This window comes from Pseudonaja textilis, chromosome 6, assembly GCF_049901715.1.
Source record: "Pseudonaja textilis isolate UNSWEBS1 chromosome 6, rPseTex1.2, whole genome shotgun sequence".
Classification (NCBI taxonomy): Eukaryota; Metazoa; Chordata; class Lepidosauria; order Squamata; family Elapidae; genus Pseudonaja; species Pseudonaja textilis.
In genome coordinates, this window is record NC_141995.1 from 35,061,476 (window position 1) to 35,133,564 (window position 72,089).

Sequence of the window (72,089 nt, forward strand, 5' to 3'; positions counted from 1 at the left end):
ACTTTCTTACAGATGCCCACTAGATAAGTTATTTGTTGTTATCTTAGTGAGCTATTTTGAGAAACACAATTACCGCTTGTATCCCAGATGGAACCTTATGGGAGTGTTTATGTGTTTTTGTGTGGGTGTTTATGTGTCCATGTTAGGGGAAAGTTTAATTTTCAGAAATTCTGCTTCATGTGTTTCCTCTTTGGCCACTGTACAGTTTTGAGCATCTGTTCTCTTCCAACCACTGGAACTGAAGAAGTGTGTCATCAAGTTATCTATGAACTAGCAAGCATTTTAATTGTTTCACTTCTTAATCATCTAGCAGTGCACTTTAAATTCAAATCTGTGCTTAGGTTTAAACACTTTTTTCAAAGAACTAATTTCTTCATACATTTAGCATTATCAAAATGATAATAGTATGTTTTAATTATTCTGAGAGGTACTGGCTTGCCTCTGAACAGATTGCCATTACTATCTTGACAATGTTTACTCTTTCTGCAGTGACCTACTGCAGATGTCTCTTGTCACCCACACAGTCAACAAACATTTGATGAGGGAATTGGATTTCACTATTGGATTGACTTGGATTGACACACCTGACTCAGGTGTGCCCACTAATGTATGCTTGAAAGGAGGGGGAATAAATTAATTCCATTCTAATTAACAGAAGATCCTGCAGATAGAGTCTGACAGAGACATCTGATTTTTTTAAATACAGCAGATTCACAAAGCATTATATGTCTTTAAGTAGGGAAGACTTTCATTTTTCTGTGATATAATTATTGAATGGAATTCCTCTGCTCTCCCAATTTCTTCCACTACCATGCGTATGAAAACAGATGAAGAAAGAAACAGATTGAAATGGCCTGATACTATTAAAGAATGAAGATTTTGATTATCCTATCAAGGGGGGCGGGGTGACTGAGAATGCATAGCCACAATTTCAAATATTTTTGCCAGCAGAAAACTAGTCAATAGTTTCAAAAAATGGTTGTGGCCCCTAGTGCCAAAGGGTAGACTGACTATAAAAACATAATTCTCTGAAATGATAGTCTCTGAAGATATATTACGCTTCATCCTTGATAAGACAAAAGACAAAACTTTTACCTTTGCAAATATGGACTATGAAGACAATGAATAAGCTCTCTCTTCTCAATTAGGTCAATAAGATTCAGAATTATAAAAATATTTTGCTTTCTTATCTGGGAGAGGCTGAACAGCGAGAGTCAGAATCAACACCTGCAAAAACACAAGCACTGAGATTTTGGAAATAATTCAGAAATACAAGCCACACAAGAGCAGAGATAATCAGACCATGAAGTGTATGCCAGTTTCAAACTCCTGTTGAGTTCCCTAACCCCTGAAAAATCAGGACATTAAATTTGGATAAATTTCAACTAAAATGAAAAGAAAAAAATTCATCAGTCTTCAGATAAACAGCATCAGAGAAGGTAAGGAAAGAAAAAGGTAGCAGAACCAAGCAAATCAAGAAGAAAATAGTGGCTCTCCATTTGTCTTTCTATTCCACAAAAACTTCTCCCATCTACCATAAAAGGATGGCAAATACACTTGTTTTAAACAAAATGTTCTGTTAGCCAGTGATGGAACAGTCTTGGAGAACAGAATATTTGAAGGATGAATCAGATTCCAAAATTTACAAAACTCTGGAAGGGGATTGTCATCAAAGTTGTTCCATATTTTATCATGCCAGTTGCTTCAGGGCAGTTCTACAGTTCATTATGTTTCAGGGCAGAGACTCATCATTAGGTTGATTATTTCTTTTCTTTCTCTCTTTTCTTTATTTGTTTGTCAAACATGTACAAGGTAACAAGAATAGGTATGTACATAAACATGGACAAAGGGAATAAATCAGGGGTGGGATTCAAATTTTTTAACAACTGGTTCTGTGGGCATGACTTAGTTGGTGGGTGTGGCTTGATGGTCATGTGACTGGGGTGGACATGGCTTGGTGGTCATGTGACTGGCTGGGCGGGGCCAACTCAACATCACTCACATCGAGTCATGCATCTCCTTGCATGGCCTCTCATGACTGTGGGGATGCTGCAACAGTCGTAAGTATGAAAAAGGGTCATAAGTCACTTTTTTCAGTGCCATTGTAACTTTGAATGGCCACTCCACACAAGCAAAGTATGAGCAAAGGAGGGGAAAAAAACTCCAGAGACGTTTCCGGGACAGGAAGTCAAGTCCTGACAAGAATATAATAAGGGTTAACGGAAAGGCAGTTTCTGTAACCAACATCAGAATATTTCCTTCCTGCCTTCCTTACAGGATTAGGCCAGTAATTTCTCCTAACAACCGGTTCTCCGAACTGCTTAGAAGGTTAACAACCGGTTCTAGCGAATCGGTGCAAACTGGTAGAATCCCACCCCTGAAGTAAATACAGATAAATGAAGATAGTAAGACAGGGATGGTAGGCATGCTGGTGCGCTTATGCACACCCCCTTCAAGGACCTCTTAAGAATGGGGTGAGGTCCAGGGTAGAGAGTTTGAGATTGAAGCTGTGATGGTTTGAGGCTGCAACAACAGAGTTGGGTAAAGCATTCCAGGCACTGACCACTCTGTTGCTGAAGTCATATTTTCTGCCATCGAGTTTGCAGTGGTTTACCTTGAGTTTGTATTGATTGTTTGCCCATATATTATTGAGGTTGAAGCTGAAGAAATCATTAACAGGCAAGATGTTGTAGCAGACAATTTTGTATAGTATGCTTAGATCGGACTTCAGGCAGCACAGTTCCAGATTGTCCAAGCCCAAAATTTCAAGCCTGGAGTCATAGGAAATTCTATTGTGAGTAGAGAAGTGGGGTATTAGAACCATTACTCAAGAATGAGGTGTTGATTGCCTTAATGGGCTAATAATGTAGTAATGAAGATTCAGTAATAGCATTCTTTTATCAAGTTAGCATTATTTTTTATGTTGAACATTATGATTTATAGAGCTCCAAAGCCAGGGGAAAAGAGCAGAGTGTGTCTTTGAACATATTTCATAGATGTTTCTGTGACTTTGCTGAAGCAATGGAGTTCCTTGGAGAATTATGTCTTGGATTTTGTATTGGTCTACATCCGCTTTCTCTTGTGATTAGTAGCTGGTGTGAAATATCTGGGTTAGGCATGCTTGGAATAAATAATTCAAACTACATGTTCTGCTTTTGTGGTCATTCAAGCCACTGCCATTATGGAGAATACTCAGTCAAATAGACTAGTGACTTAACTCTGGAAAAAGTAATTCTAGCTCCTCTTTTTTCTAATCTATTTGTCAACCCCTCAAGAGAAATTGAACAATTCATCACCCCTTCCACCAACACTGAAAAACATCTATATGCAGATGCTGCTGTTCAGATTGGTCTGCAGCAAGCACCTTATATAACACACACACATAAACTTTATCTCTTAACAAAAGAAAACTGCACTTAATATACTGTTCCAAAATGGGATTCTGTACTGTGTGTGATCTTTTTATACTATTTAATGTTATTCTCTAACAGTAGTCTTACAGTGTTACATTTCTCTCACCAATCTTCTAATCACAGTAAATCTTTGAGTCTCCTATAAATCCAATGATTTTGTCAACTGCTATAATTCTGGAGATCATCAGACTGAAATAAAACTACACAATGCTTTATGACTTAAATTTCATAGTCAACCAGATAACTCAGTGAAAGGAGAGAGCAGGCTTTCTTTCCAGACTTTTTAGAAGATAAGGATGTTAGGCATAGTAATCTAAGCTTCTTTTAGTTTTTAAATAAGTTTAAGGCTATCAGATAAAGGATGTATGAATTTCAATGACTGCCATGTGTCAGCAAAATGTAGGATTTTTGTGTATCGTTGCTGCAATCTAGTGGTCATGGGATCTGTACAATTTAAATCTACTTTTTAAAAAGCATTTCTCTCACTTGTTTGCACTTCATTTGCCTAGATGGGACAGGATTATATCAGCCAGTTTCTTGCTGTTTTGGGCTTCAGAATAAATGGCTCAAGGTTACTCAGTTCCCCAGAATAACTGGGGAAACTAAAATCTGGGTCTCTACTCCCTAATTCAGCACCTTAACTGTTACCTCTTGAGAGGCCTAAAATAAGTGAATTTTCTAGGACCATTATACATGCATGTATTGTCTTTAATATATTTAACTGACTCTTGGTTTAATGAAAAGTTACAATCCCATATACCATATTTCATCTGATAATCAATGCTACCAATACTGGTGGACACACACACACACACACACACACACACGAAAATAGTATCTTGTTTAAACATTCAAACAGTAATGCTTGAATGCATTATTATATATTACAATAAGATCCCAATTTTACTTAGGTTCACAGTTTTACATTTTAAAAACAATTTAAAATAAAAGCCAAATATATGGTTATAAGAAACTGTGGCAGCTAGGACATTATCTTTAGTAACAATATTTTAAGAATATTCCAGAATCCCATTGATAATGTGGAAATTTTTTTTAGTTAAGTGTGAGCTAAAGAATGTTTACCAAGAAAATGGAAATAGCAGTTGAAAAATCCTACAAAAACTTTTTTAAAGAAATATCTGATTGTTTCTAAAAAGTGTCTCTCTTCCATTTTTTGACATTAAATGAATTTTTGTGGGGCTATCAGATTTTATGATTTCAATTTGGAAAAATGGATAAATACGTGTCACATTTTTCATACCTATTTTGTTTTCACTTGTACTGCATTAACTTATGCAACTTTTATAAGTCATTCTTATAGATACATACTAGGTGTATTGAACTGTCATACATTACTTAAAGTAAGCAGATAAAATCAGTTAATCAGCTGATCCTGAGAGAGAAGTTATTGGCTGGAGGTGGATGGTGCATTAATAGAGAAGATCGCATTTTTTAGTTTGTTTTCATTTTTGCAATTTTAATCAGTTTTTATAATTGTCAAATGTTTTTGTGTTTTATTGTATTGTAAGTAGCTCACCTTGAAGTGCAAGATGGGTGGCAAAGAAATTTGATAAAATAAATAATAAATAAATTAAAATTGTGATTCCATGTTATCCAAATGAATTGAAATATTATTGTTATTGTTGTTGTTGTTGTTGTTATTATTATTATTATTATTATTATTATTATTATTATTATTATTATTATTCACATTCCATCGTACTGTCCTTAGCACCATGTTGGAACACAGGAGAATCAGATAATGACTTGTGCTTTATGACATTCTACAATCAAAGTAGAATACTTTTTTTTCTGACCTATCCACTTCACCCTAGATAAATATAAATTAGATCTTTTTTGCCTAGCTTGGCATAAAGACTTGACTGAATCCAAGACACATCCTTACTTGTTCTCAGATTCATATCTGTGTACAGGGAACTTTGTAAGAAGATTACTATTAAGCTTTTTCCCATCTAAAGGAAATCAATAATTCATCTGGAGAACTTTTTTTTAAAAATGAGCAGCATTGATTGATGCTTTTGTACTTACCTATTGGTCAGTAGGAAGGATTGTGGTGATGATTTGTAGTTTTTTGAGCTTGGCAGGAATTTTTTTTAAAAAATGTAGATCTATTGCAAGTTACTTTGGGGAACGGGGAAGTGAAAAATAGTAGTGATGCAAAATGGTGATTTAGGATACATGTAAAAATAAAGTGTGTTGCATTAGATCAAGATTAATTATTCACTGTGGGAAGTGAAAAAAATACTTTATGTAGGCTTCATACTTTCATTATGGCTATGTTGCTTAACACAGGTGGGATTCAAATTTCTTAACAACCAGTTCTGTGGGCTTGGCCTAATTTGTGGATGTGGCTTGGTGGTCATATGATTGGTTGGGCATGGCTTGTATGTAAATATTATAAATATTTATGTAAATATTGATTTTTTTATTAAAAAAGAGCAACTTTTATCCAAAATCAGGCAAAGCAGACAGGCAGATTGAGTTGCTCACAAAATCACAGATTCCCTTAGAGAGCTATGATTCTACAATCTGCTACCTGAATCTGCACTGAAAAATAGAAGCTTCAGTCCTAGAAGGTTCAGCTCTGCTTTTAGATGAGCTAGAAAGCAAGAAATCCAATGATTTCCTGCTTTCTAGCTAAGCTAAATCTCCTGCACAGCAGAACAGCTGATGGTCAAGAGAAAAAAAGGGAAAATAGAAACTTACCAAATGCAGGCAAGTTTGATAGCGTGCATGCTAGGTAAGGAGTGGGCGAAGTGGGACCAGCCAGTGGCGTGATTTGCCAGTTCTCTGAACTGGGCAGAATCATAACAACCAGTTCTATAGAACCATTCCGACCAGATAGAATCCTGTGCTTAACCATCACAAGGTCAGTTTAGTTCTAGCAGCTGCATTTGCATATTGTATTGTGAATATTGCCTGCATATCAGACTGCATATTTTATTTTATTTATGTATATGTGTGTGTGTTCTTTTGGTCACTGTTGACCCCTAGAAATTGCCTGGATCAGTCCCTGCAGTTTTCTTAGCAAGATTTCAGAAGTGGTTTGCCATTGCCTTCTTCCTAGGTAGGCCTGAGAGAAGGTAACTGGCCCAAAGTCACCTAACTAGCTTCATGCCTAAAGGAGGACTAGAACTCTCATCTCCTGGTTTCTGGGGCCTTAACTACTACACCAAACTGTTTTCACATTCCAAACACGGAATCCAGAGCCCACATATGAAACATGGTTCGTTGTCATGTACAGATACAGATAATTCCAGGGTTTTGTTTTGCTGGATATAGAAAAAGTGAAGCCATTTTTTTTAAAAAAAAATGTAGAAATCTGTAGAAAGAAGCTGAATAAAAAGAGGTTTCTATATCAAAACTCTTTCTGCCTTACCAACTGGAGTATAACTGAGGCAGAAAACATTTGCTTCAGGAAGTGTGCATTTCTATAGGAATATAAAAATATACTGGCATATTTTGAATTTCCATTTATAGTGCTGCACTAACTTTCATGTTCTGTCTCTGTATGTTTAATGCAATTGAGTTTGCATACATATATCAGACAATGTTTATGAAAGTAGAACTTTGATTTTAGAAATTTCTTGTGATCTGTAGAAATATTTGAAACATTACAAATATTGTTTGGAGATTCTAGCAGAGAGCACTTTTTCTGAAGAACATGATTGCCATTTTAGGGTCTGTTCAGAATATAGTATTTTTCATTTCGATTTTAAAAAACAATTTAGAGCTAATAATATAATTGTGATCTAGGTAGCTCTGGAATCAACTTATTTTGCATTGATAACAGATTACAGATAATCAGAGGTGGAAGAGACCTTATAGGTCATCTAGTCCAACCCCTTGCCCAGGTGGGAGACCCTACACCATTTCTGATAAATGGCAGTCCAATTGAATGCATGTACTTACTTATAGTTTGAATTTAATATCATTTTATAGGTTTATTATAGTTTCAAAAATAAACTTTGATTGTTTAATTTTTCCCGAGATTGATTTAACTCCCAAAAATGAGATAGAGGGTTGAATGTTCCATTCAATGCATTATATGGCTGGTTCAACTTTTGTATTTTAATCACTAAGATATGATCATTCTGCTTCTTTTATATTACAGAGTGAAATAAGCCAGATATCCGATGTAAAAATATGATGTCAAAAACCATCCAGCATTTCTATCTAAACTATCCAAGCAGAAGATGAAATCAGGGGTAAAGACACAGGAGGCTTCAGATATAAAAACTGTGAACCTCCAGGCTTTACCATACAGGCCAAATACTGTCCTATATGGTGACAATTATGGAATACATAGACACTGGAGATATCCTTCTTCCTGCCTGTCTGACTGGCTCAAGTTTTTGAAAGAATTTTCCTACTTTGTTCCTGGAACCTAAGCAGATTCCTGATCTGAGGCAGTGAACAAGCAACTTTTCTCTTATTTTTTTTACAAATTCTTTTAGCAGAAAGAATATACTTGCTGCATATACTTTTAAAAAACTAGCTTCTTCTTCAACAGGATTCCTGATTATTAGAATCAAAGTTCCATTAGAGATACATAAAAAAGAAAAGCAATGGAAAGATAAACCAACAAAGCATGACAGCATCTGAAATTCTCATGTTCAAGATCAGGGCAATCAGTTCCATGGGACCCAACAAACCAATCATCACAAATTACGATCCAACAACCAGAGCTAAAGAAATTGGAAACCCAGCTCCAATTAAATGTAATGGAACTGGAATTCCAGATGAAATAAAACCTTGAAAAATAGACTTGGAATCTAAAAGCCAAAGGCAAAATAGAGAAGAAAAAAAGACATCCACATCAATAAGAAATATAGAAGCTAATTTCTACAAAACATTCACAGAATTATTGAAAGGAACAGCATTTACCAAGATCCTGAAGAGAAGCACAGAATCACCAGCAGCAACACAGAGGAATTAACAGATAGACTAGAACGTTTCTAAGATCTAAGAAACCTCCACCTCTCAGATAATGTCAAACCTCCAAAAGTGCTACAAGTTAATTTTTGTGTAGCTTAGTATATTTTATGAGCGTAGCCCATTCAAGTCAAAATTAATCAGTAGTTTAATTTAGGAAGCTGGCTAAGTCTATTTTGGGACTGAGTGTGTGTATAAGTCTAACAATTGTAAAAGAATGGGGGGGATAGGTTATGTTAGGCCTATATAACAGTATTCTGTTATACATAGTAGCAAAGGTCTGACCAATAGCTTGGCAATTAGCCTGGCCTTAAAGCATTAATGACTAATGAAAATAAATAGCAGGATCGACTGACAGGAAAGGTCAATTAGGTGATGAAGAAAGCAGAGCAGCATAAGTGAAGGATTGAAAATGGAGCAGGGCTAAAATCACAAAGCAGAACTTGCGAAGATCTGCTTGGAGAAAAGATTCTGGAGCATCCAATCTGGCTGGCTTGTCAGCTGAAGACAATTAATCTCAAGAAGCAGATCTGTCTTCAGCAGGAGTGAATAGAAGAATTCCTTTGTGCTGCATCCTGGTTAGTAAATACAGTACTTGACAAGAACTAACATCACAGATGCAATTGAAGCCAGATAACCCAATAAAAACCTTAGGAGACCTCTATATCTTAGGAAACAAAGTTTACTAAGACAGAAACAAGTAAGGTTGTTATAATTTTGCCAACAAGTTTCTGATATGAACAAGTGTAAAGAATATAAAAATTGGAATTACATTGGAGCTGAGATGGGGTAGAGAAATAGAAGTTGGTAATCAGATTTTATTAGGAAAATAGATCATTCAAAGTTGTTTTCTTAAGGCAAGTAATACATGACACATTTTTAACATCTAAGTATATGAAAAGAAGTATTTGAATTAATACTGAAGTTAAATGTGTCTGTTTAATAAATGTTTAACATAACATTCATTAAAGTGAATCTTGTCTGTTCAATTACCAACTGTATATGAAGCTTATAATAAGAAAAATATTAATTATTATGATCTACATCAAGAATTGTAGATCTTTGGATCATGGGAATTGATTAAATGTAACAAGAATGAAAAATCAGCCCCTGATTTTGTATTGAGATGTGTTGTTTGTCACATTCAAATTAGATTTTTATTGCAGGGTCACAGAAGAAGATTTTTAAACAAAACAACCTCAAGAATATTTTTTGTTGTGTGCAGTACTGTTCTCATTGTTGTACAGTAACACAACCATAAGTATGTCATGTGTGTGTGTGTGCATGCGCACATGTGTGTGTATGTATATGGTGTGTGTGTGTGTGTATACACAATTACATTATTGCCAAGAATTAGCAAGCTGTATGCCTGCATGTTACAAAAATTTAAATTGGGTATACATCTTGGCTCCTGAACAAGCAAGGTTTAGATCAGCATATTCTACCATGGATAAATGTGCAATTTTGCAATATTTGAGTGAAAAATACTCCAGCCCTTGATGCTGCTTTTATTGATTTAGTGTGTCGTCAGTTCAGCACCTCAAGAGCAATATAAGCAATATTAGCAATATCATAATCATCACTTTCTGCAGTTGATAATTGTGTTGCACTGAAATGCTACATTGCAGACGAGGCAATTGTAATAGCAATTCAACCATCACTACCACCCCTAAGCTCAGGGGAGTCAAAGGGGGCTGTGTTCTTGGCCCCCTTATTATTCAACTTCTATGAAAGGTTAAATTAATATTTTATTTAGTTAAATATTAAATTTAACATTTTAGTATTTCACCTCTAATACTTGCCCAATATCCTGTTGTAATTTTTTTGGTATGCATATGATAAAGCCATTTTATTCACAAGCTAAGTGGCCTTTGAAAATACTAACTACTTTAATGTCCTGCTCTTCTAAGAAATTTCTTGAAATTAATTATTTAAAAAACAAGATTATAGTTTTCTCTAGAAAGTGTTTTAAGTCCCCCTAAAAGGAAAATTATCAAAAGATCAATTGATTAAACATTTGAATATCCACTTCTAACTCTTCACCTGTTAGAATAACTAAATTAACTGAGTTTTCTAGTAGAATCTTAAACTATATTGTACCAGTCATCAAAGCAGTGATTACATTCCTGCAGCATCTGTATAAAGCAAGAGTTCTGATGTAGCTGTTATACTAGTAAACAACTTTGGCTTTATAATGATGCTTCCTTATAATTTATAATCTAAGTTACCAAAAGCCGTAGTTTGTGTCCCTTGCTTGACTTCAAAAACTCTTTTTCATTAGAACTTGTCTACATTTCGTTCTTAGGGTTGCCTAAGACTTTGTCATATCAGCTTCTGGCTGAAACAAATCCTTTGAGGTGAGTATCTACTTCACCTCATCCTACTGGATAGGTTTTCCTCATCACTGTGAGGGCAAATTGATTCTGAACTGGCATTTCTGGTCTTTCCCACCTGGCAATATCATTTAATCTGGATAAAGCTTTAATCACTATTAAACTGAAGATTTGGGATTTCATATCCATATCCATATCCATATCCATGTATTCATAACTATGTTTTTACTTATACCTATTATCTTGTAAGCAATTGACAAACCAAATAAAATAAATTTAAACCTACAAAATGACAGGACCAAAGTCATTCACCCCTATTATGGTTCTATCACAGGTTCTCTACAGACTCTAAGTACCTCTAAATATCCTACATATTTCACATGAGAGAAATTTTTCCTTAGCTCACTTTGACAGACCATTTACTATAGAGACTCTAGGCAATTGTACTAATCCTCTGAAATTGTATGTATGTGTCCTGAGAAGTTGTATCACCCATGTTCTCTGGCATTCATAAACCCAATTATGAGAACTGTTAGATTAAAGAATTACATTTTTTTCTTTTGCAATACCCAAGTTGGGCAATCATAATAAATGTTCTTTATGCTGAAGTGGTATAGATCCTTTCTATATATTATTCAAGTCTCACTTAGCAAAACAGTTTATTAGTTCATTTAGGGCCATTCATATCAACTTTTTTCATAGTGTGTTACAATCATAAATGAGATCCTCACCCTCCATGTGTACCAATTTGAGTTTCCAGAGAAAGGGCAGTATGATAATAAATTAAATAAACTACTAGAATTGGTAATCATAAACTAGACACCGAGGTCAAGCATATAAGAACCAAGCAAGCTAATGCCCTTAGATTGTAACAGCAATATTCTGCTATTTGGAGCTGATGAGAGATGAAATACAAAACATCTTGAGGACATCAATATACCCATTCCTGCAATTGATCACCTCTATCAGATTCATCCATTCTGTGTTTCTTTTCCTTGTTTCCAGCAGATCTAAGATAAAATTTCACTTGCTGCTAAAAATGCATAGAATAAAAAGGTAGGTGTACTATAAATAATTTAAATGTTTAGCTCCCATAAGTCTTCAGTAGCAAAGGCAGAAGTCAGGAATTTCAAAAGTTCCCAAAATATCTGTGAGAGCATATCTGGATGAGTTGTGCATGAGGCTGTATGTTTTTTGAGGATATCCACAGAAAGAAATTGTATCTTTATATAAATTCTTCTGATGCTTTGAGTTTCTTTGAGAATATTTTACTTTTGGAAATCAGCATAAGAAACAGATGATCTCGTGCTGAGGAACTGAAATAATTGCTGCCATGCTATCATGAGTACAAGCCTTGTTCTTGATAATCTAAAAAAAAAACCTGGGTTACTAAACTAGTTGGAAATCTTTAAAGATCATATTCCAAAGATCAGGTTATATGTATCCACACAGAATTAAATGAATGAAAACAGATTTTTTGCCACCTCTGTCTCAGCTGGCTTTGGTACTGAGGTTTTCTCACATTCTTACTCTATACTTTGAAGAACCTTAAATTTTTTGCAAACCAACGTTATGCATCATTGAAATGCTGACAGTTTTTTCAGGTGATTTGGAATGAATGTAAAACTCCTTTTTCCATTCTACTATTTGTGTTTCTGAAAATGCAAATCCAACTTTTATTATCTTTTCTGAAACCATATGAAGTATTGATTGACAGCAAACCACTCTCCTTACTAGCATTGATGATGGTACTTAGTGGGGTAATGAAATGTCTGCAAGAAAACAAGCACTCAGAGAACATCCAGGATCCTTCATGTGATTTTAAGTGGCAGACATCTCTCAGTGAAATAATTGTTCTTTCAGTTTTCATAAAGCTAAATCTGAGCGCATACAAATGAATAATGTCAGCTCTGAGGATTCCGTAAACTGGATAATAATCCTTAGTGAGAATTCTGGGAGATGAATGTACATATGTAAAAGTTATCCTCACCAGAGAAAGGTAAACTTATAAAACCACATCAATAAAAAAAATTCTCAGTGGAAAAATTCCCTGGAAAATTCCACTGTCCAGGACTTTGTTATTTTTAATTATTTTTGTCTGATAAATGTTGTGGACCAACTTTCCACTTCTGTATTGTAGAGATACCCCCATTTTCTCAAACTGAAACTATTCAAATGTTGTTGTTTTTTAATACTTCTCAATCTTTGTTGGAAAGATTTGATTTTTAGGTCAATTCTTTTGGACACTCCAAATTGCAAAAGGCTCATCTTGGTTATCGTGTAGAGTTCTATGCATAGAAATTGAAACTACTAATTAATTTGATTTGTTTGAACTCCCTCTTTCAAGAAATTTAATATTTCTGCAAATTCATTGGAGATTTAGTACAAACAGTAACCTCAGCATCTATACTGAGTTTTGCTTCAGGCAGAATTGAAGAATATATGAACTCCCACTCTAGTATGCTCTAGAGCATACTAGACAACTTCCCTTTACAATTTTTAAGTGTCTTGCTTCACTTGCCACTGAACTTATTATAAGTAATTAACTGGCAATTTTAAGGTTTCTTCCCTCATTTCCTCCCTTTTTCTTTCTCTCCCACTCCCATTCTTTAAAACATACTTACTTGAAAAGCTGCTGACGTGCTTGTTCTGAGAATGTTCCTCTCCCTTAATAGCATTCTTGGGGAATCAAACAAATTCTGTTTCTTTTGTGTGCAGTTTGATAGTGTTCAGGCTGCAAGTACAGTGGTTCTTACTCACAAGATTGCTGATTTATAGTCTTCTAACAGAAGGGTCACATTAGAACAGAGAGAATGCTTCAAGCCAATGACCCATAAAGCAAATATGCCAAAGTAAAAGACAAGGTGTCAATGATCATGTATCAAAACTACCTTTTATATATTCTGAAGAAAAATGCCTGTAATCGTTGATGTCAACATGAAGACTAAATTCATTTGTAGGGATGTGTCAAAAGGGTTTGGAGATACAGTATATGGGGGGAAAATAAATGTTTTCTGGATGGAATGTAAGCCTTCATTCTGTGATAGAGCAAATTACTTCTAACAAAAAACTTACAGATCTCCAACTGTTTATATTTTGCAGTTCTTCAACAAAGATCTATATCACTCCCCTCACCCCCCACCCCGCTCCAGATTTGGAGAGGTGAAGAAAAATCCAGCAATAAATCTGAAGATCAGCCTGGGCACTTGTTAAGATGTTATTATGGTTATCTAGCCAATTGGGCATTGGTCTGTTAAACAAAATAAAACCTGTGTCAAGTCTGTTAGTATTGTTAAATGAAATAGAAGTGATTGATTTAAACAACTTATTGGCCTTGAAAAATGTCAGTTTGACAGGAATTGTATGTGGAACTTACAAATGCAGCATTGTCCTAATCAGGCACTCAGTGACCTGTTTTTTTTCTGAGCACTCAGTTCACCACAAAACTGGTATAATTAATACACACACACACACACACACACACACACACATATATATTCATCTCACACACTGGTACCATTAGGGTTATTACTTCATATGATTCCTCATAGGTCTGTTGACTAAATTTCCATGGGGATTTGGACTTTTGGAAGATTGGTTTTGCATATGATAACTGCAGGAAGACTATTATATGCTCACTGTTGGAGAAATCCTAAAATGCTGCAGGATCGGATTTGACTCAGTCAACGGGATCAAAGGTTTATTTTTCCAAGGTTTTGGGCTTGTGCTGGAGCCCATCATCAGGGAACTTCTCTATCTCCAGAATACGTGCACTGGGCTGCTCTATTATATTTATATAGTTATTGGTTGTGTGCAGCTTTTAATTATTAATTAGGGTGTTGATTGCAATTTATTAAGTCATTCATTTTTTATTTCCTTGTGCTTGCGTGCCCTCTGCTCCTAAATACCTGACAGGTTGGTGGTAAATCAGAACTTCTATTAACTGATGAGCGGTCCATTTCCCAAGCTTCAAACATTTCTCTGGCTATTTTTGTCTCTGCTCAGCCAACAATAGTAGTAGCTGTGAAATTGAATGCATGTTTTTGTTCATTGCAATGTGAGACTACCAATGAGTTAGGATCTCCTTATCTCACTGCTTACTCATGTTCTCACAGTATGATGGTTAGCTTTCTCCCACATAGTTGCAGGGACAACCCATGGAGGAAATCTGGTAAATTAAATTTGAAGTTTCTCCCACATCCAAATGATCATTATAGTGCATGTTTTGTCCTCATATGGTATGTGCATGGTCAGTGACATCCACTTGCAGATCTCAGAAGCTACATTATACTGCTTTTTAAATGTGGCAACATTAGTTAGCCTTGTACCTTATTTCTATTTTTCTCTGTTGAGCATATTATTCAGACATCTTGTGATAAATACTTGTGGGTATCCATGTTGCCTAAAATGTTGGTACCTGCTCTCAATGTTTATTTTCATTCACAAAATCCTAAAATACCCACAATGGAGAAATAAATTCTGCAGAATTGTTAGAAATTGCAACGTTACCATATTTGATTAGGGATGGAAGAAGTATTTTTATACATGATATCAAAACATTTATGGACTTTTTGCTGAAAATCAGAAAAATGAAATGGTGATCTCTATATTTGTTGATTAAAAAGGTAGAATAAGGGAAAGAGAACTTTTCTATAATCTTAGAGAAAGAAGATGGATGATAATTAGGTTTGGAATTACTGCAAAGATCAAAAGTTGCTTATTTATTTTTTGTTTTCTTTTTGTGTGAATAGTTTTATTAAAAGATTTTAAAAACTATAGAAACACAGAAAAATAATGAGAGTATATAAAACCATAAAAAAGTTAAAACTACAAAAAAACAATAAAAAAACATATCTAAAGAATCAACTTCCAATCTTCTTTACAGCTGATACAAATACAGCCGTTTCGATCTCCATCCTCCCATGTTCCATATCATAGTTCCCTTTTCATTAACAAACTTTTTAAATCAACCAATCCTGAAATTAGCAATTCATTTTTATCAATGTTCAACAAAAATTCTATTAAATATTTTCAACCTTTTTTCAAAAAAGGAATTTTAGTTCTCTTCTTAATCTAACAAGTCAATTTAGCCATTTTTACAAACTTTCAATCTATCATATATTTGTCTTCCTAAATTATGAAGTCTAGTTTTCCATTTATTTTCTATCCTTGTTTTTCTTTTTTTTAAATAAAGAGTTTTTATTTTTAAAACAAACAAACATACACATACAAAACATAAAAACATAAAACCATCTTCCATTTTATATACATACAGTGTGTCAGTTGGTTACAAATCTTTTGTGCTATCCTTTTATAGTCATTTACTCACAATTTATATAAATTTTCACATTGTCAAACTAACATATGCTTATATATTCATCAGTTATTAATCATCCATGACTAAACTATATATTCCATCATTTTATACGAGATATTCCAAATTTTATCTTAAAATTTATGTTCGACTTTCAACCAATGGTTATATATGTCTATATTATGTTTTATATCAATCTATTAAATTTCTAACACAGAATTATCTAGTCTATTACATTACCATATCTTTTTATCCAACTATTGATAAAACAAATCCCATATCATATAAAATTGTTTATCTTCTTGTTCTCTAATTTCAAATGTCAATTTACTCATTTCAGCACAATCCATAATTTTCTTAATAACTTCCTCCTGCATAGGTATTTTATCATTTTTCCAGTTCTTAGCAAATACAATCCTAGCCGCTGTTAGTACATTTACAATCAAATATTTCAACTCTTTGTTGTATATTTCCAGTATAATTCCCAATAAAAAGATCTCTGGTTTAAAGTCTATATGTTGTTTTATCATTTTTTCCAACCATGTGTGCATTTTAGTCCAATATTTCTTTGCAACCGAGCATGTCCACCACATATGGTAACATGAACCAGGTATCTGATGACATTTCCAACATTTATCTGATTTATTCTTAAACATTCTTGAAAGTCTCGTCGGGGGTAGATGCCACCTCTAAAACATCTTATACAAATTTTCTTTATATGCAGTTGACGTCATTTTATAATTTTGAGACCACAATTTTTGCCATTTTTCTAAATCATTCCCATATCCAAAATTTTTCCCCCAAGCAATCATCATTTTTTTAACTTGTTCCTCCTCCAATTTAAATTCTAATAAGTGTCCATAAAGTTTTTTAATTACCTTTTCATCAGTACACATCAAAATTTTATCTAAATCAGTCAACTTATGATAAATACCTTCTGTTTTAACATCTTTATCAAATCTAGATTGTATTTGCAAATATGAAAACCAATTCATTTTTACACCTTGTTCTTCCAACGCTTGCATAGTCTTCTGTGGTTTGGCATTTAGTCTTGCTATCTTTTCTCTCACATCCTCAGCAAGTTTATGATGTGTGGACTATTGAACTGCACTAACTATTTTATCCCTCATTTTAATCATACATTGTTTCCAATTTTCTAAAGTTATTTCTATTACTAATATAACAATACAATCTTATGTACCTTTACAGAATCCCTTTTTCAGTTAGATTTTCACCATTACATCTAAATAGGTCCTGTTTCTCTATATCTTTCTCCGGTCCTTTTTAACTTCTTTTCCTTTCCTTCTTCCCTCTCTTCTTCTCTCTCCCCTTTTTACCCCCTTTACCTCTATTTCTCTCTTCTGTATTCCCCTTTTCTGTTGCTTTCCAGTATTATATACTTATTTTACGAATTATTTTTCTTTTATTTGGTTGTTTTTTTAAATCTTAAATTCTCCATTCTCTTCCCCCCTTTCCTTTTTCTTCCCCACATAAAATTATTTGTTCATTAAAGATGGCTTCTTCTTTGTCCCGGTCTTCTTGTTTTGCAGACGTTTCTTGTTGTTTCTCATAGTTCCAAATCTCCATTTCTAAGAATTGAAAAACGAAGCCAAAAGAACCCTTCCCTTCTTGTGCATCTTCTTTGTACTTTTTAATTTTCAATTCATCCAGAAGTGGTGCCATTGTAGAAATTTTTAAACAACCACCAGATTAATTTTAGTCATTCAAATGTAATAACCAAGAATCCAAAGATCACCAAATAATCCAAATACACGCAAGCTGTTTCTTTTTGCTCTTTTTTCCACTTTCTCTTCTTGGGGTTACTGTTTAGTTACAAAGTTTCAGTTAAAATGTATCTTTTAAAAATCTTGTTGAAGTTTTACTGTAGATTCTTTTTAATTCCAGGCAGTCGCCTCCCTCTTCCAGATCCTGCCCTTATTCTTTTTCTCTCCCTTCCTGCTTATGAAAAAAAAAATTTTAGTGTCCAGAAATCTTTATTATCCCTTTGGCATTTTATTTTATTTTCAGCTTAATTGCCTATTGATGTCAAAGCGGATTTTTCTGATTTCTTATTTAAGTCTCTTAGTTGTCAGTATAGGGAAGGAGAGAGAAGAAGAAAAAAAAGGCAACCCTTTCCCTTTTCACTTTCCTTCGCTGCTTCCAACTCTTCTTTGGGAGCGATGTTATTTTTTTGTAAGTTTAAATTCCAGGGTACCTTAGTTGTTGCTTTTACAATTTAACCCGGTCAGCCAAAACTTTCACTTCTTATCTTCCTCCTGCACATTCTTTTCCGGTCGAGTTCTTCTTTGTGGCGGCCATTTCTGACCACCGCTGCAACCGCCTTTGGGAAAGGGAGTAATGGCCAGCTGAGGAGGAGAGATGCAGCTCTCCTCAACCCTGCTGGTGGTCTCCCCCCTCTTCACCACATCTACGGGGTGGCTTAGCCCCCAAACCAGCTGGCTCGGGGCACTCCAGCGACGAGCCCAGACTGAAACCATGCACGATCGCAGATTTCTGTCTGTCACCAAAGAGACTTCAAACCGGAAGCTTCCACAATTCAGTTGCAGTTTTTGAGGAGTTCAGAAGGTAGCACCCTAGAGTTTAAAAGAAAAAATCTTTACCAATCAGAATAGAGTTGGAAGGGAACTTGGAAATCTTCTAATCCAACTGCTGTTCAAACAGGAGATCCTATACCATTTCAGACAAGTGATTGTCTAGTCTCTTCTTAATAATTCCAGTGATGAAGCACCCACAACTTCTGAAGGCATGCTCTTCCACTAGTTAATTGTCCTCACTGTTAGGAAGTTTCTCCTTAATTCCAGTTGCTTTTTTCCTTTTCATCCATTGCTTCTTATCCTGCTCTCTGGTGCTTTGGAAAATAAATTGAACCCCTCTTCTTTGTGGCAACCTCTCAGATACTGGAACACCTTTATCATGTCCCCATTAGTCCTTCTTTTCTCCACATTAAATTTCATTGTGTTGGATGGGGACCATTGTTCAAGTCTGAAAAGATCTTTTTTGAGCCAGAGCTTGTCTTTTGGGGTGTTGCTATCCTGCCAGCTTGATGACTTCCCCTTCTATTCCCTCATCTAAATAATTTATGAAGATATGGAAGATTACCAGGCCTAAGACAGAATTTGTGCGCCCCACTGCTTACTTCCCTTCAGGTAGATGTAGTACCAATAAGGAATACTTGTTGAGTATGATTTGTCAGCTGGTTACAAATCCACCTTGTGGTAATGCTGTCTATTCCACATTTTTCTAGTTTATGAAAAAGTATTTGTGGTCTACTTTGTCAAATGCTACCAATCTTGGGCTAAAGTCATGCACTCCTATTTTAGAGAATGATCTGATTGGTAACACAACCATTTCTATATACAATAGGAAAGTAAAGCTGTTTATTTAAAATAATAAGTGGCAAAAATTGTCATTTTAGTTTTGCCATTGTCAAGTGCATCCTTATTGTAATGTATAATGTCCATTTTTGTTCAGTAGAGAGCCACATTGTGTTAATTTCCACTTAGAATTATAACTATGGAGGTAAGTTTTGGTGGAGGCTGCAAATTGAAATGAAAATGAATTTAAGCAGTTCCCCTTTTCAGTTCACAACCTGGTCCTTTTAATTATGAAAAAAGACATTTGGATATATTCTTTCCTTAATGATATATTTGAACAGAAGAATCTATTCCATTAGATTTATGTGGTTAAGAAAATAATTTCTAACACAGCACAACCTGATGCCTTTGGAATCTTCATGAGAAAGCTATAAAAACCTTGGTGTTTTCCAACTTTCTCCAATGGATATTATGCTCTAATCATAGAAGTTTAAGTTAGACATCATGAAATCTGTCATATGTAAATTTCTAAGATGCAGGTTAGAAATGTAGAATTTGCAATTATGCAAACTATGGGAAAAGAATCATTTTCCAAACTCTGTGCTATGATTTTAGTCAGTCCATTCATTTCATAGTTTCTAATGTAATCTTACAGAAGGCTCTAGATGTTCATTTCTAAAGTATCTCCTTTTATTAGATAGATATTAGATATAAATTTAATTTAATTCCCAATGAAGGAATATCACCAGTAGTCCTCAACTTGCAACCATTCATTTAGTGACCATTTGAAGTCATAATGCCATTGGGAAAAAAATGACATGACTGTTTTTCCCATTTACAACCATTGCAGCATCCCCATGGTTACGTGATCAAAATTTGGATGCTTGGCAACTGGCATGTGTCACAGGGTAATGTGATTGCCTGTTGCAACCTTTTGACAAGCAAAGTCAATGGTAAAGCCACACTCACTTAGCAACCATGTTACTAACTTAACAGCTGCAGGGTTTCATTTAGCAAGTGTAGCAAGAAAGTCACAAGAGCCACGGTGGTGCAGTGGTAAGAATGCAGTATTGTAGGCTACTTCTGCTGACTGCTGGCTACCTGCAATGTGGCAGATCGAATCTTACCAGGCTCAAAATTGACTCAGTCTTTCATTCTTATGAAGTGGGTAAAATAAGGACCCAGATTGTGGGGGGCAATAAGCTGACTCTGCAAACCGCTTAGGGAGGGCTCTGAAGCACGGTGAAGCAGTATATAAGTCTAAGTGCTATTGCTATAAAATGGGACAAAACTCGCTTAGTAACTGTCTTATTTAGCAACACAAGTTTTAGACTGTTGTCATAAGTCAAGGACTACTTATATGAGATATATTATGGTTTTCTACAAGAAGTTTGAAATAAATTGGAGTATCTCATACTGACAATTTAAAGGAATAGGGTTGTAAAGAATGTTATGCACATACATTTCCTATGGTCTCTGGTGAAGACTAACTCATATTCATTTTAATGTCTCCTTCCTCAGAGGAGTTTAACTGCATCCTTTAAATATTGTTGCATGTTTAAAAGATTGCAAACTATCCTCAGAGTGGATGATAGAAATTAGAATGTAAAATTAATGATTCAAATTGGCTGTCAAATTGAATAGTCTCTTGTACATCCAGATACACCCATGCTCACACACCCTGTGAATGTAAAAATATAAACAATGGAAGACTTCTGCCTATTCCTCCAGAATGGTCTGATTATCACTTCCTGTAGAAGTTCAGAACTGTGAATATCACACAGCCTATTCTGAACCTCCTGCATTAAACCTTACAAGAATACTACTCCATTGAAATATTTAAGAAATATTGAAATGTTGGCTCAAATGATTCTGTACATAATGGGAAATGGACAGTATTCTCTGCCATTCTGTAAATGCAACATGTCTTGAACTAGCTAAAAAACTCACAAGTTCTCTTACATAACAATCTGTTGTTTTTTATTTTCCCTACACATTATTTTTTTACCAACTAAAATTTTAAATATGGTCTTGTTAAACATTATAAAATTATCAGAAATGCTTATTGGTTAACTCCAGATCTTCTGGAGTTGCAATCCATCCTTCCTTCCTTCCTTCTGCCCTGCTTCCAAATATAGCTTTTTGCTTTTCTGGAATCCTACAAAAGATCTCCTAAGAACAGTTTACCCATTTCATGGTTTACTAAGATTCATCTCAATAAATCCTGCCACAGAGTTCTCTGTGACAACTATACTAGGAAAATATCACTTTAAGTTTTAGTTAACTTCCAAAGTTCCTGACAAACATATTAAGAAAGGGTATGATGGCAAATAAAAGTCAATAGAAAGTTTGATGCTGTCTCTGAAGTGGGAGAATATATGTGCTGGCTGTTTATAGAAGAGAGCTATGCCATTACAGAAACACTGAAAAGCAAAACCTGGGAGACTGGAGGAACAGTGCAGATACAGCAAACTGGTTGCGAATCTTTTTCTTCCCTTTCTCTCAAAAAGATCTTGCTACCTTTCCAGATTGTTGTCATCAGGAATGATGCGTGGCCACAAAGCTCACTCATAGTTTTGCATTTGCAATTTGAAAATTTACATGATCAAAAAACTAAATGGAGGGAACCAACTTAACTCAATATGCTCATCTTATCTCATGAGTAGAAAACTATTGTAGATTGTTCCATCCATTTTTGGGTTTGAACAACCCAGTAAGTGCTCTGGGAACAATAGCATGCCTGATAAAAAAAAACCTTTGGAGTGACTTGATGTTCTGTCTATAGATGTGCCTTCCTGCTGATTGTTTCTACAGTACAGGATCAGATTCTTCCTGGTCAGAGCACTGATGTCCTAGGCTTGCATTATGCTGTCAGGTTTGATCAGGAAATAACACTGTGTTGAAAGACTTAGTTGGCTGCAATTGCATTGTGTTAACACCAGCAGAACAGAAATCCATCCTTGCTTTCTGTTATCACTGCAGGGGCATGTTGAAGAACTCTCCTACTTATGTGTAATTTAAAGATAATTTCTCTGCATGTTACTTCACTAGAATCCTCTGATGTACTGCATTGATTCCCCAGGAGCCAAGGAGACTCATTGGGTAGTTAGATCATTTTATTGTGTTTTTAAACTCCTTTCAAGGAGTTAAAAGGCTACTGAAATACATTAATAAAATGAAGCAGGCAAGCCAAAACTAAGCTGTTCCCATATCTGTGCATTGACTTGTGCAAGGATTGCGCTTGCAGGTTTATTATCTACACACAATATTTGTTATTAAAATGTGCTTGTTTAAACTGCCTCATGGGGTTTTGTTAAAGTGACATTCATTTTGTTATTTATGGGTTTTACTCTTCCTTTGTTTTTGTTGGCTGAATTTCATTTTATGCTTCCCCTTAGTCTGATTTTGTTTCCCTTTCTTTTCCCTTATGTTTGCCATGGACATCATAATATCCACCATCTGGCAGTTATCATTTTATTTTCTCTGGAACGTTTCTGAATGTCAATCATTCCATTGTTCTGCTGAGCTCTAGACAAAAAAAGGAACCTTCACTGTCTTGCTTAAACCAGCTCCCCCACATCCCAATTACACTATGCATCCTAAAATTACAATATCTGAAATCTTTTAAGAAAGATGGTGTCTTGCTGCAAACAGAGAACTGGATGTCAATAACAACATGTGTGTGAACTAGATGTCAATAACAACACTATAAGTCAATTTTAACATGAACACACAACAGTACTGGGCATACTTTCCTATACGCAATTCAAATATAAAGTAGTTTTTTTGTTTCTTTAATTGTTCATGACATTTCTTTCCTGCCGATCATCAGCATTCACTGGGAAGGAAAGGGAATTAAAAAACCATCAAAATGACATTCATAGCAAGGCAATTGAAGCCTGGCCCTTGTTGTTGCTAAATATATACAAGGGCCAGTCTTCAGTTACATTGCTGTGACGGCCTTCTTGATTTTTTTTTACTCCACATCATATTCTCATGCATCTGACTGGGCAAGCTTCAATTATTCAGTCAATCACTATAAAAAGGCAGTACGTATATGCCAAGTCCCTCTGTGATGCAGCTTGGGGGTTTCAAAATTTGGAAAATAAATAAATGAATAAAACATATGTATAAATATATATACAAATTAGCTTTACATTAGAAATCAGTGAAAGATATTGCAACATTCTCTTTTTTGTTTCTCTCTTTCATTTTCTGATCTCTGCTAATTTGTATTTGGATACTACAGTAATTTCTAATATGTTTTATCCATGCTTTAAACATCTTGTACTTTGCAAGTATTGAATTTACAAGTGTCTATAATATATCAAAATAAATCAAAAATGAAATTGTAAGAAAAAAACCTTTTTCCTGTATCTTCTGCTAAATGCTTATTTTCATTACAAATGAAGATGTGAATTATACAATACTGATCAATGCCATAATTGTAATTAGTTTGTTACTTTCTAATTATATGTTCTGGAGAATGACAAAAGTCAAATATTGAACTGCAGCATATTAATTAAACATATTCTCTTGAAATATAATGTATTCAAAAAGAAGCACATCTAACTACATAATTTAAAAGATATATTTATTAGAAATGATAATATTGCCTTGCAAACAACCAATGTAATTTGCATTTTTCAGTAGATTTCCATTGCAAATAAATTTGTTCAGTGATTTGAAGGTCATGGTCACAGTTCAAGTAATCCAAATGAAATCTATGAATCTAGGATGCATGGAACAGTTTTTTCATTTTCTCAAAACTAAAGAAACCCCAGCAAGCTCATAAAGCCCTAAGTATTAGGTGAATAGAGTCAATAGATCCTATTGAATAGAGTGGCTTCTAGAATTACGGACCTCAAAAATCAAGTTGAGATATTTTGCATGAGCTAGGACAGGGTCTCCAACCTTGGCACCTTTAAGACTGGTGGACTTCAACTCCCAGAATTCCTCAGCCAGCAGACCAGGGGTCTGCCAGCAAAGCTGGGCTGTTCTGATCCCCACCCCCACCCCCCGGCAGTTCAGTTTCAAATTCAGTTTGGTAGAAAAGCAGAACCAGGACTCAAACACTTTGATCTCTCATTTGGGTTCATAATCATCTCTACTATATATCCTGATCTAGTGCAGATAATTTTCCTTTCTTGAAAAAATGTTTACAGTCAGTTTTTGCTGAGTAATAACTTCTGAGAAATTAAATAAATCCCTCTAATTGCTTTTATTTAGAAAGTCAGGAAGGAGAGAATATGTCCATCACTCACTGATTTATCACACTGCATTGTAAACCAATACAATGCCTCAGTTATGCAAAGAAAATTTGATATTTACATACTCTTTTTTTTTTTTAGATGTGGGTAAAACACAAAAAAGAATGCTCTGTCTTTCCCTGCAAAATCCTGCCTCTTGCTATTTATAGTCTCCACACTTTTCCTATGAAAGCTTTCTTTCTTTCTTTCTTTCTTTCTTTCTTTCTTTCTTTCTTTCTTTCTTTCTTTCTTTCTTTCTTTCTTTCTCTCTCTCTCTCTCTCTCTCTCTCTCTCTCTCTCTTTCTTTTCTTTCTTTCTCTCTCCCTTTCTTTCTTTTCTTTATTTCTTTATCAAGAAGTGGGGTAAATCAAGGAAGATGCAAAGTGATGGAATAATATGTAGCACAAAAGTAACAGTGATTAACACTTTGCAACAATCAAGCAAGCTTGGAAAAAAAAAAACACTGGAACTTTGAAAGCTCAACTGCTGCTGCCATGAAGGCAATAGTGCAGGTTTGTAGGGAATTGATTTGCCGCTTGCATCTTCCAAAGTATAATTTTAGTTTTGTCAGACTTCATGGTAAGCATACCAATAAAATCCCATACACTTAACCTTATATTCAGGAATTCGCTCTGAATATAAGCTCACAGACATGACAGCCATATACTATACATGCCAAACACAGAAATCAAGTCCCGCACAAATGGCTACTCCAGTGTTAATCCTGTGTATATTTCCCCCCACTTTTTCTAGTCAATAGAAATTTGACAGTTCTCCTGAGCCTTGAAATAGGGAAGCATCTGCTGAATATTTACATCATGGCTCTCTAGCTTAGGAACAGCTATTTCAGGGGTGGGCTGCTGGGGGTTCGCAGGGCTTTGGGAGATTCTGTGCAGTTCGGAGAACCCCAAAATCCCACTCTTGGCTGGCCCTGCCCCATCCACCCTGGCCCTCCCGGGAGTCCCCACGTGCCCCTTTTTGGATGCAGGTAAGGGCAGGGCTTGCATGGAGGCTCAGGGAGGGTGAAAAATGGCCACCCTGGAAATTCAGGAATGGGCCCATTTTTGGCTTCCAGAGAGCCTCTGGAGCCTGGGAAGGCCGTTTCCACCCTCCTGGGGGCTCAAGGAAAACCTCCAAGTCAGGGGAGGGCAAAAACTCCCCCCCGCCATGGCGCAGGAGACTGACTAGGCCATGCCCACCCTGGCCATGCCCACCCAGCAACTGAGTGAGAGAACCCTTTGCTAAAATTGTTGAATCCCACCCCTGAGCTATTTCTTATTTCATCATCCCCCAACCTTACAACTTTCTGATCTATAACTCATGGCAAATATTGGTGTTCTCTATCCAGCCCAACTCTTAATTTCCAACCCTAGGAATACACAACCCCTTATGGTAAAAGAAGTAAAGAACGCTATGAATGAGACTCCCAACAAAAATAAAAGCAGTACAAGTGGAATGAAAAAAGACGAATCTTTTTTGTAGGGTATACTGACAGCTGTTATTGCAAGGAGAGAACCAGACCATTCACTCTTATTCTAGAATGCTGTAGTTCAGTGGTCGCCAACCAGTGGGCCAGGGACCACTGGTGGTCCGCAGAGAAATGGTCCCCCAAAGCACTCCCCACAAGCAATTAATCCAGGCTATGCAGAAACACAAGGCTGCACTGCCCACATGGCCTGCCAACCTGCTGGCCCCCACCCATCGGCCAAGTGCAAACTTTACCTTGAGTAGAGCCACACGAGCTGGAACTGGAAGGTAAGACCAACAGCGGGGGAGGGAAATCCGCCCCAGGGTGGCTTGCTGATGTTGGTGGGAACGTCGGTCCCTTATTCCAGAGCTGCAGTAGTCACAAGACTGGCCCTTTGGTTATCCCGGAGCAGCTCCTCCAGTCCATGGCAGGCCGGTACACCTGGGTGGAGGAGCAGCTGCTCCAGGATGACCAAAGGGCCAGACTTGTGACTACTGCAGCTCTGGGATATGGGACTGACTTTCTCACCGTCAGCAAGCCACCATCAGTCAAAATTCATATTAGTGACCTGCGGGATTTAAAATTATGAGTTTGGTGGTTTCTGAAGTCCAAAAGGTTGGCAACCCCAGCTATAGTTGATCTGTTGCCATTCATTGAATGTGAACTAAACAGCTTTCATTCCTTCTTCTGCCAGCCAGATTTTAGACTTATTACCTGAAGTACATCTCCTTTTGCCACATTTTGTTTTCCAATATCAATATAACCAATATCCAAAGTTATACTGATAACTGTGACAGAAAATTTAGCCACTTTCTACTAATAATCACAGGTTATTTAGCCCATCTAGAAATAGACAGCACAAAGTTTATTAATATGAACAGCAGCATAGCTTTCAGTTCATTCCAAGGAATCTTTTGCATCTTTAGTTACTTTTTTCTTTTCCCAATGATATTTTCTAGCATTTCAGTCTCTAATTCATGATTCTGGCTTATCTGACATTTGTTTTGTTGCTCTTCAATGGCTTTTAATATCTGCTTCCTGTGATAACACACTGCAAGTGTTAAATGCTGCTTCTGGAGACAGTAACTAAGTGGTCTTTGAATTGAAGATCGACTCTACAGAATTAAACCCCTGGGGATTTGTGGGGGGAGGTTAAAATAAGCAAGCCATTGTTTTTTTAAAAAATTGGTTCACAAATGTTGAAATGAAATACAAGCACACTGGAATTTTATCAATCCAGGTTTGCATTGCTTTTTAGAAACGTCTTCCACTCCCTCCATTTGGAAAGTTCTACTGTCAAAGCTGCAGCCTTTGATCATGGAAGTTTATTCGAGGTTGCTGTGAATAAAAGGTTTTATAGCATGGGAGATGTCCTTTCCCCAACTTGTTGACTTGATCTTTGTCCCTGTGCTTGAGCTATGAAATGTGGCTGCTTAAGAAATCTTTTAGAACATTTTTTTCTTGAGAAAAGAACATATGAGTGACACTGCAAGTTAGTGTTTTATTTTCACCATTCCATGGCTATAGCATTTAATGTTGCTTATACTTTACACTTGCTGCATATGGACAACTGCAAAACATTCCAGACAAGGTTTCCATTTTTTATGAAGATCATTAATAGCCACTTGTATTTGTCCAGTTCTAAAGTCTGAATTCATCTAATGTAGGACATTCAAGTAATGAATTGACGTGAAAAAAATCCTATTGTTTAGATAAACATAAAATATTTAAAATCAGAATGTTAATACTGTGCAATTATCCATTTAAAATTTCTGAAATAAAATACTTTAGTGTGTAGCTCTGATTACCCAAGATGGCTGCTTACAATCTGCTGACTTTTGCTGCCAGAGCTGGTTCTTTGGCAGTGCTGCTCCCTGGATTTGAATTGGAGCTTTTAGGAGTGATCCCAGATCCAAGAGTGGACCCACCAGGGAAGACTAATCTGACAGATTACAATGGAAAGTCAGGTCACCAATCTTTTCTCTTGGGAGTTCATTTTTTTAAGTATGCCTGAGTTTTAACTATGCTTTTCAAAGTTTCTGTTTTATTTTGCTTTTTATCTCTAAAGATTATTAATCTCTGGTTGAATATTGATTTATTTTAACCCCCTGCTGGACTTTATCTGGTCTCTAATCTTTTTTCCTTTGATCTATTTTGCTGCTTTGAGTAACTTTTCCTTTCTCATAAGGAAGTCATGGCATGTTCTTGGGTAGTGAAAGTTTTTTAATATTGTCTGATTTCCATCTATATTGGACCTTCACTATAGGGATTTTGCATTTTATTAATTTGAAAAGAAGTTTGGAGTTTGTTTTTTTTCATTTTTTAAAATTTTTTTGGATAGAAATATCCCAAAAATATCCTCCTTGCTTCTCTGTCCAGTTTATTGCTCAGAGGACTATCACTTTGATGTTCTTTATTCCCTCTCCTTGGAGAGTTTTCTTATCTCCTGTTGCCAAGTTACAGGAGAAAAGAATGTATCAGCTTACAGACAAGATGCTGCAGCTCGAATCTGAGAAAAGACTGCTTCTTAACATGCAAACCCAATTTGAAAACTTTTTTTTAAAAGGCTCGACAAAATAATAAGGGTTTCATAGAATGCCCAGATGTAAGTAACTATGATTAAATCAGATTTATAAAAGGAATTTGCTTTGAAATTGCAGATTCGGTACAGAAGACTGAAAGAAATATGGATCTTACAGACTTAGAAATGGATGAATGAATAAGTGATAAATCAGTTTCCCTTAAGAAGATTGATGAAAATGGAGGAATGTATTTATTATATTTAATTAGAAAATAATAGCTAAAGGGATGAACTCTTTTGAGAAGATACATGGATTTTGGAGAATGGATTTATTATATTTAACCAGAAAATAATGGTTAAAGAGATGTTATTATGAAGCAAATTAGGGTAACAGATCAGAGTTAATTGCTGGGATGATGTGGTAACTGTGGTAACTTTCTATAAATTGAATATTATTTATTTTTTATTTTTATAATGTATATAGCTGCTCATCTCATCAGAAAAAGACTCTGAGTCAGTGGTGGGATTCAAATTTTTTTACTACTGGTTCTGTGGGTATGGCTTGGTGGGCATGGTAGGGGATGGATACTGTAAAATCTCCAATCAGAGGTGGTATTTGCCGGTTCTCCAAACTACTCAAAATTTCCGCTACTGTGGCGTACAATAAAGCTAAAACAGTGAATAAATACATAAAACCATCTATCATCATTCATTATAAAAAATAAAAAATATTAAAAAATGGACCCAACAAGAAAATTACAGATGAAGGAATGCTAATAATAATAGAGCCACCTCAAAGTTTACCCATTACCTGAGATCCCCAGATTTTTTTATATTGCATAAATTATGGTTACTTTATGTTGTAGAAAGTATCTGAGATTGGTAATCTTTGTCTTTCTTGGCAATAAATAACCATTCTCGACTCCAGCACTCAGGCAGTTAGATCTTCTTGACTTACGATTTTAACATTCCCTCAAAATAGTTTTCTAATTACATTTTCCACACCCCTTTCACTTCAGTTCCCCACTGCCTCCAAAATTTAATCTAATTTAATCTAATTTAATTTTTAATCTAATTTAATCTAATCCTCATCTTTTTTTTAAAGTGACAGTTCCATTGGATTTTCACTAAGGAGGACTATAAAAATTTGTTGGAGAATTAGTCTTCTCCTTGGAGCTATTTCAAGGAATTGTGTACCAGAATTTGACCTACAAATTTGGTGATCAATTTAAAAAGGCGATTTGTATCAAGGTCTAGTTTATTGGTACCAGAATAAGACTACTTTCATTATTTTGAACCATTCATACCACTTTGGCAGGAAATGTGAAGTTGTATAGTCAGCATTTTATCAAATGCACAAATGCAAGAGGAAGACTTGCATGAAAAAATATATAATTCATAGTGAATCATGTTGTCCCATATTGCATAAGGGTGCCCTTATCTATCATACCAGCAGACCAGAATCATTGTCCATCTATTTTGATGGGCAGAGGAAAAGAACTGTTTGCTATGTCTCAATTGTTGTCAGTCTGGTTTTTTTTAAAGATACATTAGGGTATGTTTTGTTTGGCACTGAACACTTTCAGTCCAATAATAGATCCATATATTAAAGGTTTAAGGTTTTCCCAGTGCATAGGTTAGCAGGAGCCAGGGTGAATAATAATGGAAACTCACCCCATTGCTTAGTGCTTAGATCTCACACCTGGACTGTCAGCTTTCCAGCAGCCAAGCACAGCCTTTTTAACCACTGAGCCATCCCAGATCCATATATGCGGGTTTCCATCACAAGGAACTGCATATACTTTTTTGTTGTTACAGACAGGATTTGAAGCATTTGTTTCTAGGTCATTTTATAATAGAATAAAGAACTTTGAGATTATAAAGAAGTTGATGACATTTTGGGTGTAAATATTTGCAAAAGGGCAGGGCCTGAAACACTAAATGTAAGGAGAGGAAAGTCAGGGCAAGCATCTGACACTAACTCAAAGCAAAGACCTATCATTTATGGCAATCTGAAAAGTTTCACTTCACTTTGCTCAAAAATATCTTCAATAATATGAAATCTGGCAACTTGATTTGGCTTGTTAGCTTTAGTTCTGAGAGAAAAGCTTTCAGTAAAAATGAAAGAAAATAGATTTAGAAAATGATGATGATGGATCATCCAGCCAGTCCAGAACTGGGCTGAAAGGAGCTGTAAGTAATTTTTGCCCTAATGTTGGATGAAGGAACAAAGCAACTTAAGCACATTTTAGCAGTCCTGTCAATACAATTCATTGTGATAGATTTAGCTATAATTGTGGAAGGGGAAAAAAACTGGTTTCTAATGAGGCTCATACTGAGTTATTTTAAAGGAAAGGGTTTTTTTAATTCAGCACATATAATGTCAAATAACTATTGAAGTTAAAATTAATGTAATTAAATATGTAACTTTTTAAAGAAAAAGCTGATTCAGAGAACATTCAGAAAAGAGTCTATTTTAAAACTTTCCTAATTAATTTCTCAAAGCTTTCCAGCTGTTAAAAACAGAGAAGAAATTACATGTAAAAGCATTTAGTTTTGTTCTGACCATTCTTAAACATGAACAAATGAGACCATTTGTTAAGAATCTTATTTTAGAAAATCAGCAGGGTTGTATTGGCTGAAGACTGCTTTCTTTATATAAGGAATGATAAATGCCAAAGTTATGAATATATTTTTATATAAATTGTAACACTCAATAATGCATTCAAGTATTATTCCAAGTCAGTCCCAAACCAAGGAAAATATAGAATTCAGTATAATCACTCAGATCTATAAAGAATGTCAATATAGAATGTTGAATAGCAAATTAACAAGATAATTTCCTGAGCAGCAGTTTCATATGCAGAAAAATAATGGGATCTGTAAACTATCTAGTGACTTTATTTCCATTTGAATGGAATGCATAATGGGATGTTTTACATCCCCTCACTTTCAGAAGTCTCTGAATATAGTATTCTACCATAGAAGGTCTAAGCAGTCTAGTTGAGGGGTCCCTGACCACAACCCTTGGGTCATGGACTGGCAAAAGTCCACGTCCATTGGAAACTGGCTGCGCAAGCTGTGGGCGAGCACATGATGCTTCATTTGCAAGGGCAGAACTTAGGTTGCACACAAAACCATTCCCTCCTCTCTTGCTACCACCACCGCCAGTGCTGCTGCTACAGATCCATGGAGAGTCAAAAAAGTTGGTAACTAATTGTCTAGTTTATTCTGCTCTGTGTTTTCCTAGAGATGATCCACTTTTATGTCCCTTTGGTATTAGAAATACTGTGTATAATAACTTCAAATGATGTTTCTGAGGTACAAATACTTGTTCTAAATTTCAGCAAGTATTTTAAGCTTTTTAATTTTAAAATGTTTAAAATGTAATCAATATAGTGTTTACAATTTGTATGCAAGTCAACTGTTAGAAATGGTCATTATTCTATATCAGCTTTCAAAGTGCAATCCCTGTATTATAATCATAACTGGGAAAAAATCAAATTCAAATATTTTGCAGAATTATTCACATTTGACAAATATTCAAATAGCAATTAACAAGTTTTGTAAAAATATTTCCTGGTCATCTGTCCTGCTCATTTATAGCTCCCTTTCAACTTAAAGTTCTTAGTTATGAGAAAACTTTTTGTGTTTGGATTTCAACCTACACCACATACTGTAAAGATGGGTCACTGTCATGGTAATCTTTTATGATTGCCGAGTAGTGCTGAATAAAGCAAGTAACATATAGGACTCTGCAAGGTGGCCTTGCTTCTTTTTGACAAGGACTATGTATTCTGCCAAAATGATTCAGACGAAGTGCTTCAGAACTAAAGCAAGCATCCAAACTGCTACCCTCAGGCTACAAAATCAGACAAAGGCAAAGGCTTTACATATTTGCTATTGTAAAAAATGGTTTCCAGACTAATAAAGACTCAGGAGACTATTATGTAAACATCCAGCTGCTAGTTTATTCATTACTACTGATAAGACTCACCACCTTTGGGCAATTAGAAAGAAAAAATGTAAAAACCTATTCCATAATGTACACTCAGATATATTGACCTAGAGGGGAATTAATTCAATTGCTGGAATTCTTATAACCAATTCCTTCTCAATAAATCTAGGTGAAGAGGCACTATGAGAAAAGAATCACTTCTGGTTTTAGGGAGATCCCAGAGATCAATGGGTATCTCTTTGTTTCCATATAGTGGACATCCAGATTTTTACAGTTAAGTTCTGGTAACTCTGTCAGAAGTAGAGTTTCTGCTTCTCTTTAAAGCAGACATGTCTTTTTGTGGAGGGTGCTTCCATCTGACCTTCAACAAATGTGCAGCTTCTCTCATGAGTAGTAGAAAGTTGCAGCATTTGTGTAAGGAACTTTTTCTAAATCACTTTCAAAGTGACACACCCCTTTTCCATCAAGGTGCAACGTTCACATAATTTGACACAAAAGCACTTCATGTTCTTTAAGACTTCTTCCAATACTCACAGGGAGCACTGAAAGCCTCTTTTGATTTCTGTAAGAGTGAATATGCTGCTTCATTTCACACTTGAAAAGTGGAAGCCATGTTATTTTACACAGCAGCTTCAGAAGAATGCTTTGCTGACAGCATTCTCCGGCTGAAGCAATCTTTTGAAACCCTATTAAGATGTGATCATTTCATAGCATTTCACTTCCTGTAGAATGAGCTAGACCAAGTTTATTTTACATTTGGCCCTCCAACTTCAGAATTAATATGCTGCTGAGTACCAATTGCTGGGATTCTGCAATGGGAAAAGATTGTTGCCTTTATGGCCTCCTTTTGGCTTTTGATAGACTTCCTGTCAGTCACTATGGCAACTGAATGCTAAATTATATAACTCTTGGTCTGATTCAGTAGAACCTGTGTTCTTCATCTCACACTTCTCTACAGGAGAAATTGGATTTATTCTACTTTTTAAAAATGTTTGGCTCTGACAAAATCTTGACTTTGTGGCATGTAAATCTTTCTTCTTTAGTTTGTCTACAACTTTACTGAAATATGTAAGTTAGCAATTATATTTTATTATACTGATTAAACATTTAGTAAAAATTGATACCTTAAAAGATGGCTTTAAAAATGTAGCAAGCTAAAGCCTGCCTATGTTTGACATTTAATTGAAAACATATCATAATAAGTTGCTTGGTATTTAACTATTTTAAAACATGCAATTTAATACCCTCAGGAATTATTCCTCAGTTCAATTGTCAAGGGTTGCAGCATCACTATGTTTTTTAAAAATGGAACTGTTGCTAACATTTAGAACAGCATTGGACTATAGTTTCATCTAAATGTTCTATAAATTCCCATGGTGATCCAAAACAATTATGTCAGCTTTGTTTACATATAATTTGGGTTTTCTTCTATCAGCCTTATTCACACAAACGTTTTGCCAAACCATCCTCATAAGTAAATAGGCTCAAGTAGCCATAAAATATCCACCCCCATAGAGAGCAAACACAGCAAGACAAATACATATGTGCAAACAGCCCCAGGGTGATATAATTGAAAGAAGCAATCAGTATGTTTCTGAGTACAACATTGACTCCTGAGTTATAATAAATAGGAAGATCCAACATCCATCACGTCAACTTTCATGAACAGTAATGTGTTCTCTGAAATCTATGCAAATGGTAATTGCAAAAAAATTAACCCTCTGGCTATGTACTGTACATCCTAAAGAAAAATAACTTATTCTGCACATGAGTCCTATTCTTCAGTTGCTTTTATTTGTAGTCATAATCAAGAATCTGTATAAGCTGTATAGTATGTTATAAACTAGAAGCATGCAATACTAAATTAAAAATATTAATCGCTCAACTTTTTGCTTGTAAATTTAAGATGATACCTGCACTCACAAAAATATTATTATTTTAACTTTTGCAAACAAAGCATTGCCTGTTATCAGACTATTTGGATGCAACAGAGACTTCTTTATGTTTACTTGGAAATGATCAGGAAAAGTGTATAAGGAGTCCTTTGGAACTCTCTAAACTTGGTTGTTTTCCCCTGCTAGCTCTGAAGATATTGGATGGCAGTCTTATTACACTTAGACAGTGATAGAGTGACTGGCTCTTTAAGTATCCATGTATTTGGCTCATTAAAAACTTCTCTGTTTTGTAGTGAAAAAATGTATAAAGTATACAATTATCTTTCCATTACCAGGTGCTATTTTCATCTAACGATATACTCTGCAAAACTTTCAGACCTTATTTGATTCTGATGAACTACAAATAGATTGCTGTTGACCAACATTTGTAGTGAACCTAGGTCATTCATAATAATTTAATGTCATCTAATGAATATTCATATAGAACTACTTGCTATGTGGTCGGGACAGTAATTAAATTTATCCAGTTGTGTTAGCAAAAGGTCACTGGCTCTCTTGTCCTTTCAATAGATACATATGTAAATAGTGACATGGGATAGAACCATATTTTATTTCTTCAATCAAATATTCTAATCCTTTGATCTTTACAAAACACTAAATAAAATGTGGCAGACAGGGAATGTAACAACATTGATGAATCTTTTGTCTAAAATAATTCCACTTCCATCTGCCTCTCCTCTATTCTTTCCAAATTGCTTCTTTGCAGTATACTCATTCACTCCTTATTATGATTTGTGCCTGTCACACACTTATTTTTACAAAAACTCTGTGATGCTGGTGTGTATTAATAAAACATTGTAAAATCAAGTGTTATTTCATTTCGAAACACATTCAGTCCATTCTTGTCTATATATCACACAAAATAGTAAGCTAGTGAATGCTTTAAGAAACCATACATACATAGCATTCTTTATAAAATTCAGAAGCAAAAACACATAAGAATATAACTTACTAATGTAACTGAGAAACAATAATTCAGAATATCAAATTCAAGAAACTAGGAAAAAAGAAAGTAAAAGACTTGCAGAAATTTAAAGAATAGTCCTACATGGAAAAATATTAGTAGAAAACCTCCACCAATAAAATGAATAGAAAATAGAAAGACAAAATATTTGATTGTTGTTTTAGAATACCATGAAAAAAATTAATAGCCTCACAAGAATGTGAAATTTATTATTTTATTTATTTATTAGATAAGGGAAAGAATGCTTAGTGGAGTGAATAAAGCTGAAGAAAGCAAAAAATGTAATAATACAATTGCTGCAAAAAAATAAGAATGAAAGATACACATTGTGTAAGGAGAAAAACATACTTGCTTAGGGAGAAAGCAATGAATTCTTAAGATTGAAGGAAGCCATGGAAAGTACAACTGATCTAGACAGCAAAATGATTTTTTATTTTTGAAAAGGGTGCCAAAAAGCTGAAAAATGAGTCTCCAGCAGAGTGAATGAAATTAAAAATAAATAATAGAATGATTTAGAATAAAACTGAAACGAGGAAATGATTCTTTTGGAGATTTGCAAAGGAATGATATCAATAGGTTGAAGTTGCATCAAAATTAATGTATAATTGAAGAAAAAAATATATTTGGAAGAAAATCATAAAAACTATGAGATTGTTGAAAAATAATAACATTGTAGTTGTAAATAACATGACAGTCCAATAGGAGAAATGTTAAAATATGGATGTAATTTAACATATGTGTGAAAATTTCATTTGTATCTAATCATTGGAAAAATATTCTTTCTTTACAGCAGTGTTTTTCAATTCTCCAGCCACAGGGTTCGAATTGTGGTCTCAGAATTATAAAATGACAATGTCAACTGCATATAAAGAAAACTTGTATAAGATGTTTTACAGGTGGCACTTACCCCCAACGAGACTTGCGAGAATATTTAAGAATAAATTGGATAAATGCTGAAAATGTCATCAGATACCAGATAGCTTTTTTCCCATGGAATATGTGGTGGACATGTTAGGACGCAAAGAAATATTGGACTAAAATCCACACATGGTTGGAAAAAATGATAAAACAGCATATAGACTTTGAATCAGAGATCTTTTTATTGGGGTCATACCCAGACATACACAATAAAGAACTTAAATATTTGATTGTGAATGTTTTAACAGCGGCAAGAATTGTATTTGCGAAGAACTGGAAAAATGACAAAATACCTATGCAGGAGGAAGTTATCAAAAAAATTATGGACTGTGCTGAAATGAGTAAACTGACATTTGAAATTAGAGAACAAGAAGACAAGCAATTTTATATGATATGGGATTTGTTATATCAATGGTTGGATAAAAAGGCATGGTAATATAATAGACTAGATAATCTTGTGATAGAAATATAATAGACTGATATAAAACATAATATAGATATATATATAACCACCGTTTGAAAGTATAACACAAATTTTAAGATAAAACTTGGAACATTTCGTATAAAATGATGGAATAAATAGTTTAGTTATGGATGATTAATAACTGATAAATATACAAGCATATGTTAGTTCGACAATGTGAAGACTGATTTAAGTTGTGAGTAAATGACTACAAAAGGATAGCACAAAAGATATGTAACCAACTGACACATGGTATGTATATAAAATGGAAGATGGTTTTATGTTTTTATGTTTTGTATGTGTATGTTTGTTTTTAAAAATAAAAAATTTAAAAAAAGACTAGAAGACTAGTAAAAAAATACTAGAAAGAATTCTGATTGAAAGCTGACAATAAGTGAAATCTGCGTGTTTAGCTTAATATAGATTAGATTTTACTCTTCAACTGAGAAATTAATACAATAAAAATTTGATTTAGTAGATTTCAGTGCAAAGGACTCCAAATATAACTGACATTTCCATTGTGCTTGTATAATTTTACATAATTACAACCTTCAATTCCTTATTCATGCAAAATATTATATGAATATTTTGAGTAATTCAGAATTAATGTTTAAGGAAGGAAGAAAGAAAGGATATATGGCTGACTGCCTAATAATGGAAATTAAAGTTGGGTTTTTAGGAAGGTTATGACAAAATGAAAAGAAATATTAATAAATACTGAATACTGTGATTAGTATAAAAAGTATTTTGATTTAGTTGATTTGGATAATTTAGTTACATAGAGATAATGAAGACAATTAAATTGAAAATTAAGAGAAGGACTGGATCAAGAAGAATGGAAAGACTGAAGAACATGTAGCTGGTTAGAGCTAATGAGATCTTGACAAAGGGAGAGACAAAAAACTTAAACATCAAAAGGGAGTACCATATCTTTTGGGCTATAAGATGTACTCCCCCCCCCCAAAGTGGGTGGAAATGTCCATGCATCTTATAGAGTGAATGTTCCCAAAGCCCCGCCCACCCACTAGCTCCTACCCTTTGGCCTCTGCATCGCTGCAATTTGCCTCCTTGCAGCAAACAGCCTGATTTAGCACAAGCAGCTGATTAGTGGTTGGATCAGCCTCCCAGAATACCACTGATCAGCTGTTCCAGGCTGTGGGAATCACCACTGTCCATCGGCACCATTGCCAGCCATCGCCTTTGCCACCTATTGCCACCTACATCCCATTTTCCACCCATTCCACCCATGCCCATCACCTGGAACAGGCTGAAAATGGGATGCGTGGAGTCCAAAAGCGGGGCACATAGAGGCAGGGATAGGTGGCAGTGGCGATGGGCAGTGCCAGTCGTGATGGGTGGCAGCAATCCCCGCAGCCTGGAACAGCTGATTGGCAGCATTCCGGGAGGCCGATCCAACTGCCAATCAGTTGCTCATGCTAAATCAGGCTGTGCTGAAACTGACTAGGCTATTTGCTGTTTGTTACAAGGAGGCAAATTGCTGGGAAGCAGAAGCAGACTTTTTTACCCTTGTTTTCCTCCCCAAAAGCTAGATCCATCTTATAGTCTGAAAAATACAGCATAGGAAGCAATGAAAGAGTATGGTGGAATTAAGGATAGTTTTCAAGGTTAGAAAGATATGGAGTGATATTCCAAATGATGCTTGTATAAATACATTTTTGTACATTTCTTTTTTACTTGTGCCTTGAATTTCCTTGGGTTACTATTTTTGACTACTTTTCTGCATTCTGCATAGTGTTGCTTACCGCAAAAAAGAATATCATCATGGGTCTATCTGTCTATACAGGGTCAAATCCCAATCAGAGGAGGTGACTTCAAAGAGAAAAATGTCTCTTCCATTCTGTTGATGTATTAGCTTCATCAGTTTGACTGTGATAGACCATAGTTTGTCTAACAAGAAGGCTGGCAGTATATCACAGAAGGCAATGTTTTCTTCATATAAGAGCATTTCAGGTGACTTTTAGTTGAAAAAAAATATGGTGCTGACTGACTCTGTTTTATGAAGAATTCAAATCTACAGGAGACTGTTATTAGGAAGTTGATGTTCCAATTACAAAAAGATCAGCAATATTTTAAAAAGGAGCAGCTACCAGGATCAGTTTCTTAGCTTTTTTCCCATGGAATGTAAATGTTATCCTTCAGAAATTTAATTCTAAAACAGTCAATAATTAAACAATAATTAAATAGGCTCCATTGTTACAAGAGAGATCAGATTTTTTTAAAAAGCTCTTGCTAAGATGACTGTGGCCATTGCAGTGACATTGTATACTTCACAAGGAATTTAAAATAACTCCCAATGGAATCTAATGTCCGCTGAGTTTGCACAATTTATAAGAAGTTCAGTTTTAGCAAAGTTGTTACCTTTATCAAAATCTCAGTTGGCTTATGAATAGACATTTGGCAGTAAAGGACATGAACAAGCTACAGGGAGTGCCATTTAACATATGTGAAAATAATTCAATCATCTCAAATCTGTTTTCATTTTCTTTTGAAAATACTACCTTTGAGATACATTTGTGACAATTCAAGCATCTTATATACAGAGAGTCACTGCAGGAGTGAAGACTCGTTGCTTTGAAAGTTACAAATGTCTGCGAATTATTGAGGTAATGCAAAGATTTTGCATTGATTTGCTGAATTGACTTGTGATAATGTAATTATGAAAAACATGTAGCCATCATTTATATGCTTTGTTACTAATTTTATTCTAATATTTAATATCCATCTTTACACATTTTATTGATGGCGTAAAGTATAGATTTTAAACTTGCTAGCCTCTGCTAGCATTGTGGAGACTGTTTTATCATAAGCAAAATAACTCTGAATAAATGACATTGGAAACAAAATGAATAAAAAAAGACTCATATCTAATTTGTCCTATGTAGCTAAGTGACATAACTTCTTATATTACTCCTAATTCTACTAGTATTTATTTCCATTTATTTTTACAAGAACAAACTGTTTAGATTAGATGGATTTTTCTTTTGATTCAAGATTAAAAAAAATTCTTATGTTCACACAATTTATTATGAGAGAGAGAGAGAGAGAGAGAGAGAGAGAGAGAGAGAGAAAGAAAGAAAGAAAGAAAGAAAGAAAGAAAGAAAGAAAGAAAGAAAGAAAGAAAGAAAGAAAGAAAGAAAGGAAGATGAAACCCTTCTTTCTCAGCTGATTGGAAAAATAGTGGCATGGTGATAATGCATTTATTTCTTTTTAAAAGTATAGGAAAAGTCAGAACCTAGAAAACAAAAATATGTTTAAAAGTTTCTGCCAGGTTTTAAATTAGCAACCTTTGATTTATAAGACACATTATGCTGCCTGTAATATTGGAACAGTGAAATAACTAAGATAAATTCTAAAAGGTATTAGATCTAATAGGAAGCATTAACGCAGTTGAAGGTGTGTTTTTTTCCTCTGGGAAGTAGTCAATGAACTGCAGACACTAGTCTGTAATAAAGTAAAGCACATCAGAAATAAGAGCCCTTAAGCAACATAAAAGGGAGTACCTGTTCCCAATGTTCATCAGCAAAACATAAAAAGAGGTTGCAGAAATACAATTCATTTCTGCCAGAAAAATTGGGGTCTGGTATGTATTGGAGCTGGGGTAACCAGGCAGTATGGATAAGTTCTTATTTAGAAACATTTTAAATGTATCATTTGTTTGTTTGGTTGATTGGTTGATTTGAAGTCATGGTGTCAGATTTTCTACAGTTGTATAATCTTTGTTATGGAATTATGCTGGTAAACCATAGACTGCTAAGCCTGGAGGTGTCTTAATAATAGATGCTTTAGTAAAGTGGACAGTGCTTACAAGATTTTTATTGTCAAGCTTCAAGAGGTCTAAACAAATAAATTAGATACTAGCAGGTAGGAAAATGAAAGAGTATTTCAAAGGGTTCCTATTCAAAGTATTTTATAGTGTGATGCAATGGGAGCAGAATAAAGCTTTATATTTTTACTTTTAAACTACCATATTATAAAGATATATTCTTGATAGTTTGGATGATTTGCATTGACATTTTATATAAATATCGTCTGATTGGTTTCATGATGCTTATATTTCTCAACCTCGACTTTAAGTATCAAGGACTTCAACTCCCAGAATTCCCCAGCCAGGGCTTTCTGGGAGTACTTGCATCTTAAAGTTGCTAAGCTTGGAAAATACTACTATAGATTATAAAGGTATATCTAAGGAAGGGGTTCCCAATATTGGCAACTTTAAGATATGTGAAATTCAAATCCCAGAATTCCCCACCCAGCATAAAGTTGCCATGATTGGATCCCCTGATCTCAGGAATTGTAGCCTTTTCAGGCTGTACATTCAACAAAAAGTTTTGCCCATGCTCATCTTGACACTTATTTCCTTCATTTCTATGTATTTTATTGATAAGGTATCAAGAATGCTGTTTGGAAATAGCTAGCAGCTGGTTTCCCTGCCCCAGGAAATAAGAGTGGAAAAAAAAAGAGCACCCACACCAGGAACCTAAGTTGGTACAGTACTACAAGCTTGGCAAGATTCCTATCCATTCCCTAGTTACTGGAGGTTGTTCCTATTCGAAGTCAAGATGAAAAGCAAATGGTCGCTATGACTAAAAAGAAACCTCTAAAATAATCCTACTTTCTGCCATTGCTGCTTCTAAGAACTTCTAAAATAGCATGCTGTCAATTATTTATTATAAAGTTTCCCTATTTTGCATTAGAAATTATTCCAAGGGTATTTTCTTAGGGAGCATCCTAGTCCAATACTCTCCAATGTGCAGGAAAAACTATCAAACCATCCATGAGAAGTGGATGTTCAGAATCTTTAAAAAAAAAAGCCCTTCAGACTTGGATAACCCGCAACCATCAAAAGTAGACCGATCTTCTTGTCTGTAAGTGTTTCCCTATATTTAAATGAAATCTTGGTACCTGTAACTTTTAGCCTTTATTTCTGGACCTAGTTTTATGGCAAAGTTAAAGAGTCTCTCGAAAGGAAATCAACCCTGACTGTTCTTCGAAAGGACAGGTACTGAACCTGAAGCTCAAATATTTTGGCCACCAAGTAAGAAAACCGGACTCTTTGGAAAAGACCCTGATATTGACAAAAGGAGAAGAGAACTACAAAGGATACGGTAGTTAGATAGTATAATTGACACAATAAACATGAATTTGGAAAAATTCAAAGAGTCAGTGGAGGACAGGAGGCCTGGGGTGCTATGCCCCATGTGGGATTGGGCATGACTTAACGAATGAATGAATGAATGAATGAATGAATGAATGAATGAATGAATGAATGAATGAATGAATTCTTTATTGGCCAAGTGTGATAAGACACACAAGGATACATTCATCAAGAATCATAAGGTACAACACTTAATGATAGTCATAGGGTACAAATAATCAAATCATACTAGGAGACAGTCAATATAAATCATAAGGATACAAGCAACAAAGTTACAGTCATACAATCACAAGTGGGAGGAGATGGGTGATAGGAACGATAAGAAGATTAATAGTAATAGTAATGCAGACTTAGTAAATAGTTGGCAGTGTTGAGGGAATTATTTGCTTAGCAAAACGTTTTAGAACAATAACAAAAGAGTTTCTGACCATTTTCCAGATGGCATTGTTTTACCTGAACATTGATATTATGCCATATCATCATCAGACTGAACATTCCAAATTCCTTCAATATATCTTCATAAGGCATATCCTCAAATCCCTAATCATTCTTATTACCCTCCTGTGAACTTCTATCCTGTCTAGAAGTTCTATTCTCTATTTGGTCAAAATTGTGGTGCCCAACTGCAGCACCCTGAAATCACACTGTGTTTAGGGTGAATGTATTTCAATATAATTAATGGAAATACATTGCATGTATTAAGAAAAAAAGGAAAGAAGCCCTCTTTGGTGCTGATTTCACTGGTTATCTATCCTGAAGATAATTTTTGCTTTTAGCTGCAAATGAAGCCAGTGGTATTTTTAGTAGCAGAAGTTGTCTTACAAATGTCATTTAGGCCTATGAGTTACCTAAGCTATCTAAGGTAACCCTTAGATTAACGGATTTCTTACATGTACTGGGACAGTACAACACTTTCAATTTGATCTTTAGAAGGCTTCTCTCAGTATGCAAGAGCATGAATATCAAATTTGTCAACACCATAAAGCAACCCCATTCTTCCTTGGATGTGGTGGCAGCAGCTGTGAAAAATAGTCTGTGATCTTGAGAAAAGACACAGCTGCTTTATGATATTATACATTGGTTCTACATTTGCACCATCACTTTTGGAAAATCAAACCCAGAGCACCACAGAACCCTAATAGCAATTTCTCTAATCAAAATGGAAGCTTCACATGGGAGCATAGAGTTATAACTAGCAATTTTCTCCAGGCAGAGCTTGAATCTTTTTTCCTTTCCCTGCTGATTTCATAAATCCTTTTTTTTGTTTAATCTTCTTTAACTTACTACCCTTTCTTTTTGCAAACCTTGGAGTTCTCCCAAACATGTGAGTACCTTTTGCTTCTCAGTAACTCTCTTTTGGCTTCAGTCCTGTTGGCACTCTCCGTCTAAGTTCTCTAGTAATATGCATTACTACCAAGATGTTTATAAAATGATACAAGTGATGATATAAATGTGTAAAGATAGACTGCATTTTACCCTAGATCATACTTTTGGAGAAGCAAAAACATAATTTTATAGTTGTAGGTCAAATTCCAAAATAGTTACTCACAGCCATATGGAGGGGGGGAGGGGGAGAGACAGGAGAAGAGAGAGAGAGGGAAAAAAGGAGAGAGGGAGGGAGGAAGGGTGGGAGAGATGGAGAGGGAGAGAGGGAGAGACAAATAGACAGACAGGGAGACAGAGAGAAGAAAATGAGTGTGCCCATCCAGAAGTCAAAAACAAAAACCATAGATGAGAATCAGAGGGCAAAAACAAGACCAAACATTACGCAGTAAAAAGCAAACACCCCAGAAGTGGCATCTCAGAGTTCAAGATGCAAAGCTAACCAATTGCAGTCTGACAAACAATAAATAAATTGTTTTCAAAAAAGAACTATTTAGATAACTTTATATTAGAACAATTGTTGCCAATCAATGGTTGCCAATCAATGGTCTGAGAAACAGCAGTGATGCACAAGAGTATTCTAGATAGTCTATTTTGGTAAGTACCAAAATAAAGTTTAAGGTTAAAAGGACAAAAGTTCAGAAGATTGCTAATTTTACAAGGTGGTTGGTGTCTTCAACTGAGAATTCATAAAATTTCAGTTGGAAACCCCCACAATTTGAAAAAAAAAGTTAATGATATTTAATTATTTTAAAAAGCAAGTTTTATTTTGCTTTGGGTGATACATATGATCTAAGGCAGCTGCCCCCTTTTGGGCTTCACGGAATGGTTCCATGGAGAGAGGTTTTTCCTCTCTCCTGAGGGGGCATGGTTTTCTGTGCTTCCTGCATCCCGCGGATGGGACTTTACATGGCCTGGTTTCTGATATGCTGCAGACCAGTGGATTGGATTGGATTGGGGACCCCTGATATAAGGAGTATATATGTATGTAAAAATATGTTGCTGATTTTGGCTATGTGGTGAGGACATGGTGACCCTATAAAGGAGAAAACGGGGGGAATGGTTGTACAGGAAATTATAAACCTGAATTAGCAGGTGTGCATTAAACCTATTAATCTGAAAGTTCATCCAGGCATATTGGCTACTTCTTAGAAGATCTTCATTCTTTGAGTGGAAATAATTTAGCACCTTTCTGCCCTGTGGTATCCAACTGTCCATTTTATCCATACGTTTTTGAAGTCTCTTGGTGGGTATAATTTAGAGTCTTGGGAGTGAGATATAATATGGGCTAGGATATGGTTCAGCTGATACTGTTATTTAGCCTGATCTATCTGCTTCTCATAAAATTGGTCTTCAGATTAGGTCATAACAGAATACTTCTGTAGCCAAGGATCTGGAAAAGTAACCAACCATAACCTATATCTCAAAGTAAAGAGCTCAAAAAAGTGTTACATGGAGCATTGGTACACACTTTGGAATGCTGATTTTTTTATTTGCCACTATTATTAAATTCTGCCCAACAAGGATGTTCCTGCAAGTCTTATTTTCCTATGTGATCAAGGCTGTTTTTATATCAAACTTTGGTTAGAATCTAGACTACAAAGGGCCAAAGTATCAATAAGAAAATAAACATGGTTCATTCTAAGGTCTTCAATAGCAGATAAATTAGGTGGATTCATACCAGTGCTTTCAAAGCCAAGAGATCTGAACATAAGTTTTACCCATTCCTCTTTCTATTGTTTTCATCTTCTTGCTGCTTATTTTATACATTTGTAGGACTTATAATGTAACAATACTATAAACAGAATCTCTTATAAAATGTGGAGGGATAAAAGAATCCAGTGCTGAAGAAAATGTATCTATTGTGTTCATACTATCTCACTGCTATGTTCCTTGAAGGAACTTCAGAAGAAAAATGTTTGAAGGTGCAAAGAATAAGAACAAGGTACTTCAGTCAATTGGATTTCTACTGATGAAAACTAAGGGAAAACCTGTTTATCTAGAGTCTGTGTTGAAATGTTTAAAAGTAGGGTCAAATGATTCATTCTGCATTCTTTCTCCTGTTTTATAAAAATGCAAAACTGATGTAGTCAGCTCTCAAATTGAGTAGGCAACTATTCTGGCAAAAAGAAATTAAATTTTCTCTAGTTAATTGTTTGTAAAGTCAAAATCAACAATCTTCTGAGCCACTTTACCATTCAAAGAAGAAGCATCAGGGAACAAAATATCTGTGATCATTTTAAAAGGAAAGGCAACTTTAGAAAAAAATAGCTAAGAACTAAAAGCTTTCTCTTCTATTGTTAACTCGAAAACTCTGGTTTAGGTTTCTGTACATTAAGTCTCTATCAGCCCCATTATTTGGAAACAAATTCTCTGATTCTTACTGTAAAGTTGTTTATTTCACACTTTCAAAGATACCTAAATCGATTTCCAATCCAATAGGATTTCCTGGTTTATTATGCCAGGTACCTGAAATGACTCAGATCAGAAAGCAAGGAAATTCAGTATCCATAAAGAAGTTCAGAGGATCTTATTGTTATGTTTATTTTCCCAGCAGATTTCAAGGTAGAATAACCAAAATCCTAAGTGTATTAATATTATCAGAAGTATTTCATCATTCATATTGCCAGGCACCTAAAATGAATCACAAAAAAAGACCCCTATGACATTCAATAAAGAGAAACACCAAATCTTACTGACATATACTTCTCACCAATTTCAAGTTACCTTAAAAACTGATGCAAACTCTACTTCCCCCCTCCCACAAAGGATTTCCCCATTCATTTTTTTTCAGGAACATAATAGTTCCCAGAACAGAAAAGTGGAAGGTCCACTATCAATCAGGAAAACTGTAAAACTTACTGTGATGGTTTTTCTCATTGACTTCAAGGTAGCCTAACCCTAACCCTAAATGGATTTTCACCCCATGGGATTTCCCCATTCATTTTGCCAGATTGGAGGAGGAAAGATAGATCAATAAAGAGGACCAATGATTTTTTCTGTAATAACATCATCCCCGCAGAAATAAGGCTGCCCCCCTTTATGTTACTTTTCCAGAAGGCTCAATATGCGATGATGATGATGATGGTGATGATGATGATGATGATGATGATGATGATGATACAAATGTACATGTGTGGATCTGTGAGGAAGAATAGTTTGATTTGTTTGGTTTTAATCCAGATTGATAAATGATAATAACCCTATCCAAAGTGTGTTGGCTTTTGTACAAACTGAATAATGTTGAAATGAGAAAAAACACATTCAGACTAGAGAAATCAACTTTGCTTGCTGACTCAGTATATTTGTTTTTCCAAACCTAGGCACTGAGTAGTTCCAAACTGGATTTTGTAGAATATTAGACAGGATAGCATAGCTTACTAAAATATCTCTTAACTAGCATCAGAATTAAGAACAAATTGCTGTAGGGTTGCTCTAGGACTATGCATAGACTCTTAGCCAGCCACTTAAAGACACAGGAAAATTTAACAAAACAGATGTATTGGACAACTTATAGAGATCGTATGTAGAATTAATCAATGGTCTAAGACAGGAGTGTCAAACTTGTGGTGTTATGGCTGCATCATGTAATGTATCGTGACTTTTCCCCCTCTGCTAAACTGGGCATGGGTGTGGCCTGTGTATGATGCATCCAGACTGCGAGTTTCACTGCCCTTGTCTAAGAGATCCAAAAGTCTCCTTTTTCTCAAGATAATTCCAGTGAGAAGAAGATTAATGTGGCAAAGTTACCCTTGTGTGTAAAACAATGCAGATGTTGTTAAAAATGAACGTATCTTATGATCCAGGTATGTCAAAAATGTATGTGGGTTTGCCACATACAGATGAAATTGCTTGGATTAGTTCCAATTTTGTGGCTCTACAAAGACTGTGCCACTGAAATCAGGCAGCAAATTGCCACATATTGGCAACACCATTTCCTGCTTTTTGGGGGGAAAAGAGATGTATCAAGTCTTCAGATATCATAGTCTTCAGATGTATCAAGTTTTTAGAAAACATATTTTCTAGCATTAAAGTTAAACATATCATAAGTCCTGGTTAGCTTAACATCTATACTAATCCTAACACTAACTCTAAACTCTTAATTTAATCCCTCAGTCTAACTCTAACCATAAACTCTAACTGTAAGCCTAATAGAACCATACACCTAATTGTAACTCATAGTAAGTCCAAATGTTAAGGTTAAATAACTTAAAACTGATGTTAATTAGTTATTTTGTCCTAATCTTAACCCTTATCCAAGCCTATCATTAATCCTTACATAATCCTAACAATAATTATAACCCTAACTCTCCCTTAACATCAAAACTGAGTGCAATTTAACTAAATGCTAACATGAATAATGAAGGAAAGGTAGGTGAATACAAATAAAATAAGCAGCTTAAAACAGACAATTGCACTATACTCTCAATTTCTTCTCTGTCTTTTTCCCAACACGTATACGAATATACTTTTTATTCTTCTTCTGAATTTAAAGATAAACACAATACATATGTATGCATGCATCTATGTATGTTTATAGATATGTATGCACCCGACTAGGTTTCCATAGATAATGCCAGGAAGTTTTCCAATCTCCATTTTCCTTGGTTTACAATAGCAATTATTTAAACTGAATAGGGTAGCATGTTTACATTTTCAACTTCATTTGATAAGAAAAGAAATTAATTTTTTAACACAGCACAAAATGGGATGAAAATAAAGTAATTGCATGTTGCAGAGAAACAGGCAACCCATTCTTGTCAAAAAAAGATGTTGACAGCATCAAGACTACTCTATAAAAATGGAAGGACATTTCAACCCTGCTGATGACGTTGATGACGTTAGGAGATATGATGAAGTTGATTTTAGCAGATATTGTTAAATCGAATGATTTGATCAAGGACAAAAATACACAAATATTTTGATTCTACCTGGAAACCACTTCTGGACTTTGTGCTTGAAGTAGAAAAAAAAATGAAACTTTGATTTTGGGTTTTACCAATTAGATAGTTTTGTTATTATAAACATGGCTAGTTTATGCAAAAATAAGAAGTTGTAGTTTGATGTTACTATCCTATTCCATTGCACCAAAGAGAGTTGGAAGTCAATGCCTTTTCTTCCCCTCCTTCTTTCCCCACACTTTTCTCTTCCCTAAAATCTAAAAGTGAAGACAATAAGTGCCTTCAGACTTGCAACATTCTGCTAATATTGGGTTACAATAAAGTAGAATTAGTTCATCTTGTCATGCTTCCTATCTGGGATGACTGACAATAGAGACTAGTAAAACATTAAATTGAAATAAAAAAATATATAATTGATATTTAGGTCATATTTATACGTAGAAAATTTGAAAAATTATAGGATAAAGGAAAAACAGACATGATATATATTCAGGCAAGAGTGTCCACAGGATATGGTTTAAAAAGTCAAGATGCTAAACCCAATGGTAACATTAAAGCTCTGCTAGGTTCCTATGTGTGCTGTGGCTGTAATGTTGACCTTTTTGACCTGAGCTATAAACACCCTGGTATTCAGGATTGCAAACACGTTAAGTTTAAAAAAAACAAGTTGCTTACTTCAAGTAAATGTTGCACTTCTTATGCAACATTTATAAAATGCTGAAATATCTATCTATCTATCTCTATCTCTATGCCATTGTATTTCCTATATTTTAAAAAAGCATTCAACCTAACTTTATAAAATTGTGTTGCAAAATATCTCATGATTTCTCTTGAAAAATATTTTAATTATGTAGTTAAACTAAGATTGGCATTTAATGTGTTTCTTCCTTGTACTTATTAAAATAGCATTCCCTATTCTACTGCATCACCGGGTCTGATGGTCCAATTGAAAAATACTTTGACATTTTTCAATGCTAATTTTCTTTGTGACTGATTTTTCTGTTGTTTTTTTCCAAAGACATTCCCAAGAAAACTGGAGGAAAATTATCTTGTGTAATTGCATTTTGTGTTTGCAGAAATGACAGTTTGCTGCAGGGTCTTCATTTGGATAAATCAACTTTTTAATGACAAATAAAAACTGCCAAAAAGTCTGGTGTTGTTTGATTTGTAGCCTATGCTTTGTTGTGTGGTATTACTTTTTTGTAATGAAAAGGAAACACTAAGTTCCAGTTTTGTTATATTACTTCTTCAAAAATAGACAGTATTTGAAACAAAAGTTCTAAATGCAATTGAATTAAAAAAAGAAAAACTTGTTTTTTGGCACATACAAAGTTCAAATTGATTATAACATATAGTACATTCTGAGTGAAGAGCTGCATCAAAAGAGAAAATATTTATAGAGAAACATTTTAAAAGGAATTTATTTCATAACCATATTTATTCTGCAACCATCTCATAGCCATTTAAATGTGGCTTCTTTATTCTTTAGTGCAATATATCTATGTTTCAGATGCCAAAATAAGGGGTAACATGATAGCAGTCTTCCAATATCTAAGGGGCTGCCACAAAGAGGAAGGGGGTCTATTATTTTCCAAAGTACCTTAAGGCAGAATAAGAAACAATGGACTGAAAGGAGAGAACCAACCTAGAAGGAAGGAGAAATTTCTTGACAGTTATAACAATTATTCAGTGGAATGGCTTGTCTCCAGAAGTTGCTCCAACACTGGAGGTTTTTAAGAAGAGGTTGGACAATCATTTGTTTGAAAAGTTATAGGGTTTCCTGCTTAGGTGGGAGGGTTGGACTAGAAGACCACCAAGGTTCCTTCCAACTCTATTATTTTGTTGGACTTTTGCTAGTATTTCTATTAAAAACCCACAGAAGTAAATGGAAATCACAGTGCTTGGCACTTTGTTTCCTATATATCATGATCACATTATATTTTCCAAAGCTGGAATTCAATGTTGCTAATATAGTTACAATTTAAAAACTATTCCAATTAAATGATGGAGATGCCATCTGTTATTCACATACAAAATATAGATACCGAGTTTGGAAAAAAGAGAATGGATATCTCTGTATGTTTCAGTAACATACATTTTGTTATAACCCTTTGGAGCTCATTATATTCTAAAGATAATCTGATAAATAATGTAGTGGAATAAAATTTAAAGGCTCAATGGGGATGGGGAAAGCAAAGGCAACATTAAATGGGATTAAAGTTTAATATGATGTTCTCTTCTCATAACCACTCCAGTCTGTTGGGCCCTTGGAGATAAGAGATTTATTCACTATTCTTCATAAAATGGGTATAAGTGGTACTCCTTAAGTAGGAGATCAATACATGTGTAAACTGTTTATATCATTTCTTAGATCATTTGAATGTTGAATGTAGCAATACATTTTTCCCAATTCACTTTGTCCATTAAGAAAACTTAATATTTTTTGTCCTTTGGCATACAAATGTTCCAAAGAGGAGCATCAACTCATTTCAATGGATCACTTGTGTCAATACAAGTAAGTAGGAAAAGGCATTTGAACTGCCTTTTAGTTCACATGATGGAATAAAATTAAAATGTGGAAATAAAGATGTGGGAATGGCTAAGCAACTTACTTATATCTTGCTTGGCTAATAATATTGGAAGTTTGGGAGCATCTTTCCTTATTAATGAATTTTATTAACAGATATAGGCTTTGGAGAATTGCACTTCACTTCATTACATACATAGAGGGGATAAACTGATGCAGAGTTTCAAGTGGGGTGAGATGAAAGGGAGAGGGAAATGGGAACATAGATTGATTACAAAAATGCAGATTATAGATAAAGCAGATTACAGGTATCTTGTCAATTAACCCACTCCCAAGTTATAGTGTGTTGCCTCATCTTGTCTGGGAATACTCCTAAAATGGATAGGAGAAGAACATTAGGAAAGTATGCCAATAGTATATATTCCTAGCAGGGTCCATTAAGGTGAAAGTAATATCAGCTACTTAACTAAAGCAAGCAGGAATTTATACTGGATAGCATCAATATAGGAAGATGCCAGAGTCAGGCAATCATAGTGACAATTGCATCAATAGGCAATGATAATCCACTCCTGTATTTTTTTTATCAAGAAATCACATAAATAAAGATATAAATTAATGGTTGTAGTGTGTGATAACAAATAATGTAAGTTTCAACATTCTAGATTGGTTGGATATTGTGATATAAAATGATTACTTTGAGATTTGCCTTAGACTGTCCCACTTTTAAATACTCTTGCACTACTTTGTCCTTGTTTGGTGTTCAGATGTCAAGCATTTGTCCATTGATTCTTTCCCACAAAGTTTGTCACATTTTTCCTAAGTAAAATCCATAGGGGCATTGCTGGCAGATGAAACACATATCTCATTGGAGAAAGAGCAGGTGGAGATGAATAGAATCTTTGTAGGGATATAATGGTGCAGTTGGTGTAGATGTGGAAACAATTAAACAAGGTTTAATTGTTTCCACATCTAGTGTTTGTTGCAAGGTCTGCTTGGCATTATGACAATCTGCTTCAGTTTGGGTGGTTGTCTGTTTGGCTACCCATTGCCCAAGAAAGTGTTTGGAAATTAAATGTGGTTTTGTTTATACGGACAGTTCTATGGTAGTTCAGGAATATGGGATATATTCTGCTATAGAAGCAATGACAAGGATTTGAACGGTTTTGGGGTAAGGCCACTTTACCAATCAATCAAACTTCTGAGAGTCAATAATTATCTTCTTTAAAATTTGAAACCTGGAAAGGAGTTTTCCAAGCACAAATTAGACCACAATACCATGGCTCAGGGGCTATGTCTTAACAGATAACGGTTCTCAAAGCTTGTATGGTGGAATTATGGAATCAAAAAAATGTTCCTGAAGATAGAGGATTATGATAAAATTAGATTTAAAGACAACTGGGAACTTATTCAAGAATACCATAAGAATAAGATGCATGCCATAGTTTGAACAATTTCGCTTCTGCACATTCACCTTACGTCAATGATAACTTTCTTAGAGGATATCCACTGCAAAGGAGCAATTCATATTTTTCTTTCAGTCCATGTTACTGTATCAGTTGGATTTGATTCATTTGATTTGTCAATCACTTACAATATAATAGGTATAAGTATATACATAGTTATGAATACATGAAATGGGTACATAAAAGAAAAATAAAAGAAAAAATAGGACAGGGATGGTAGGCACATTGGTGGGCTTATGCACGCCCGCTACAGACCTCTTAGGAAAGGGGTGAGGTCAATAGTAGACAGTCTAAGGCTAAAGTTTTTGGGGTTTGAGGAAGAAACCACAGAGTCAGGTAGAGTATTCCAGACATTGACCACTCTGTTGCTGAAGTCGTATTTCCTGCAATCAAGTTTGGTGCGGTTAACCTTGAGTTTGTATCTATTGTGTGTTCTTGTGTTGTTATGGTTGAAGCTGAAGTATTCATTGACAGGTAAGTCATTGCAATGTATGATTTTATATACCATACTTAGATCAGACCGAAGACAGCATAATTCAAGGTTTTCTAGGTCATGAATTTCAAGTCTGGTGGCATAAGGTATTCTACAACGAGTAGAGGAGTGGAGAACTCTTCTTGTGAAATATTTTTGGACTTTCTCAACTGTGCTAATATCAGATATGTAATGTGGGTTCCAGATTGATGAGCTGTATTCGAGTATTGGTCTAGCAAATGTTTTGTATGCTCTAGTTAGTAATGTGATATTACCAGATAAAAAGCTACGTAGGATTAGGTTAACAACTCTTAATGCATTTTTGGCTATGTAGTTACAGTAGGCTCTAGTACTTAGATCATTAGAGATGAGTATTCCAAGGTCCTTTACAGAGCTTGGATCATCAACAAGATGTTGACTATTCAGCTTGTATTTTATTTTCTGACTTTTTTTGCCAATATGTAAGACAGAGCATTTATTTTTTGAGATTTGAAGATGCCATTTGTTTGACCATTCTGATACATAGTCAAGATCTTTTTAAAGGGTAGCAGTATTGTCTGTGGTATTGAACAGCTTTACATCATCAGCGAAAAGAACGCAATTGCTCTCAATATGATCACAGAGGTCATTTATGTCAATTATGAAGAGAGTTGGTCCTAGAACACTGCCTTGGGGAACACCACTATTGACAGGTACAGAATTTGATAGGACACTCCCAATTTTGACCATTTGTTGTCTGTTTGACAGGAATGCTTCTATCCAGTTACGTAGTTGTCCAGAAATACCATAAGATTTTAGTTTTAGGAGTAGTTTCTTGTGAATCGAAGGCTTTACAGAAGTCTATGTAGATTGCATCTATTGTTTTGCCCTGATCGAGTTGTGTAGTCCATATGTTTTTGCAGTGTAAGAATTGCAGATTACAGGATAGTTTTTTCCTGAAACCAAATTGTGGAGAGTAGGTTGTTTGTTGTTAAGTGGAGGATAATGGATTGGTTAATAATTGATTCCATGACTTGTGACTATAGGTTAGGCAAGGAGCTGGTCCTCAAAGATTTTTCGAAGATTATGCTTAGAGGTTCGGCTATGGCAGTGGATAGCTTTTTTAAGAAGTAGGCACATATTCCATTCGTTCCAATAGATAGAGATGGTTTTAGATTGCATAGTGCTTTTTCAACATTGTCTACTGTAAAATCGATATGTATTAGATCATTGTAGTTTTCTGTGGTTTGTCTAGGAAATACTGGGCATGATCCATTGCTGTTTACAAATACTGAGCCAAAGAATGTGTTAAAGATGTTGGCTTTAATGGTGTCGTTGTTGCAATCTTTACCATTAGGTCCTGTTGTGGCTCCGGGCTTGGATTCAGCTCCTGTGACTGATATGAGTTCAAGTGAAGAGGTCATGGCAGAAAAATATGAGCCGGCCTGGCTTACTGATTGGACTGATAACCAGGATGAGGAGATGGACGTGACAAAGGATGACAGACCTGATGTATTAGAATTGTCAGGACCTTTGACCTCCTCTGGTTCCTTATCTGATCAACAGCCGGGAATGGCTGACAGGGAAGTTTTGAGAGAGTCTTCTAGTGGAGATGAGAACTTGGAAAATTTGTGGTTAAATGTAAAAAATAGAAGACGGTTGAGAAGGCAAAATCAGCTGGAGCGAATGAGGAGAGCGAGTCAGTAAATTAGCACATTGCCTCAATGAGTATAAAAGGACACAGCTGGGCTGGTACATTTTGCCAGGAACAAAATGACTATTTGAGTGAGGATGTTACAGCAAGAAGCTCTGAGACTGGAGATTTATTGCCAGGACTGGTTTGCCGGACAGCGTAAAGATTTATGCTGTGGTTTCTGCCAGCCGTTATCTTGTAAGACTTCTTTCCGTTTGATTTAATTGTGAAACGGCTGCTTTCTGTTTTGTTCATTTGAATTTTGAAGGGGAGTCATAACAAGGTCCTATCAGGGGTGGGATGGACCTTGAGTCTTTTAGTTTGTTGTTTACAAAATCGTACAAAGCGTGGGTGGAATTGGTGCATAGAAGGTTTTCTTCTTGTTTAATGTGATAATTGGTGCATTCAGTCTTTATCTGGTGGCATAAATTTTTGTATCGGCTTTTGAAGTTGGCAACGTGACCCGATTTGATTTTTCTGCCAAAGTGATATCTTTTGGGATTGAAGCTTCCTTATTGTTATGGGTAATTTGTTTTCTGTTTTGTTTTGGGAGTTGTTGTTGGTACATTTAGTTTGATGACTCTTTTGACTTCAAGTAAAAATACGTTGTAATGGTCTTCAACAGTATTGCATCCAGCATATAGAGATTGCCAATCAAGGGATGAGAGATCGTTGTCTATAAGATCATAGTTGTCTTTTTTGAAGTTATAATTGGGGATTACATCGTTGTGTTGATTTTTGTGTGGATGTGGAGACAAACGTCAATCATGCTATGGTCACTGTTGGAAAAGCGTTCTTTTGTTTGTCTTCCGTAAATTAAATTCAAACTAGTGCAGAAGATGAAATCGAGGCAGTTGTTTAGTCTAGTGTTGTTGGTTACTAGTTGTTCCAGTCCCAGATTTGTAGCAGCATTGTAGAAGGTTGCGTGTATGGGTTCAGTTGTACATTCATTTAGGGTCCAGACAATATAGGTAGATTGAAGGTAGATTGAAGTCACCAAGAAAGATAAAAGCGTGTGGGCAGGATGCTGCCCATGTTAGTAGTGTATTTAGCTTGTTTACATGTTTGATGTCATAATTAGGTGCTCTGTAACATAGTAAGAATCAAAATGTGATATTTAAGGATAGTTCACAGATGATGGTCTCAGGAAGAGCAAGCTCCTTGGATGTTTTTTAGATGTAGGGACTTTTTATAAAAGATAGCAACACCACCTCCTCTAGGGATTTCATGATTGGATTGGTAAACATGACAGTTTCTTACTGTGGTAATGGAGTCAGGGAGAGATGCATTGAGCCATGTTTCACAGACAAATATGATGTCGAATTTAGCCATATTTAGTAAGAGGAGAAATTCAGGTATTTTATTCACAAGGCTTCTTGCATTGAGTAGCTTGCATTTAAGGCCAGCAGTAGTTGGAATTGAGGTAGTTAGGGGTGTGCGTGCCTAGTCTTGGGTGATGGTGGATTGATTGAGGTAGGATTGTGGTTGAAGGTTAAAGCTGAGTTGCGGGTTGTGTGACTTACTTTTGATACAGTCAGCATGGTAGTCAATGTACAGGTCCTTCTCTCCACTGTCTAGATGGCTTTTGAGTTCAGTGTGGAGTACATGGGAGCGGGCACATTGCTGTATGGTTAGGTCAGGGCGAGAATGTAGGTTCTTATGGTTGGTGTTGATTTTGGCAAGTGAATTTATAGTATAAATGAATTTACGTTTGCTTGATTCATTTTTGCAAATGACCCTGCAGAAGCATGGGGCCACCGAGCCATCTCTGTTTTTGAGCTCTCGGCCAATGCGGGAAATGTCAAGTATTTCATCAGGGGAGATTGTTGATGCTTGATAATCACTGATGATGTTTCGGACAGTTATGATGTTATCATTGTCATTGATGTCCTCTAGACCAAATAAGATGGCGTTTGGACATTTCCGTTCATGCTCAACAGCTTCTCTGATGAGAATTGGGATATCATTATTTGTCTGGCTTGTGTTTTTTTTTGTGTGTGGATTGGGTTGTGGTTGTTTGGTAGAGATGTGGTTTGTAGCTATTGGATGTTCAGGTTTTTGCATTGTGTCTTTTTTTTTCAAGGTTGGATAAGGAATGCTACTATGGTGTCAAGGGATGTTATTCATGTTTCTATGGTATCAGCTCTTTCAAACAGATCCAGTTTGGGTCTGCATGATTTGAAGAGATATGGAAACTCATTAGAAGATTCAAGGTAATAGTTAACTTTTACCTTGGCTCTTTAATGCCATTGCTTTCCTACCTTGTTGAATTGTGAAAATTCACTTACTGGTTGGTAGGATATTTATTGGAACCTTTTGTCAAAACTGCATTAATGTATTGACATCAGATTACTATAGAGTAAATTATTTTTGATTAAAGACTAACAATGAGCCAATGTCTGGATATACATATTTCAGCATCTTGGAATAAAGAATAATAACAATGCATTTTTAGATGCATAATTTTAAAACAGTATTAATAAAAGCAACTTACATAGCAATGCCTGTGATACTGATGAACTGTCGCTACAAAATAGACTGTTGGTGCAATTATGTGGCTAGTGTCTTTGAGAAACTTATTTATCAAAAATGTACTTTCTGCATAATTTCTCATATGCTCTTCTCACTTCTCACTCCAGGCAAAATTGGGCAGTGAGACTAGATTTTAGGACTTACTAATATTGAACAGTTGTGTAGAATTTGTTCATCAGCCTCAGATCCCAATAGACAGACCATTCCACACTAAAACGAGAAAGACAATAGGATAAAATAGGAGCTTTTTAGAAATTCTAGCTATTAGCATACATTCAATTTCTGATGCTATGATGACAACAGCATTACAATACACTACAGTACACTACACTGCAGTACAATACGATAGTAATAATAATAATGGTCAAAGACAACAACAAAAAGAGTAAGTACTAAGAGCAGGCTAAAATGTAAATCTTCCAAGTGCCAGTCAACACCAGCTTAGCCACTATACCAACATTCTCTCACATTGACTTTTAACTGAATTAATGTAATGGTGTGCTGCCAATATAATTGATGAAGTGATCTGACAGCCTTACTGCTGACTCAGTTAAGTGCATAGTAGGAACCAGTCTGTTATCTCATTGTATGGACAGTTAACATTAAGAAAAGCAATGAAAAGTAGCCAGTGAAATTGTAATTACAACAATTAAATCTTTATGAATGATAAAACACCAATCACAGAAGGGCTGAGTTCCTAAATTGGAGATAACCTTTGTAAAAATAATCTTGTATGCTCTATAATATGTGCATTGTGAGGAGGGCAGGTTCATCAAGCCCAGGGAGCATATTATTGAGATATGGAGTTTTAAACTAGGCTTGTGGAGAGCTACCATCTATGGACTGCATTTGCCCATAAAGTTTTAGCACTATTCTAAAGATGACTTGAAATTAGCCATTTCTTCAGTAGGAATGACACCACTCAAAAATTATATACATGCATTCAGATATTCAGCAAGCCAGTTAGGAAGGTTTCTCCCACAGAATTTAACTCATCATGTCTATGGAGATTCTGAGTCATCCAAGTCTTGGTTATCCCAAAGGTGCTTTTTCAAAGAGGCAATCAGACTTTCTGGAATGTCTTCAAAGAAAAACCAGAAAATCCAGTTGCCTCTTGAAAAAGCACCTTTGAGTTCACTCATCATCTTTTCACCATTTTTTTTCACCTTTCTTCCTTTCCTCATGCAATTCCCCACTAACCCCATTTCCATCATACAGTTCCCCCCTCTCTGCTTGTTTCCTGTGTTAGTTGGAAGAAGTTAGGAAATGTGGCTTTTGTGTGTGTGCTTTATTAATGTGAATATGATTTACAAGTGGGTGGGAGAACAATTGGCATACATCATTCTAAAAATGGCTGTCTTATTTGATTGAATTTTAATTAGCAGACTTTCATTCAATGGGAGGAGCTGACCCTTTTTCTTTTTTAAGTGTGTGCTAATGTAAATATATGCACATATATGAATATGTACATATAGATGCTTATGTGTGTGTGACAGAGAGACAGACAGGGGTATGCACATTGTTTTGGTCTCAGATAAATTTCAGACAGAGTTGGCAATTCTCGTTCTTTTTGGAGGATTTCATTGGTCTTTAGGCTTGCATTTGATATAATCTCTAGAATTATTCTACAGAAAGTAACCAGCAGGTCCTGCTATGATGGCAGCACCAATGCTGAACAATGGTCTCCCTACAAAGATCAGGCCAGCCTTTGATAACTTTCATAAGGATATTAAATCAGATGATTTTTTCCAGATAGCATTCCAGTGGTTTTCATCTACTGCACCATGTTTCCCTTCTTGCTTTTTATACTGTATGCAAAAAGGTGAGGCCACAGATGGTTATTCCCCAATCAGAAGGTGATTAATTAGAAGCACAAATGGTTGATCTCCAATCAGCAGACAAGTAGTTGGCTCCGGCTTCCTTCCTCCTGGATCTTTAAACTTCTAAGATCTTCTTCTGCTCACAGAACCACTTCATTAGTGTTATCTTTCCTTGATAATCCTGTCAAAGAAAGGCTTAAGAAAGCTCATATGGAGTGAGAACACATAACAAATAAAAGAACTGTGTGACATTTAGGCAATATATTTTTCCTTATCTATAAAGAAAAAGAAATATCTCTGCATCTATCTTTACCTCTACCTCTATCTCTGTTTTGTTTTGTTTTTTTGTATAATGTGTTATAATTACTCCCTGAAATCAGACACCTCATACCCAGAATGTGTTCAGTTTGGAATCATTTTTCCTACCATAGTGATAGGAACATAAGACATAATCACAAATACTTTGCCAGAAGCACAGATGTATATGAATGTCGCCTATATTTCCATGTCACTACGAATCCTTTTTTCCATGAATAACTCAAACTTTCTTGGAAGTTCTAAGATACTTTAATGCAAGCTGATTTTGAAAGAATAAGGAAAGTGTGCAAATGCTTTTTATTATTTAAAAATTTATTTAAAAATAAAGGAAATCAGCAGGTACACTAGGTAATTCAACAGCACCCTATAATCCTGATTGCTGGTTTCATTATAATTGTTTCCAGGAAAAATAGACTCAGTTCTCTTTTTGGTCATCTGCACCATCAGTCAAACAATCAAACACCATCATGGGGAGGGTAAAATAAAGAAGAATTTATAAACATTAAAAATATGAAATACAAAAGTTTTTTTTAATTTCCATGTATTGCTTTTATATTTTTTAGTTCTTAAGATTTTTAATATTCCTTATCTCTTTGTGTAATTTTTATTTTGTATATTGCATTTTTAAAACATTCTTTTGTAGCCCTCCCTCCTTATGGTGGTCTTTGAAATAATAAATGTTAATTCATTGGGTAGCTGCACAATCCTGATTTGATTTTGCTATTTCCTTTCATTTTCCTTTTGTGATGCTTCTGTTAAATGATAAGCCTGATTGTTAATGATTTATAACTAAGTTTTATAAGCCATTCAGGAAACTTTGGAGGTAGGGAGAAGGCAGAAGTCAATAAAACACTCTATAAAGTAAGAAACTAATTATATGAAGAATATCAAACTTCTCACTTCGATGGCATCCCATTTGAGCCCACACTCTCTCACCTTCTGCAGTTCTAGCTATTTCATAGTGTGCCTTTGCCATACTGAACACCGCCATGTCCTCTTGTTATGGCAATATCCAAAGTCATGGCCTAACAATGTGAAAATGTATGAAAAACCAAATTTCACACCCTAGGCCAGACTGAAAATGGAGAATGTAGCAGTCGCGCTATGTTTTGGGAATATATTTTTTCTGATCAAATAATCTTAATAGTGGCTAACAATTGGGTAACTCTGAAATCTGTTTAGTATAATCCTTCCTTGAATTTCATCATGAAATAGCGGTTGCATTAAATCTATCCCACGATGCCTCAGTGTTTTGGATGCTGATAACTTTTTGTATTTTGGTGCCTTTGAGTCAATAACAACTTCTAGAGACAATCTGGACTCATCTTTGCAGTTTTCTTGCCAAGAATTTGGAAATAGTTTTCCACTGCCTTCTTTCTAAGGGTAAGGACTGGTCCAAGATCAACCAGCTGACTTTGTGCCTAAGGTGGAACTAGAATTTACAATCACCCAATTTCTAGCCTGGTGCCTTAACCACTACTCCAAACTGGTTCTAAGTAATTATACAATGCCATGATCCATATATATATTGAAGGATCCCTATGATAAGTAGTGCTGAGTTGGGCCAAGCCCATGATTCTTTTATGTCTATGTTCATGAAAAGATTATGTAAAAGGAAAATTCCAATGTGCATGTAAGCAACATCTCAGCTCCAGCAATTTCAACAGCATGAAGTCCCCTTAGCTTGATTTTGCATTGCTGACTAACGCTTGTGCCAGAGAATTCACACAGAGAAATTCTATTTTCCTTGACACCATGGGAACAAAGGGCAAAAGGAATTAAAGAATGAAACTCACCCAGTATATTGAGTTGTGATTGTTCAGCATTGCTTTATTTTTCTTGCTGTTACAAATTTGAATACTGTGCGATCCAAAGCAAAGCGTGTCTTGATTGGTTTGAGTTAGCTGCCAACTCTGCACTATGACTAACAAGATCAAAAGCATGCTTATTACCATTTTACTGGCCCCAAAGTGCCATTTCCTTCCTCTTTATTTTATTGCTATGCTACGTCTGCCCAAGACAATAAAAGAATAGGACCCTACATTCACTTTTATCCTATTATTCAGCAAGGGCTAAAAGGATGCCATCCATTTGTCTAATCCATCAAACTTGGCACCACTGTAGTAACCTTAATAATTCCTTGGAGGTCGATCAATATTTATCATCTGAATGTGTGATAGGAAAATCGGAAAGTGACCTCACTTATAACTCCAACTAATACTAAGTGCAGTAGAATTCTATGCCTTGTTATGCAGCATATCAAGGGTAATCCAGAATGCAGTTATGATCACTGAAGCGCACAATAATTGGCACAAAATTGCATTTAGTTGAGATAACCATCAATTGCTAAGATAACTATGAACAGTGCTAAACTGTCTCTGGTTTTAAAGGGTAAATGTTAGCAGAATGTTTACATCAATACAATAGCATTCAAGATTTTTAGTCAACAATGATGTATTTGATATTTGGGGATTTTTTTGTACACTTTTTTTTTGTAGTTGGCTTGGGTGACTGTTATTTTCTCTTCTTTTCCTTTGCTCTGTTTTCTTTATCTTTGCAGATAGAGAATGAAAAATAATAAATAACCAAGAATAAATAAAAAAGGACAATAATATTCAAAATCTGGACAGCAGTATGGATGAAATTACTTACTATTATTAGGCTGATTACCTTTAACTCAGGTTCTACAGTATCAAAAAATGAAGACCCATGCAAATGAATAATCTGAATAAGTTGTACCTCTTGATCAATATTTGTAATGCAAAAGCTGAGGAAGACATATTCATTTGAGGGATCATTATATGAATGGCTAACTGTATGAACAGAATGTTGGATTAGAAAAACTTGGAAACCCTTCCAATAGAGGTAGTAAGCAATGATGTTCTAAATTAAATTAAACATCCTACTGGTCACAGCATAGCTTTTAAAACCAGTTCCAGAATATATTTCTAAATCAATTTCACAGCTCCTACGCAACACTGCAACCTTGAAAAGTCAATATAGAGACAAAGGAGAATGATCTTGTCTGAAATACATAGGAAATATAACCTAGGTGAAAATATTATCTAAGTCCAAAACAATGAACTAATATTCTAAATCTGACTCAAGCAAATACTTTCCTAATCTGCCAGGAGGAAGTGGAGATGTAGAACAGTGAAACTTGTAAGATTCTGTAATTATTGTCAATTTCAGTAAGATTGTTTTTTGCATTGTTATAGTGTTAATTTATTTTTCTAGTCTACCTAGTGGGGCAGGAGAAGATAGATAGTAAATGGGATTCATGTTAAGAATATGTAAGCAGAAAATCCCATTTTAAAAAAGAGAAATCCAGAATTTGCTATTGTAAATTGCTGCTTGCTTGTTTTAGTATATAAATATTTGGCAGTAAGTTGCTTTGAGAAAGTTGTAATTTTTAAAAAATCCTATTTACATAATTCATGCACAACAATTATGTGTTAAGATGGTATCAGGGGAATAGACTTCATCTGTAACTGATGCTTCAATCTTGGGTGTCATGCCCCTGTTGGAGTCTGACTTCAAGGGAGAGATGGAACAGCTGACAGGGAGTAGGAGTGTGGCTGGTTGTGGAGGAAACTGGGGAAGGGCACAGGCCAGATGGGCATTCAGAGAAAGACCCAGGCCCATCCCATCTTCATCTTAGGGCACTCAGGGAGGAGCAGATAAGGGAGAGACGTGAGTGGCGTGGTCTATGGGGCAGGAAGGGGCCCTGATCCCCTTCATGGGCTGCAGCTGGGAGAACTGGTTAAAAGGACAAACTATGGCAAAGTTGCTGGAAGCAAAGTGTGCATTCTTCTCAGAGCTTATCAGTGTTTTGGTTTTCTCCCAACTGTGGTTGCTGTGTTATCTGGTAGAAGTCTGCAATTAATCATCCTGGCCTGTTGTAGTAATTCCTTCAGTGTGGTGTTGGGTTTTTTTTTTATTTTGAATTAACTGCATTTACTCCCTCCATAAACTGTTTTCTTTAAGAGTTTGATATCCTGCTGAGGATAATTGGACATTGGGGCCAAGCTGGAGACATTAAAGGGACTTTCTTCTATTTTTGTGACTTGGTTATTTTTATGTCATTCCCCGGGCATCAAATTGGGTTTCTTCCTGCTTGTTGAAATCTTAAGTATAGCCATGAGCAAAAGAATTCTTAAATATGAATTGCTTGTATATATGTTAGGATTCCACACTATCTAAAAGTCTGGGAAAAAAATGAATGTTATTATTCTATAAAGTCCCTATGTGTGAGAAGACAAATATGTGCAGCATACGTGTGGACCACAGAGAATGACATTTGCATGAGATAAGTAGAAATTAGAATCACTTAAAAAGAAGTACTGTCAGTTAATCAGGCAATCAAAAAAAATCTTCATTTTTGCCATAGCCACAATCTGAGTGAAAATGATATATTTAAATGCTCAGGGTTTCCAAATCTTAACTGAATATGTGATAAGAGTTTTTAAACAAGGGCTTGTAAGTAGCTACTTCAGCTGAAACAAAAGGTACTGATGAGGAGGTGTGAATTTCATTTACATTTATTCCATTATGGTTTCTTTCTTTTAAAATATGGATTTGTTGTTGTTTTTTTATTGTTACAGAAGTATGTTACTCATCTTCCCCAGAGAAACTATTTTGCAAAGAGCAGAACTGGCTGTCTTTCCATGCCCCATATATTCCTGTTCCTACAGAAATAGCTGAAGAAAAAATGCAAAAAAGAGAGGTCTGGATATGTATTCTTTGTTACAATTCAGCCCTTTCTTGATGTTCATCTAAGCGGCATGTGTCAATAAAATGGATATGTGAGGTCTGCTTTTGTCCACTTTCCCAACCCCTCCATCTTTGCAGTCTTGATGATCTGTGTAGAAAGTTTCCTTCCTATATATAAAGATTCATCGATGTTTTAGTGTAATCAGGGTTTCCCCTCATAGGTCATAGTCCCCTTACTGTAGTGAAGAAGTTTGCATATCGCAATGATGTTTTGAACTATATTATAGGGATATGCTTTTCCAGAAGGATCATAGATGAGCAGTCAAACTATATGCAACCCACTGCAGAAAGAATGGCAACCCAACAAAGTATTGTATCAAGAATACCTAGAGGACGTTCATATCTGGGATAATGTAAATGTTATCCTGGATGATGAGATCCTGAAGTCAACATATATCCAGCAAGTTAGTGGGGGGAAAAGAGGGGAAATACAGATAGGATTGGTGCTTATAATATGGCTGGATTACAGCTAAAGGGACATCCAGTAGTTGATGTGACATGAAGCAAAAAGAAAGTTGGATGTTACACTGGTATGTGAAAAGTCAGAAATATGAAGCAAGGCAAATCCGATCTCACAACAGAAATGTCAAGACTGAATCTAGAATATTTTTACAAGAATTTGAAGAAACGTTGCTTGCAGGCAAACCTGACGAATTGTCCATTGAGTAATGATGAGTAAAAAAGACTGAATGACTGAACTGCAACAAAATAATCAGTGTTCTAAATCACAGAATGGGTTTTGATGAGCACTGATATGCAACAATATAATATTTAAATAGGTTGCCCATTCTCCATCAATGCCAAAAAGGCTCTGCAAAACAGAGGAAGTTTTAATGACTTTTTAAAGGCACAGAGACTGAGAACATTCTGTTTCTCAAGTAACGAGATGCTGCAGACTGTAGGGTGATTACAGATAAGTCATCCTGATGTCAAGGCTTCCCCTTGTAGGAATACTTTTTTACACTGATTGTTTTAAAAAAGAAATCAGATACAAAAGTAATATGATGGTTGTTCTATCTTTACAAATGACATACGTTTGATATTCCTTAGTATCAGAAGAAGAGAGGAGGAGGAGGAGGAGGAATTGGATCAGGGATCAGATCTCCAATCTTTATGGTAGTCAAGGTCCAGAATTACATATAGTCCCAAAGAATAATTCAGAACACTAAAGTATTCTATATAAAATAAGGAATAAATAATTAGAAAAGAACTACAAGTCACAATTTGCTGTATTACAAATTCTATTAAGCAAGGGCTGCTGAATTTCTAAAACTAACATGCATAGGAAATAATAAAATAAAACTCATGTTCAGTTATTAACATTTTAAAACTTTTAAAAAGATATGTGAAGTGATTTTATCATTAAAAGGAATGGTCTAGAATGTAAAATCATTTGCATTAAGTGGCCATTGATTAGATTTCATAATCATAAAATAATCAAATTACATATTCCCACTATATTGTCCTTAAATTCTGGACAGATCGTTTTCTCATTAAGCAGTTCTGGCAATTGAACAAAATTTGGCTACTTTCTTAGATGTTATTTCTTATTTTTATGTATCTGCTAAGAGAGAAAGGGAGAGAGAGAGAATAAGACCACTGGGCATCCTGGAGCACTTAGGAGTTAAGAATATTATAATTAAAACTCTGTATAATCTGCAGAACAGAATTCCAAGCAAACCACTGTTCTTAGATCATGCTGAGAAGTTACTAAATATAAGAACCAGTTTTGAAAAGAAGAAGTTTATAAGTACGTTTGTATAAAAGATTCTGAACTTGAAATGATTGTTCTGAGTATTCCTAGTTCAAAACAAAATAGAACGTTTCAAAAGTATTTTATACAATATTTCAGATTTGGAATGCATGAGTATATTGTTTTGGGAATTCTGAGATGTTCTGGATGCTGTAGTTTGATTTTTGTGGATTGAGATTTGATTTTCTTATTCCTTTTTAAAAAAATGTCTAGTCCCATGTTTCTCAATCTTGGCAATTTAGAATATGTAGACTTCAACTACAACATGGTGGCTGGGGAAATCTGGGAGCTGAAATCCACACATCTTAAAATTGCCAAATTGAGTAACACTGGTCTAATCTAAGTACAAACTGATTATGACCTGTTGATATTGACTTAGACTGTGTGGAACAACTGTAGGGAGAAACATTGGAGCAAAGCAACAGCCTAGCACATGGCTACAAAATGAAGACCCATTGTTGATTGTGTACTCTTGGTGTTTCTGGGCAAATAAAAAAAGACCTTTGACTGTTGCATGCTCACCTGACAGGAGTTATCAGGATAACAATAGTAATAGCACTTAGACTTATATACTGCTTCATAGTGCTTTACAGTTATCTCTAAGCAGTTTACAGAGTCAACATATTGCCCCACCCAACAGTCTTGGTCCTCGTTTTACTGACCTCAGAAGGATGGAAGGATAGGTCAACCTGGAATCGGTCAGGATTGAACTGTCAGCAGAGTTAGCCTGCAATACTGCATTGTAATTACTGTACTACACAGATCTTAGATATGGTAACTCTAACCCTAAGTGGAAATGCTACTTAATGTGTGATTTCTCTTTGATTTATTTTGCAGATAAGCAAAAGTACCATAAAGCAGATCAACACAAAAAATGGTGTGTGCACATGCAGTACATGCTTAATACACAAGTGTTTCTAATGCTGCTCAGTCTGTAAATTGTTACTGTAAAGCTGTAATAGCTACTGCTACTAACTGTTTTTAGCGCTTTTGATATGCATTTGGGCTCATTCTGTACATGTTCTGAATATTTATTATGGTTTAAATACACTATTGCTATTTCAAAGACTGGGGCAGTGGAAGTGGGTCTGTTGGTGAGTGTTGTTTGTTTGCATAGTGTATTATAAGACTAATTATATTTAATAGAGTAAAGGGACAGTACTCTTTTTTTTATAAAACCTAAGGAGGCAAACAGATGCAATAATTAGCAATGCAACAACTTTTGTTTCTTTGACTGGGTTTTTTTTGCCTGTGTGACATGTAGGCTGCTAAAATATGCACTCGCACACATACACACACATACACCTGTATGAGTCTTGAGTCTTTAATAAATATTTTTTAAGTTTTTATTTAAAAATCCTATTCGCTATTTTCCCCAAAGTTTAGATGTAAGACAGCACTCAGCAAGAACTGTTGTCCTAATACAATACTATGGTTCTGGAATGAAAAGCAGATGAGCAAGGGGCTTCTTTAGTTCCTTGTGTTTTTTATTTCTAAAGAAATGTTTGAGTTCAGTTGCTTTATTCCAAACTCAAAATAAGTGTATTTATCATTTTATATACATTCCTTCTATGAGGTATTCTGCTTGCTTGTTTAACATGTGCATTTAAGATTATGTAGCATTCTATATTTGCAAAATTGATATTGTGGAGTAATTGAGAACTGGAAAGATTCTTAGTAAATGCACACTTGGTTTTTCTATACAAAGAAATGCACTCTTTGTGGTGAGTGATGCTATGAAGAAGAGGGCCAAATATAAAGTCATTAGCATTAGCCACACAAAGAGGATCAAGAGTGTAATAACAATCCATCTCTTCTCTGTCTATTCAAACATTTTTCAAAAGCCTCTTTGAAAAGATGTTGGTGGCATAATCCTCTAGAAGGCATTGATATGTTTCATTATGACAGTCTCTGGCAGTTCATCAGTTCTGCACAGGATGTGATCTTCTCCTCAAGCAACTAAGCTAATTTGTTTCCATCTATAGCTTTTAGACACTGTAGCCCTTGGCCTTGTTTTTTGCAGTATCTTCTGAAAAAAGCAGACAAGCAAACAAAACTTTTGAAATTATTTTTCTGGATGGATTTTATTAGTGGAGGAAATAAAGATTGATGCTAAGAATAGGCTGGGTAAAAAAAATCACTGTAGACTTGGAACTCAAACTGAGTTATTGTGGAATATTATGGTTCGAGGACCAGTACAATAAGTATGCAGAGATCATAACCACAACCCATTCTAACATGATGTAGATGCAATTATAGGCTGATATATAATTAGCAAGGATTGTAATGTAGAAAGCAGAGGTTTGGAAGAGGTTAATTTAATAATGTAGATGTATCATTTTGAAAGAAGCCAGATAAAATGTCTTCAGTTGACAAGGTCAAAATTCACTACTGTGTTCTTGATGTGGTTGAAAGCTGATAGAGTTTCATTCTTTTTTCAATCTGTCTCAATAATAAATTCAGGTATATGTGTAAATATATATACAACTGATATGATATATGCAACTGACATATTCAATATGCATACAACTGATATGGCATATTTAAATTTTCTGCATATAGATGGAAGATCAAAGCAAAATTATTTCATAATGCAGAATATGGAATTTTTTTCTAAATTATTTTCTTGTATGAAATGCTTTGTCCTCTTAGCCTGTTTCTTTCAGCTTTACAAAAATCATATTTTGCTTTTCCCTCACTGATACTAGACAGTACCTATCAATGTAATGTCCCTAATACCATTGAAGAGCTGAAATTTCAGTTTCCTAACAGATATCATCCTTTTTATTTACTATTTAGGTATTATCCTAAAAAGTTTTTTAAAAACTTTACTTGGATATAACTTTATTATTTAAGTGGAGGGAATTTAAATGTAATCAGTGAAGTGAAATCAACAGAGGAAACCCCCTGTCACGCTGAACATTTCAATTCAGTGGTAACTTTTTATGGGTTTGGAGACTTCATGGAGAAGATTACCAGTGACTGCTAATACTATTCTGGAGTCTTTGGTGCTCTCAGAGCTTGATTGTTTACTTGCAGACATGTCATTACTAAAGTAGGTCTCATCATCATCAATTAGTTATACCAAAGAGCACCAAGGAACCCTCAGTTCAACCCTAAGCTACATATATTGTCATTTGTAGTGAGACTCTATGTTGGATCTAATTTCTTCTATTGCTTTAATAAAACAGACCAGATGAAGGCTAACATAATATCCCAAATAATATTCTGATAAAATTCAGTAGGCCATTTGACCTGCCAATTTTTTGTCCTATTAAAGGAAACCTTTTCCCAATAAACTTTAAAATAAAGTTTCTGGACAGCCAACTGCATGCCTGGGTGAAAGAAAGCTTGTGTTATTTCTTTCTTCTGCCACAGATCCTTTATTTAATATGATGAGGATGGTATTAATTCATTAATTCACTATCAATGTCTTAGCCGGTCTCAGATTTTTTACCTATTTGAAAAGACAACAGTATGAGACCAAGTTCTTTTATTTCTCAATGTCTCTTAAAAACAAACAGCCCATGAAATAAGGCTAAACACAACAGTCCTTGATATATTAGATCTCAGTGGTATCTGACAAGCCTTCTCACTCATGATGCAATTCTCTTCTAATAATTTAGTCTGGGCCTATTAAAAGACAATTACAGGTAATGTATCCAGGCAAGTGGTGAAGGATATCCAACATATCAATTCATGAAAGGTTATCAAGATGCCATTCTCAAAAATGTAATGCTATTGATTTTTTAATCAATTCAGACACAGGTTGTACCTTCCTTCCTTCCTTTCTTCCTCCCTTCCTTCTTCCCTCCCTCCCTTCTCTTTAAAAGGGCTAAGCATAACTAGAAGGAGAAAGAAATAGATTTCCTCTTTGCTACTCCACACGGTATGTCATAATAGTAGTTTTAAGTTTTAAAATTCATTTACAGTTAAGTAAAGAGGGCCAACCATTCAGAGGTTAGTCTTCCTTACATTAGCTTAAGACTTAATAGGTTATTGTTCTTTTTCTTCTATTTTGAATGTATTATTATATTTGTGACATTGACTCACTGTTAAATTACCATTGTTTATAGATTAATGCAAATATGTGAAACATCAAAAAAGGGTTTGCATGCCAGATGTTTTATTAAATGAACTAGGCAAGCACAGAAGACTCTTTACTGTTAATTTAATACTTTTATACTATTCCAAAGAGGTTTTAGATATTGCCCTTCATAAGCAGTGATATTGTATTGTCTTCTACACCCAACTGTTGTTAAAGTCTGAATAAAATGCTAGCTCATTTCAAATTACTTCCTTGCATGCACTGGGAGAGATGTATTGTTTGATCAAAGACTCACTTGAATAACTTATTGTCTGGTTCAAGCCTGAATAAGAGACTTATGGGATAGTCTGCAAAAGCCATCTTGCACTTTATTGATAAAAAGTATTTTACAATCTTCTGACTCTTTGTCACCATATAACAATTAACTGTTAGCATTAGTTCTGTCAAAAATTCATCTACAATCTGATCATATTTAATTTGTAGCATTTTATAATTCAGATAATTAATAATAATTTGATACTTTTTGAGGTAGATCTAGCAAAATCCTACATTTTTGTATACCAAAGCAGAATCACCAATTTATTCAAGACTTTACTAAGCAGATTTAGTAACATTTCAAGAACCAGAATATAATGTTGGGGGTGGTAGGTGTGGTTTGCCATTATACAAAAATAACCCGCTTTTTAAAAGTGTAATATGTACTCAGTAAAAAGTAGTACACAGTTACAAATAAATATGGCATTTGCAAGGGTTGCTAATATAAAAGGTAGATGTTTAGAAGAGATTAATTTAATAATGTGGATGTATCATTTTGAAAGAAGCCGGATAAATGTATTCACTTAACAAAGTCAAAATGTACTACTGTGTTCTTGAACTGAAAGATGATAGATTCCTTTTTCAATCTATCTCAAGAATAAATTCAGATATATGTGTGAGTATGTGTACAATTGAGAAACTCTAAGAAATGAGAGGGAGAGTTCTAGAAAGTCAATATGGATAATACAACTACACTAGACTGGTAAACTTTGCTATAATTATTGACTGGAGCCAGGAGCAAAATATTGATTCAGAAAGAATCAAGAACTATGTAGAACTACATGACAAGATCATACCAAGGATATGTTCAGTCTGGAAGTCAAATAAAATTAATGAACAATATAATAATATTCATTTTATCACAAGTACCCTAGATTACATGTGTATGGCTTTAGTTGGTAGATGTTTTTTATTTACTTCTATAGGTAGTCCTTAACAACCATGATTGGCAATGCATCGTGACACTCCTGGTTATGATCAGATCTTTCAAATCATTAAATAAGTGATTTTCCCTGGCAGCTAGAATCAGTGTAATGATTGCTTCCAGAAGTTGCTGGTGCTCCAACATGGGAGGTTTTTCAGAAGAGATGGACAACTATTTGTGTGAAATGGTGAAGGTTTCCTGGCTTGAACAGGGGATTGGACTAAAAGCTCTCCAAGATCCTTTCCAACCCTGTTATTCTGTTATTCTATTAAATGGACCATGGGGATGTTGGTGGGAGATGGGACCATGGGACTTTGGAGGCCTGGTGCAGGCTGGAGGGCCTAGAACCACACACAAATCTGCCAAACATGCTTCCTACCCCAAGAGAGCAGAGCTGTCAGGCTACGGTTTCAGAACTAAAGAGCAAAAGCAAAAATCTCCCTGCAGGACTGAATGTTCCACATAGAGTTTAAATATTTGGGGAGCAGCTCCTTTAGGTAGCCACCAAAGACAAGAGAGACTCTCCTCTTGGGTAGGCAACAACAGCATGCAACCTTCCCTACTGGCTTCCAATTGACTTTATGGCAAAGCTGGGAGAGAAGATTGAAAATGATGATGATGATGATGATGATGATGATGATGATGATGATGATGATGATGATCGTGGAGTCTCTGGCAACCAGTTGTAAATATGAATAGATTGCCAAACAGCCAGATTGCAATCATGTGATGACATGATCCTTGGAAGTGCTTTACAGCTTGTAAAGAATGCTTTAATTCAAATGGTCATTAAGCAAGGACTACCTTCATTTTCAGAAACTGAAATAGTTTCACTAGATCTCCTTTGTGCAATTTGGCCCACAATGAAATAACATGGGAGTGAGAGATAATGACTGACCAAAGATTTTCAGTGAAGATCCATTAAGAAATAGATTTTACTTAGGTTTCCCTAGTTTCAGATCAGCAGTTTAATCTTCATACCATACCAGTCTTCAGTAAATCTAGTAAATGAAACAGCTAATTAAAAACCAGTCACTAGTATTCAGTCTGTTTTGAGTCAGACCACTCTTCAAAATACATTTGAATATTTCTGAAGATGTATGTGGGTAATATACAATTAAATTTATGGTATAAGACTGTTGGAAACTTAATAATTTAAGTCCT